The sequence below is a fragment of the Capricornis sumatraensis genome, chromosome 1, assembly GCF_032405125.1.
Source record: "Capricornis sumatraensis isolate serow.1 chromosome 1, serow.2, whole genome shotgun sequence".
Lineage (NCBI taxonomy): Eukaryota > Metazoa > Chordata > Mammalia > Artiodactyla > Bovidae > Capricornis > Capricornis sumatraensis.
In genome coordinates this window covers 125974888-126046976 of record NC_091069.1, presented here as the reverse complement: position 1 = coordinate 126046976, position 72089 = coordinate 125974888, and the positions used below count along the sequence as shown (strand labels likewise).

General features: G+C 43.1%; 1 protein-coding gene across 2 annotated transcripts; it reads left to right on the top strand.

Annotated features, from left to right (window-relative positions):
* The first annotated feature begins 26007 nt into the window (after positions 1–26007).
* Positions 26008–70876, top strand: CXADR (CXADR Ig-like cell adhesion molecule). 2 transcript variants are annotated; one of them, XM_068970338.1, is made up of 7 exons: positions 26008–26159; positions 50660–50826; positions 57998–58202; positions 67442–67597; positions 68504–68626; positions 69413–69551; positions 70612–70876. In XM_068970338.1, the coding sequence occupies exons 1-7, from the start codon at positions 26117–26119 to the stop codon at positions 70874–70876; spliced, it is 1098 nt and encodes a 365-aa protein (XP_068826439.1). In that variant the 5' UTR covers positions 26008–26116. The 2 variants fall into 2 exon arrangements, with proteins under 2 accessions (XP_068826439.1, XP_068826448.1); XM_068970347.1 differs by lacking the exon at positions 26008–26159 and adding an exon at positions 48621–48651.
* Positions 70877–72089: the final 1213 nt, after the last annotated feature.

Genomic DNA, 72089 nt, shown 5'->3' with positions numbered 1-72089 from the left:
TTTCAGATGGATTCAAGTAGAGTCCTCCCAAAGATCTAACAGGATACCTCTCCCTCTGAACTTATGAGTGCTAAAAACCACAAGCAGAAAGTGCCTACCTAAAATAAAGCCAAACTGAGAAAAAGCAGAGCCAAATGATATAGCTAAGTCAAGATGTGTTCATTTGAACCCCTGGATTCAGCCATGCCTGAATCAGGTAGGGGCTAGGGTGAGGCAAGTGAGGCATTCATCTCTGGAGCAAAAGTTGAAGAGGATGTGAATAAAACTTAGTAATCAAAAAACCAGAATTTTATGCAAATCAAAACTACAATAAGGTATCACCTCACACTGGTGAGAATGGTCCTCATCAAAAAAATCTACAAACAATAAATGCTGAAGAGGGTGTGGAGAAAAGGGAACCCTCTTATATTTTTAGTGGGAATGTTAATTGCTATAGCCACTACACGGAGGACAATACGGAGATTCCTTAAAATGCTAGGAAGAAAACTATCATATAACCCAGTAACCTGACTACTGGGAATATACCCTGAGAAAACCATAACTGAAAAAGACACATGTACCCCAGTGTTCACTGCAGCACTTCTCACAACAGCTAGGACATGAAAGCAACCTAGATGTCCATCGACAGATGAATGGATAAAGAAGCTGTTATACATATATACAATGGGATGGTACTCAACCATAAAGAGAAACACATTTGAGTCAGTTCGAAAATGAGGTGGATGAAACTAGAGCTTATTATACAGAGAGAAGTAAGTCAGAAATAGAAAAATAAATATTATATATTTATGCATACCTATGGAATCTAGAAAGATGATACTGACAAACACATTTGCAGGGCATCCGTGGAGATGCAGACATAGCGAAGAGACTTGTGGATACGGTAGGAGAAAGGAGAGGGTAGGACAAATGGAGAGAGTCGCAAGGAAACATATACATTACCACATGTAAAACAGACAGCCAGTGGGAATTTGCTGTATGACACAGGGTGCTCAAACCAGTGGTGGTCTGTGACAACCTAGAGGAGGGGGATGGGATGGGCGGTTGGGAGCAAGGTTCAAGAGTGAGGGGACACGTGTTTACCTATGGCTGATTCATGCTGATGCATAGCAAAACCAACACAATATTGTAGAGCAATTATCCTTCAATTAAAAATGAATGTTAAAAACCAGTATTTTAAATAATATTTTTAAGAATCAAAATTAATATAAAAAATTCCTGATGGAAAAGAATATTGACTTTTCAATAAAAACAGGATCCTACTCTCTTTTTACACCTACCGCACTTTCCTCCCTCTAATCTCAGATCTGAGACAACCTGCTTTAGTGAGCAGGTAAATTTTTAGAAGGTTTTTTTTTTTTTTTCACCCAAGTTAATTTTAGTTCCATCATGTCCAACTGGAACAGTCCTGTCTAAACAGCACTTCATGATGTCATGGCAAATATTGCATGATTTGATGCACGCATAGGGCTTAGCAAGTATTTGGTGCATATATATATGTGTGTTAGTCACTTGGTTGTGTCCGACTCTATGCAACCCCATGGACTCTAGCCATCCAGGCTTCTCTGTCCATGGGATTTTTCAGGCAAGAATACTGGAGTGGGTTGCCATTTCCTTCTCCAAGGGATCTTTCTGATCCAGAGATCAAACCCAGGTCTCTCGCATTGCAGGCAGATTCTTTACCATCTGAGCCACCAGGGAAGCTGTCAATATAGATGTCAGTTGTTTGGGCTGAAGTTATTCCCTGATGAGTCACCTCTTCTCCCCCACCATCCTGAAATACTCCAAACTCTACACAAACTTACTACATATATTTTCAAAATTGTAAAACCAGCCCTGTCTACATGGTATCTAAGGGACATTCCCAGGTTCTGTGAGCTGAATTCAACACCATGTGAGTTCCCAAGTCAGGCTGCCCATGAGCTGCTCCCAGCCAATGGCCCCATGTGGGAGGGAAATAAGGTAGGCTCCTTCCTCACCTGGTGACTTTCTCTTGAGGACTCCCCACTGGCTTGGCCAAAAGTGTTTGAACCCCACTGCAGTCCAAGACTCTTTCCACCCACCCTTCCTTCTGTTAGGTAGGTAGAATAGGGAAAAGGAATCCAAAATGGCGGTGGCTAAAAGACAAGGAAGGGAAAAGCCCGCAAAGATAGAACAAAAGAAGGTCCGAGGACCAGAGTGAGGACCTCAGGTAAAACAAACAACACTCCTGGCTGGCCCAGTTTACATAGGACAGGCCCAGGGAGAAACAAACATATAAATAGAGGAGCCAAAGCTAGCTCTCTCTTTCTCCTGCGTGCTGGGGGCGCTCTTCTCCTCGTGTCTTTGGATCCACGTGCCCTCACACCTCAAAGATGGATTTTCCTGCCATCTTCTAAATAAAATAGAGCTGTAACACTGAGCTGTAACACTGATTTGTCTAAGAGCTATAACACGGTCTATCCAAGACGTGAGAGCTGTCACACGCCCAGGGGTCTTTAATGTCCCTCACTCCAAATCTTTGTTGTGATGAGACAAAGAACCGAGGAACATACACTCGCGTGACACTTCCTTCCCTCTCTCCTTCACAGGAATCAGATCAGTGTAGTTATCTGAGGCCTCTCTCAGCTTCCTCTGTTCCATTTCTCTTCATTCTCCCTTACAGGTATTTTCTCCAAGAAATTCCATGTGCTTCTAACCCTGATTTGACACCTTATTCTTGAAGGACCTGAATTAACACAGGTCATAATCTGTCTTTTCATTCCTGGGTGCATATTTCTCCCTAAATGATTCAGGCCCACACACACATACACACTCAGAATCAAAGGCCAGGGAATTCCCTGGCAGTCCAGTGGTTAGGACTTGATGTTTTCACTGCTGAGGACACAGGTTCAGGGTTCAATCCCTGGTCAGGGAACTAAGATCATGTAAGCTGTGAAGTGTGGCCAAAACTAGAGGCCAAAACTCCTTGGCCATCAGGTCAGCCTTAGAGACTTGGAGGCGTTATATAGGGGAAATTGGGCTGTGGTTAAATCAGATTCTCAGGAACCATGAGTACAGAAGAATTATTAAGAAACTGAATCATGGGCAATTGTTCCTCCACCTCTGTCTTCTGCTTTTGGCCATAATTTATCTACTTAAATTAGTTAAGAAATAGGAATAGCCACAGAGTATTCTAGTTTAATTTTCTAAAACATCTATATTCGTGAAAGTGTTAGTCACTCAGTTGTGTCCAATTCTTTGTGACCCATGGACTGTAACCCACCAGGTTCCTCTGTCCATGGAATTCTCTGGGCAAGAATACTCAAGCGGGTTCCCATTCCTTTCTCCAGGGGATCTTTCTGACCCATGGATCAAACCCAGGTCTCCTGAATTGCAGGCAGATCCCTTCCCATTTGAGGCACCAGGGAAGCACTGCTTATATTCTTGGCAGCCCCAAACTGGAGCTTCTGACCCATAAACCAGAGTTCCCATTCCCCACCACCCATCTCCAGTTACTAAGGCACCGCATGGAAACCACAGGTCAGGGATCCCCAGTCTTGGGGATCTCATACCTGAAGATATAATGTGGAGCTGACACAATAATAATAGAAATAAAATACTCAATTAGTGTAATGTGTTTGAATCATCCCCAAACCATCACCCCTGCCACAGTCTATGGAAAAAATGTCTTCTGTGAAACCAATCTTGGTGCCAAAAAGGTTGGGACCACTGATGTAGGTCCAACATGTTTCCACCTTTTACTTTCCTCTGGATCCACAGATCCTCTTGGAAAACAAAGACACAGAATTCTTATACCTTCAAGAGTTGTTTTACGATGTCTACACTGACCAGCATCTGTTTAAGAGAAAGCCTGTGTCTCGGCAGTGAACCAGATTGCTGCTGGTCTAGTCCCACAGGATGTATCAGAACCACTGAACTGTGCGCTACTTCCTTACCAGGAGCTCACCACACATTCCTTAAGATGTAAGCCAGCAACAAGAGATATCCAGTGACCCCTGATCCACCACAGCGAGGGAAAGCATGCATACACGTGCCAGGTCTACGCTACGCCCTAACCCTCACCAGTAAACCCAGAAGCCTTCTTCTTAACCTACAGTGGGCAGAGAGGGCTATATTTACTGGTTTTGTGGTGTGGCCTTTGCTTCAAAGTCTCGATCACACCCTGGCAACTGTGTATCTTCTTTCAATGATGGTTCATTTTTCCTAGGTACTGAGAAACTACCAACACTATCACGCTTGAAACTGATAATGATTACTACTTCCGGAGAAATTAGAGATGATTAGCAGTCAGGGCATAAGTCACGATTTTTATTTCTGTAACCTCTTATAGTAGACTGAAGCGATTTAGTGTGCATGCATAGTTATTGATAATCCCTGTAGCTCAAACAGGAAAGAATCTGTCTGCAATGCAGGAGACCCGTGTTCAATCCCTGGGTCGGGAAGATTCTCTGGAGAAAGGAATGGCAACCCACTCCAGTATTCTTGCCTGGAGAATCGCATGTAGAGAGAAGCCTGGAAGGCTACGTGAGGTCGCAAAGAGCTGGACACGACTGAGTGACTAACACACACACACACTCACACACATACACATAGTTACTGAAGTTGGGGCTATATAGTTGCATTATCCACTCAACAAACCAACTGTAAAATAAGTGATTGTGCTTTTCCTATAGGAATTTCAGATGGTCTTACTAAAATCAAACCAAGACTCAAAATTCACCCGCTAGGGAAGAGACTCACCTTGGTCTGTTTGGTCTGCACTCACAGAAAAGGCTTAAACAACAAATATTTATGTCTTACAGCTCCGGAGGCTGGGAAGTCCAAGTTCAAGGTACCAGAAAATTCAGTGTCTGGAAAGGACCTTTTTCCTAGTTCAGTGATGCCTTCTAGCTGTGTCCTCACACAGTAGAAGGAGTAACGTAGAGCTCTGTGGTCTTTCATTACAAGGACTTTAATTCCATTCATGAGGGCTTAACCGCCATGGCCTAATCATCTCCCAAAGGCTGCACCTTCAGATACTATCATATTAGGGGTTGGGGTTTCAACAAGTGACTTTGCAGGCAACACAAACATTCGCTCTATAGCAACGTTACTCTTCAGTCACTAGGTATCTCTCTGGCACCACACTTTTACAGTGTCTTATTTGTGCCTCCTGCTACAAGAACACATGGGTCTTCCCACTCCACATCTCTGAAGCCCTCTAATAAAGGCCTCCATTCACCCATCTAGAACACGGAGTCTCAAGAAAACTATGCTTTCTCCCAGAAGACTTTCCAAGATAGATAGGTACCTGGCTGGCCCCAGTCACTCTGTACTCACCTTTCAGCAGACTGAGACAAGGTGAAATTTTTCTATAGATCAGCATAGATCCCCAAAGACAGAGCTTCTTTGGCACTTGAAGTGGAACTTTATAATCCCAATAAATTGAAAAATGCACTGATTACGTTTTTTCTAGTGCAAGGATCTATGACTTTGAATCAAATTCTCCAAGTGATTGACAATTGTCAAAAAATCTTAAGAGCCAGGTAACAGATACTGTAGGTGCCTGGTCTATATATATCCTACATTTACTGTCCCCATATTTCCTAGCTCAGTTGGTAAAGAATCCACCTGCAACGCAGGAGACCTCAGTTCGATTCCTGGGTCAGGAAGATCCTCTGGAGAACGGATAGGCTACCCACTCCAGTATTCTTGGGCTTCCCTTGTGGCTCAGCTGGTAAAGAATCCACCTGCAATGTGGGAGACCTGGGTTCGAACCCTGGGTTGTGAAGATCCCTGGAGAAGGGAAAGGCTATCCACTCCAGTATTCTGGCCTGGAGAATTCCATGGACTGCATAGTCCATGGGGGTTGCAAAGAGTCAGACATGACTGAGTGACTTTCACTTTCACTTTCTATTTCCTATAGGTAAGAACCAATGGCTGACTGACTGCCTAAGGGCTTCTCCAGGTATGGAGTGTGCTAGGCCCCGAAAGGGCAGACGGGGAGTGCTGGGGAGTTACTGTCTCCAGGAACAGCCTTGAGCCATTGACAGATAAGAACTTGTGAATAAGCACCCTGGCTCCTCACTCATCATATAGGACAACTCCAAGACCTACTTTCCGTATCTTCTAAGATCTTCCATTAAGACTGACTCATTATTCACAGAGCCAATCTTCTCATCAACATACCTTCTACTGGCTTTTTCCCATGGTTGTCTCACTTCTCCATTCCCCCTCTTGTGTGTCCTGTGACCTACTGGATAAAAACCTATACTCAAATCTGTACCTCAGGGTCAATCTAAGTCAAACCACTACCCTTTTGGTTCCCATATAGCTAATCCATGATGGCTGTCATTTGGGTCATCTATACTCCAGCCAATCAATCCTAAAATCAGAAGGCCTGTTAAGGGGCCCAGTCCTATATCCATCTTAGGAAGCCCTACCCGCGTCTCCCTCATCCTTCCTGAAGTGGTTACATTAGACCCTGCTTCCTATTCAACCTCACCACGTTCCACACCACACAAGGTAACTTATGGGAAAATACATTACTCTTCCTCTTATTTTAGGCTTCTGTGCATTGCATCACTACTTTAAAAAATCTCAGCAATCCTCTGGGGCCTGAGGATAAAAATGAAAGGAGTGTAAAGGGAGCTGACCTCGGGTATTAGGAGGCTAAGTGTTTATTCCCTCATTCCTTTGAAAATTACAGCCTACTTTGGTTTATTTGTTTCTTTGACTTGAGACTCCTCCTTCTTGCTGCTGTTACTCGGCTCTCACGCTTCCTAACAAATTAATAGGAGTCTTAGTAGCATTCTAAGAAGTTGGCCCCTGGAATCTGCAGGCGTGTCTTCTGGCAGATGGTTTTTTGCAGTTCTGCAGACCAAACCTAATTATCCTCTTTGAGTTGTCATCTGAGTTTCCATGTGAGTTGCCAATGTTTGTCCATTTGATTCTTCTCCTGTCCATTAAGCAATTTTAGTGCATGAGAGAGCATCTGCAGAAAAAAAAATGTCAGGAAACCAACAGCTATGTATTGAGAGCCACATGGGATACACTGAGACATTCACCAGAAATCCATTTATTTTCTTAATCAAGCAAGTAGGAAACACATAATAATGGAGTAAAGAACTCAACAAAGGTATTACCTAGCACACCTACAGTTCAGTTTGGGAAAATCCTATCATGTTAATGGGATCCAGTGTATGCGCCAAACACATTTCTGCTTGGTCAAGCAGAGTGTACATAATCTCTATCGAAAATAGCACTACATTATAAGCTATAAATTGGAGCTACCTAAATACTTTGAAATAAGTGCATATTAAATATCTTTAAATGTCCTTTTCTCAGTTTTATGTTTCAACACAGGGTCAACTCCCACCCCGCTCCCCACCCAGCATCTCTTGTTTGTCTGACTCACAACAAAAATTAATCTTCTTCCACTGATTCTCCCTATATTCCTTCCTTGCTTTAGCAACAGCAGCAGCAGGAAAATAGAAAACAAACAAGCAAAAAAAACTCCCTAAAATCAGCCAGTTTATTTTTATATACAATAAGGTTTCCCTGGCAGTACAGTGGATAAGAATCTGCCTGTCAACGGACACAGGTTTGATCCCTGGTGTGGGAAGATTCTGCACGCCTTGGAGCAACGGAGCCCATGTGCCACAACCTATGAGCCCACGTGCTGCAACTGCAGAAGCCCAAAGACCCTAGAGCCCACTTTTCACAACAGAAGAAGCCTCCACCATAAGAAGCCTGCACACCACCACCAGAGAAAGTGCATGTGCAGCAACGAAGACCCAGAGCAGCCAAAAGAGAAAAAAAGTGAATCACAATTGTCAGAGATGACAAGAATACTTTAAAAAAGTAAATGAAAGTATTAGTCACTTGGTAGTGTCCGAGTCTTTGCAACCCCATGGACTGTAGCCCACCAGGCTCCTCTATCCATCGAATTCTCCAGGCAAGAATACTGGAGTGGGTAGCCATTCCCTTCTCCAGGAGATCTTCCTGACCCAGGGATCAAACCTGGGTCTCCTGCATTATAGGCAGATTCTTTACCACCTGAGCCATTCGGGAAGCCCATGAAATAAATAGTAAGGACTTAAATCTTTCAAGTGCTTTTGAATCAAGGATGCCTAGCTTATTTTTAAGCTCATAAAAGTAGGGACAGGTGAGATCACCTTGACAGCAGGCTCATCTTCACAAGAGTAAAGTTCCTCCTAGGACACATTTCCTAGGTCTTCAGAGCTTGAGTTGTAAGTTGAGATAATTTGTTCTCAGTACTAGCAATCCCAAACTAGAAATATCCAATATACCTATGAATGGCTGTCCTAGATAGGGAGTTGCCTGGTTATTCAAAGAACAGGCTTTCCCTGCCCATCCCCACTGCCCCTGGGCCCTCTCCACATCACCTTTTCTCTCTTCTCCACTACTGATTAGCAGAACCGGTGGCTGATAAAGGTTCTGTTCCCCAACTCCAATGTGCTTGTGTGTGTGTGGATGCTCAGCCGCTCAGCCTTGTCCAACTGTTTGTAACCTCACGGACAGTACCCAGTTAGGCTCCTCTGTCCATGGGACTATCCAGGCAAGAATACTGGAGTGGGTGGTCATTTCCTTCTCCAGAGGATCTTCCTGACCCAGGGAGTGAACCCAAGTCTCTAGTGTCTCTGCTACCAGGCAATTCTCTGATACCATTTGGGTGTCCTACAATTCAACTCAATTCTGACACTGTTTACCTGGATAGTGTATCAGATTCCACAGGTTAAGAGCTCAGTCCATCAAGGAGTGCCCCTTCTTCCTCTAACACACACGCACACGTGCACATGCGCGCACACACACACACACACACACACACCCTTCAGAGGCTAGTTGAAAGCTCTTATCACCTGTGCGTCTTACTAACTGGCTATAACCACTTCCATGATGGGTTTAATTAATTTGCTGGAGTAGACTGCAGATGCCAGTCACAAACCCATGCTGTCACCTGTACTTCTGACCAACTGACTATAAAGCAGAGGTTCCCATACCACCCTCCTTAGGTTTGCTAGTGTGGCTCCTAACACTCAGGAAACCCACTAGATTATCAGTTTATTACTAAAGGATACAAGTCAACAGACAGATGAAGAGATACAGAGAGTGAAGTCCTAAACAAAGGAGCTTCTGTCCACAGAGTTTCGGGCCCGGCACAATGGCACAGGAAAGAGTTGTGTTTCACCAAGAATTCTTTTGGATTTTTATGGAGACTTTATCACATGAGCAATGATTACATCACTGGCCATTGGTGACTGATTCTACCTACAACTCCTCTCCTCACCCCAGAAATCAGGGGATGGGATTGAAAGTTCCAACCCTCTATTCATGGTTAGTTCACCTGGCAACCAGCCCTCATCTTTAGGGGATTTCCATAAGTCACCTCATTAACATAAACCCAAAGGCGGCACAAAGTTGCTTGCTATGAAAATCAAGACACTCATTCCACATTTATGCCTTTGAAGCATTGTCAGGAACTGAGAACAAGAAATCAAATTTTGTAACAAAAGATTCTCCCATTGCTCATATTGCTAAGGAAAATTCCAAGAGTGTTGGAAGCTGTTTAAGTCAGGTACTGTGGACAAAGAGCAAATCTATAGGAGTTATATATTCTGATCATCTGAATGATATATACTAAATTGATTCAGTCATGTTTGACTCTTTGCGACCCCATGGACTGTAGCCCTCCAGACTCCTCTGTCCATGGGATTCTCCAGGCAGGAATACCAGACTTGGTTTCCATGCCCTCCTCCAGGGGATCTTCCCTGACCCAGGGACTGAAACCCGGTCTCTTGTGTCTTCTGCATTGGCAGGCGGGCTCTTTACCACTAGCGCCACCTGGGAAACCCCATATACATGTAAATGCATATCACAATATTGCAACTGTTATTGTCTCAAACTCATCAACAAAGTCTCCAAAGCTGCCTGGGACCTGTGGTCCCGGGCTTTCTCTTTCTGCTGATTCACCACTCCTGCTAGACACTTAACTCTAACCAGGGTCCTTCTCTCCAACTTTCCACAGCATCCCCACGAGCATCTAGCCATGTTAGATCACTTATCCGCACCTGAATCATCTACCAATTCTCTCCCTCACATCTTTAAATGCAAATATAGTCCTCTCTCCCTAAAACTACAAGCAGTACTAGTCTACATCATAAAAATGTGACTTGCCCTTAAACACTGTATGCTCCATTATCCCTGGGAAAGAGAATAAGGTTTGGTATAGAAATCTTCTCTTCCCTGATGGCTCAGATGGTAAAGAATCCACCTGCAATGCAGGAGACCCAGGTTCAATCCATGGGTCAGGAAGATCCCCTGGAGAAGGAAACAGCCATCTACTCCAATATTCTTGCTTGAAGAATTCCATGGATAGAGGAGCCTGGTCAGCTATATTCCATTGGCTCACAAAGAGTTGGATACAGCTGAGCTACTAACAAACAGAATTCTCGCTCCCAATTCTATAATCTGAGCTAGAGATGTTGCTCTACAGGGGTCCTGTGTTGGCCTTGTAAATTCAAGTCCCCATAGAAGCATTCTGATGAATGACATTTCATCTGCTCTATCAGGAACACAATAGTCTAAATGGGTGTTTGTGGGCTTTCTGGGGAAATGAGCACGGCTGCTAGGGGATTTACAAAACACTATAAAAAAGAAACTAATTCCTCAAAAGAGTGTAATCTAGGTTCCAAAATCTGGATCTCCAGCCAGGTCGTCTCTCTTTCTGGCACTTCCATTTAGAAGTCCACGAGGTGCCAAAAAGCTAACATTTACACTGCACCGTACCTGCCTGCCCTCTATTCCCTGTTTAGTTAGTAGCACTTTATCCACTGATTGTCCAAACCTAGAAACCCGAGATGGCTGTCTGGTTTCCTGTTCCTCACAGGCTCACATCCTGCTAGGCCTTTCCCTGAAATGTGGCCCAAACCTCGCTCACCACCACAGCTTAAGTGCAGACTCCTGCAGCCTTTCTGTGACTATGACAATGATTTCAATGATTTCCTTCCTTTGTTTCTCCCTACTTTCTTCAGATCTACCCTTGGTACAGCCTCTTCCGAAAATACAGGATTATGACAAGCCTTGTTGAAAACAAAAGGCAATAGAAACACTACCACCACCACTACCATACACACACACACACACACACACACACACACCACCTGCTTTCAGAAGATTATTTTTTTTAAGGTATATGACAGTGAAAGTCATTCAATCGTGTCCAACTCTTTGCAACCCCAGAGACAATATGGTCCACGGAATTCTCCAGGCCAGAATACTGGAGTGGATAGCTGTTCCCTTCACCAGGGGATCTTCCCAACCCCGGGATCGAACCCAGGTCTCCCACATTGCAGGTGGATTCTTTACCAGCTGAGCCACAAGGGAAGCCCAAGAATATTAGAGAGGGTAGCCTATCCCTTCTCCAGCAGATCTTCCTGACCCAGGAATCGAACCGGGGTCTCCTGCAGGCAGATTCTTTACCAACTGAGCTATGAGGGAAGCCCCTTTTAGGTATATAATCAATTTCTTAAATTTATTTTTATTTTATTTTGGGGGCTCACTGGGTCTTCATTGCTGTGTATGTGATTTCTCTAGTTGTGGTGTGAGGGCTCCTCATTGCAGTGGCTTCTCTTGTAGAGCACAGGCTCTCAGATGTGAGAGCTCAGTAGTTACGGCATGTGGGCTTAGTTGCCCCATGGTGTATGGAATCTTCCCAGAACATAGGTGGAACCCATGTCCCCTGCAGTAGCACTTCACCACTGGACCACCAGGGAAGTCCTAAAATAATTCTTTTCACTGAAGTATAATTGACCTGTGGGCTTCCCAGGTGGTGCCGTGGCAGAGAATTTGCCTGCCAGTGCAGGAGATGCAAGAGATGTGGGTTCGATCCCTGGGTCAGGAAGATCCTATGGAGAAGGGCATGGCAGCACAGTCCAGTACATTGCCTGGAAAATTTCATGGATAGAGGAGCCTGGTGGGTTACAGTCCATGGGGTTGCAAAGAGTCAGACACAACTGAGCAACTGAGCACACACCTATAATTGACCTAAAATACTAAGTAAGTTTCAGGTGCACAGTGTAGTGATTCGCTATTTCCATATGTTACCAAATGGTCACCATGTAGAGAGATTACTGCCCACACTGTGTCACTCAGCTGGTTAGTACCTCTGCAGCTTTTGCTGGCAAAAAACCCCCAAGCTCTGATGTGAGTCCTACAATAAGGCCAGGGAACAGATGGCTTGAATGCTTCTAGTCTCTCAGTCTTGCTCTATAGTGAGCCCCTCTTGACAGATCAAATAAAAATGACAAGGTGACTGGAGGCCACAGAGACAAAAGGAAATACAGAGAAGAGACCAGTTCTTGGGTTCAAGTGGGGACTCCTGCTACAGAAACAATCTCCTGGCTTTTTCGTCTAATCTCAGATTTCCAAAGACCAGAGAGAAATGTTGTGTTGTTGTGATAGCTCCTCTTAATCAGTTTTTATGCATTCCCCCCTTTCACCACTTTCCTGATTTGTCTCTGGTCGTATTATTAGAATTTAAATGGCTTCAGTTTGAATTCAGTTATTAAAACAGTCTATATATTTTCCTATTCAGATAAATTTAGAATAATGACTTAGAATACCACCATTTTCTTTCTGCTCAAATTCTGAAAGAATTTTGTTCAAATTCCTGAAATTCAAATTAATTCAATAAACAAATATATGTTGAGCCCATATTTAGCAGCAAGCACTAAAACTGGTTCTACTGGGCTACAATAGTAAGGAAACTAGCCATGTTTCCTGCCCTCCTGGAGCCTACAGGAGGGAGAGTTGAATAGGCACTAACCAAACAATCACATAACACGTTCAAGCATAAAACTGCAAGAGCTCTGAAGGGGAGGTGTCTGGTATTTTGAAAAACTATAAAGCTGAAATTTGACTTAATCCACAGGTCTCCTAGGTAGGGACACCTGATCTGAAGCGGGAAGGATGACTAGGAGATATCTACTTGAGAAAGTCAAGTATTCCAGGCAGAGAGAACAGCTTCTGCAAAGTGGGAGCATGAGATGAGCTTGGAGAGGTAGGTAATAGCTAATCCCATTCATAGGTAAAATGTATCTATCATTATCATCAACACAATGGAAGCCCTTCAAGAGCTAACCTTACTGAGAGGGAATGTGTGCAACCATGTGTGATTATGGTCTAATCAAAGGGAGGGGAAAGTGCAAGTGTTAGTCACTCAGTTGCCTCAGACTCTTTGAGATCCCATGGACTGTAGCCTGCCAAACTCCTCTGTCCATGGAATTCTCCAGGCAAGAACACTGGAGGGTAGCGTACTGGAGTGGCCATTCCCTTCTCCAGGGGATCTTCCCAACCCCAGGGTTGAATCTGGGTCTCCTGAGTTGTAGGCAGATTCTGAGACACCAGGCAACAGAGGGGAACTTCTGAATTCTATCTCTGGGATGCCTTGTTTACCCTATAATGCCTCCATGACTCAAGTGTCTTTACCTATAACCAGCTTACGTCAAGGAGTGCAGTCTCAAGCGTTGTGAGAGATTTTTAAGAAACAATGAGTTATAATTACTGAGCTCTTTGAACTCCTTGGATGAAAGATGCCATACAGCCTATAAATGTAAAGCATTGTTATTACGTATCAGACAGAAAGCTGTCTCCAGTCAGAAAGAAACCAGCAAAACATAAAGTATTTGAGGCTTCAACTACTTCTATAACACACTCATAATCTGGGTATAAATTAAATGGGTTTAATGCTAGGTAAACTCAGCATCTTTGATCTAAAATGCCCAGAGCATTCTGCAAACATGAGGTCACCTCTTCTCAAAACACCAGCCACCATAATTCATTCCTCAGAGTTACGACCGAGTTCACAAAGTTTACGTTTCTTTTTAAAGGTCACCACCCAAGGCAGGTTAAAATCCCCAGAAGAGGATAGAACCTCCTGGTTTATTCTCCCAGTCCTGTTGTTTGTTTGTTTTTCACTCAAGCAAACAAAAATACCTCAAAACCAAAATATAAACTATAGAGCACGGAGATGGGGACTTCCCTGGTTGCCAACAGTTAAGACTTCACTTTCCAACACAGGGGGTGTGAGTTTTTGATCCCTGGTCGGGAAGCTAAGATCCCACATGCCTCATGGCCAAAAAAAATCAAATATTGTAACAACTTCAGTAAAGACTCCAAGAAAATAGTCCACATTTAAAAAACATTAAAAAAAAAAAGAAGAAGAACATGGAGATGAAGGAAGAGGTTTTTGTTTTTGTTTTTTTTACTTTTTTATTTTTATTTTTTTATTTTTTATTTATTTTTTTTGTAATAATTTTTTTTCCTTTATTTTAATTTACAATACTGTATTGGTTTTGCCATACATTGACATGAAGCAATAAACTTTCCCCCTAGGTAAATGTATTCTCTCAGTGGATTGCCATTTCCTTCTCCAGGGGATCTTCCTGACCCAGGGCTTGAACTCATGTATCCTATGTCTCTTGCATTGGCAGGCCGGTTCTTTACCACTAGTGCCTCCTGGTAAGCCCCTATCTCTTTCTTTAGTACAGGGAAAATGAATACCTTATGTATTGTTGCAGCATAAGAGAAAAAGTAGAGAAAAGGAACTGTGGATGAAAAAACGATGAGGATAGACTTTGGGCAAAAGAAGTAACATAAAGACAGAGATGAGAAGGAAGTCTGCAAGCTGACTCCTCTTCTTTCCTTTCAAAGAAAACCTTTAATATTATTGGTATCTTCGGAACAGCTTATCTTAGGGGTGAAGAAAGGGAGGGAGAGAGAACCAAGGCCCAAAGTAAACTTATCCCGAGCCTGTGAAAATCTTTTCAGTTCTTTTAAAATGATCTAGTCTGGATTAAATTTGTCTCTATATCAACACAGCCATAAAAGATAATGTAAAAAAAATTTTTTTATTGGTGGGAGGGGTTCATGGAGGCAAAAATACCCAGGGCCTGTGAAAGTTAGCACGAGGCCTTAGAAATGCATTAACTTAGATATTTTAAAGAAAAATTGCTGAGAAAATCATTGACAAGGATTTATTTATTCTACCCAGGCACTAGAAAATCTCACGAAAACAACTGAATATAATGTTTTTCAAGTGATTCAACAAACCGAAAGGAGCCAGCTAAATGAAAACATCTGGAGGGCAATCAACAAAGGAAGACATGGTTTGATTTCTCTATATAGCTAATCTAGAGAGCACAGGATTGTTATTTTATCTAAAAGGGCTATTGAAGCGATGCAAGTGATGAGTCTCATTGAGAATTTATAAGTTCAAGCTCTTCCTCATGCTGGTTTCTGACCCTAATTTACATTAACTGTGCTCTCTGATAAAATCTATTGCAAAAAATTATTTTAAAAATTTTCCTGGATTGGTAGTGCCCCTAAGATCCCAAAGAAGCTGATACAAATTCTCTCTCAAGGGAGGTATTTAAAAATCCCTCAGATGATTCACACAAAGTTCCACAAATAAGAAGCCAACGATAAGAAATAATCATAGAACATGAAAAAAGAAGTCTAAAATAATCAAGAACCTGTATAAAAAAAAACAAGGAAAAAGATGAGACACACAGACTTCAAATAAAGTAATTACTGTGCCTCTAATCTATATTCAATATACTTAGAGAAATATGAGGGGTATTTGGAAGTATGAGTAAGGAATAAGAAACCAAACAAATAGGAAAAAAGATTAAATGTCTATAAATGAAAAATGTAGTTGAAATTAAAATCCATTCGGAGAACTGAATAGAAGACTCAACACAATTGAAGAGCAAAGTTGTTAACTCAAAGACAAAATTGAAAAAATTACCTGAGATTTAGCTCAGAATACCAAATACTTGAAAAATAAAAGAGAGTGAGATATGAAAGTTCGAATGAGGAGGTGTAATATATATCTAACTGATATCTTAGAGGATGATAAAAGAATATGGGGAAAATAATACTCAACAAAATTTTGAATACTGAGATTTTTCCAGAATTGAAGGATGATAGTAATTCAGGTTCAGGAAATCCTTGGCTGGATAAATAAACAGAAACTTCGAACTCGACACATTGTAATGAAATTAACAAATTTAAGAGAAGATCTTAAAAACAGCCAGATTAACTACAAAGATCATTAGATTAACTTCATTCCAGCAGCAAAGGAAGATGGAATACAGTGGAATAGAATTTTGAAAGCACTGACAGAACAGACTGACAAGACCCAAACTCTATACCAAGCACTCTACTTTTTAAGAAGGAAGGCAAAATAAAGATGTACTTTTAGACAAACAGAAATCATTTCTCAGTAAACAAAGTTTCCTCAGTAAAGGAATTTGTAAAGGACATACTTCTGGAAGAAGGAAAAGAAGTGGTTTGACATACAGGAAAAAAATAAGGAAGAATGTGAGAATTATTGACTAAAGAAAAATGCAGAACCTGAAAGTTGTGAGTGAGGGTTTATCTGTGGACCATACTGAGGACTATAGCCTGGGGAGCAGTCTCTCAGATAGTTACAGGTATCGGTTCCGAGGAAGTAAAGGGAAAGCTAGGATATACAATATATATCAATTTTCTGTTGAAAAAAGAAAAAAAAATACATGTGGTCAAACATCAAAATATTACTACTAGTAACAAAAAAACCAGACATCTCAAGTTAGTAATTTTAGTGCTTTGCTATATGTGGGAGAAATATCATTAACCTCAGATATGCAGATGGCACCACCCTTATGGCAGAAAGCAAAGAACTAAAGAGCCTCTTAATGAAACTAAAAGAGGAGAGTGAAAAAGTTGGCTTAAAACTCAACATTCAGAAAACTAAGATCATGGCATCCAGTCCCATCACTTCATGTCAAATAGATGGGGAAACAGTGGAAACAGTGACAGACTTTATTTTGGGAGGCTCCAAAATCACTGCAGATAGTGATTGCAGACATGAAATTAAAAGATGCTTGCTCCTTGGAAGAAAAGTTATGACCAATCTAGACAGCATATTAAAAAGCAGAGACACTAGTTTGCCAACAAAGGTCCATCTAGTTAAAGCTATGGTTTTCCCAGTAGTCATGTATGGATGTGAGAGTTGGACCATAAAGAAAGCTGAGCACTGAAGAATTGAGGCTTTTGAACTGTGGTATTGGAGAAGACTCTTGAGAGTCCCTTGGACTGCAAGGAGATCCAACTAGTCTATCCTAAAGGAAATCAGTCCTGAATATTCATTGGAAGGACTGATGCTGAAGCTGAAACTCCAATACTTTGGCCACCTGATGTGAAGAACTGACTCATTGGAAAAGACCCTGATGTTGGCAAAGATTGAAGTCAGGAGGAGAAGGGGATGACAGAGGATGAGATGGTTGGATGGAATCACTGACTCAATGGACATGAGTTTGAGTAAACTCCAGGAGTTGGTGATGAACAGGGAGGCCTGGTGAACTGAAGTCCATGGGGTTGCAAAGAGTCAGGCACGACTGAGTGGCTGAACTGAACTGATACATGAGAAGATGCAAGAGTCTGGCCTCACTGAAATTATTAGTTAGATATGCTTCTTTACTATCCAGGGCCTATAGCCAAAGCACAGAATGCTTCCTGTTTTTCTCCATCCTGAACTACCCTCCAGGTGTACACTGGCGGGGGCGGGCTGGGGGGTAGGGGAGGAGGGTAGTTGCAGTTGTTGATGGCTTGATCCTTGTAGAACTGGAATGGCAGGCAAAATTCTTTGTTTACTGGAATGGCAGGCAACATTCCCTTTCCACAAGACAAATCTAATTAAACAGTGCTATGTAACAACAACAAAAAAAATGGCAATATATAATTATGAGGTAGACAGAACAAAAACAATGGATTACAATAAATTAGGAGAGGGATTTGGAAGGAGTTAAACCAGTCTAAGATCCTCATATTATTGGAGAAGAGTAGAGATGTCAATTCTCTTCAGGCCTTAAAATTTTCAATATGCATGGAGACATTTAGCCCCAACTGAGGGCAGAGTTTTGAATAAAGAAGGAGAATTAAACACATGCATTTGCCTCTAGTCCTCCCGAAAGAAAATCTCAATAAATTATAGTAAATGGAACTTTTAAAAAGGCCTCCAGGCATAGGGACAAAGGTAAAAGGACAGAAGTTAACAATACCAACATTTTAGAAACTCAAAGCAGATGATGAAAGTTTACAGACAATGCACTCAACTAAGCCAGCAGTGGTCCAAGTGCAGCTTCAAATAGTTTTGAAACCAAACAGAACCCTGTGGCGTCCTCCTGGGTACAAATACTTTTTGGTCCTCTTGGGTACAAATGTGTCCCCATTCCCTATTTGTTGGAAATAGGCATTATTCGCTTTCCTTGACCTTCCCTGAAGTCCAAAAGGCAGATTCAAACAGTTGCCAATTAGAAAAGTGAGGGAGGGACTTCCCTGGATAGTCCAGTGGCTAAGACTCCAAGCTCCTAACACAGGGGGCATGGGGTCTAATCCCTGGTCTGGGAATTTGAACCCACATGCCATAACCAAGGAGTCTGCATGCTACAGCAGTTTTCCTGTCGACACCAGAAGACCCTATGTGCTGCAACTGAGATCCAGCCAAATAAATAAATAATCTTTGAAAGAAAGAAAAGTGAGGGAATGCAGAGACAAAGGAGGACCAATCAAGAAACAATAGTGTAGGCCTTCCCTGGTGGCTTAGTGGTACAGAATCCGCCTGCTAATGCAGGAGACATGAGTTCAACCCCTGTCTGGGAAGATTCCACATGCCTCTAAGCAACCAAGCCCTCGAGACACAACTACTGAGCCTGCATGCCCTAGAGCCTGTGCTCGATGACTAGAGAAGCCACTGCAATGAGTAGCCCTCACACTGCAATGAGGACCCAGCCTGGCCAAATAAATAAATACATAAAATTATGTGTGTGTATATATATAAATATATATATATATATATCAGTTCAGTTCAGTCACTCAGTTGTGTCCGACTCTTTGGGATCCCATGGACTGCAGCACACCAGGCTTCCCTGTCCATCACCAACTCCCAGAGCTTACTCAAACTCATGTCCATTGAGTCAGTGATGCCATCCAACCATCTCATCCTCTGTTGTCCCTTCTCCTCCCACCTTCAATCTTCCCCAGCATCAGGGTCTTTTCCAATGAGTCAGTTCTTCACATCAGGTGGCCAAAGTATTGGAGCTTCAGCTTCAGCTTCAGCATCAGTCCTTCCAATGAATATTCAGGACTGATTTCCTTTAGGATAGACTAGTTGGATCTCCTTGCAGTCCAAGGGACTCTCAAGAGTCTTCTCCAACACCACAGATCAAAAGCAATTGATGCTTTGGAGCTCAGCTTTCTTCATGGTCCAACTCTCACATTCATACATGACAACTGGAAAAACCACAGCTTTGACTAGACAGACCTTTGTTGGCAAACTAGTGTCTCTGCTTTTTAATATGCTGTCTAGGTTGGTCATAGTATTTCTTCCAAGGAGAAAGCATCTTTTAATTTCATGTCTGCAGTCACTATCTGCAGTGATTTTGGAGCCTCCCCAAAATAAAGTCTGTCACTGTTTCTACTGTTTCATCATCTATTTGCCATGAAGTGATGGGACCAGATGCCATAATCTTAGTTTCTGAATGTTGAGTTTTAAGTCAACTTTTACACTCTCCTCTTTCAGTGTTATCAAGCGGTTCTTTAGTTCTTCTTTGCTTTCTGGCATAAGGGCAGAGATACCATAGGGGCAGAGATGCCAAGAGATACCTGGAGTAACAGGCAAATTTGGCCTTGGAGTACAAAATGAAGCAGGGCAAAGAGTTTTGCCAAGGGAATGCACTGGTCATAGCAAACACCCTCTTCCAACAACACACTAGAAGACTCTACACCTGGACATCACCAGATGGTCAATCTCGAAATCAGACTGACTATATTCTTTGCAGCCAAAAATGGAGAAGCTCTATATAGTCAGCAAAAAAAAAAAAGACCAGGACCTGACTGTGGCTCAGATCATGAACTCCTTATTGCCAAATTCAGACTTAAATTGAAGAAAGTAGGGAAAACCACTAGATCATTCAGGTATGACCTAAATCAAATCCTTTACAATTCTACAGTGGAAGTAACAGATTCAAGAGATTAGATCTGATAAAGAGACTGCCTGAAGAACTATAGATGGAGGTTTGTGACTTTGTACAAGAGACAGTGATCAAGACCATCCCCAAGACAAAGAAATGCAAAAAGGCAAAATGGTTGTCTGAGGAGGCCTTAGAAATAGCTGAGAAAAGATGAGAAGCTAAAGGCAAAGGAGAAAAGGAAAGACATTCCCATCTGAATGCAGAGTTCCAAAGAAAAGCAAGGACAGATAAGAAAGTCTTCCTCAGAGATCAATGCAAAGAAATACAGGAAAACAATAGAATGGGAAAGACTAGAGATCTCTTCAAGAAAATTAGAGATACCAAGGGAACTTTCCATGCAAAGATGGGCACAATAAAGGACAGAAATGGTATGGACCTAACAGAAGCCGAAGATATGACGAGTAGGTGGCAAGAATACACAGAAGAACTATACAAAAAAGATCTTCATAACAACCATGGTGTGATCACCTACCTAGAGCTAGACATCCTGGAATGTAAAGTCAAGTGGGCCTTAGAAAGCATCACTATGAACAAAGCTAGCGGAGGTGACAGAATTCCAGTTGAGCTATTTCAAATCCTAAAAGATGATGCTGTGAAAGTGCTGCACTCAATATGCCAGCAAATCTGGAAAAGTCAGCAGTGGCCAAAGGACTAGAAAAGGTCAGTGCCTTTCTCTGGCAATGCCAAAGAATGCTCAAACTACCACACACTTGCACTCATCTCACACTCTAGTAAAGTAATGCTCAAAATTCTCCAAGCCAGGCTTCAGCAATACATGAACCGTGAACTTCCAGATGTTCAAGCTGGTTTTAGAAAAGTCAGAGGAACCAGAGATCAAATTGCCAACATCCGCTGGATCATGGATAAAGCACAAGAGTTCTAGAAAAACATCTATTTCTGCTTTATTGACTATGCCAAAGCCTTTGACTGTGTGGATCACAACAAACTGTGAGAAATTCTTAAAGAGATGGGCATACCACACCACCTAACCTGCCTCCTGAGAAATCTATATGCAGGTCAAGAAGCAACAGTTAGAACTGATGAACAACAGACTGGTTTCAAATTGGGAAAGGAGTATGTCAAGGCTGTATATATTGTCACTCTGCTAATTTAACTTATATGCATCATCCAAAATGCCAGGCTGGATGAAGCGTATGCTGGAATCAAGATTGCCGGGAGAAATATACATATGAAACAATAGTGCAGCCACGGGGCAGGGTCCTGGGGCCTCCTCAAAGGATATATATAACAATATCTTTGAGTTCTTCTTCAGGATAAGGTGTCCATGCAGGTGGAGGATGGTAACAAGTCTGAGAACAAGATTTCTAGATTATCAACCTGTTACTGTTGTTAAGTCACTAAGTTGTGTCCGACTCTTTTCAACCCCAAGGACTGTAGTCCACCAGGCTCCGCTGTCCATGCAAGTCTCCAAGCGAGAATACTGCAGTGGGTTGCCATTTCCTTCTCCAGGGATCTTCCCGATCCAGGGATCGAATCTGGGTCTCCATCACTGCAGGCTGATTCTTTACTGTCTAAGCCACCAGGGAAGCCCAACAAAGACTCATCTCCTCCCCAAATGACTAACTACAGTTAGCTTCCTTTTTCTCCCTTTAAAAGTTTTCTTGGTTGAGCAGAATCTTGGGAGTTGGATACAAGTCTCCCTTCTCCCCAGGTTGCTGGTCTCCTGAATAAAGCAACCTTTCCTTTCCAGCCAACACTTGTCTGTGAGTGCTGGGTCCCTTACTAAGAAAGGGCAATTCATTTAACAGCTGTGAGTTATCTGTAAGCTTGGTTTGCAGATACCAAACAATCCATAATTTGCACATTCCAGAACTAATGAGATTATCTCACTGCCCATTCTAGGAACATAATTTCCAAGCAGACAGTAACAACAAAGGTTTTTAAGGTGTCAGATTATTTAATAAGTTTCAGATTATTGCATAATTTCAGCTACTGTTTATATGAAATAATGCACTAGTAAACCAAAGTCTAAAGAGGACTTCAAATAATTTTTTTTCCTTTTTCCCCAGTTTTAATGTAATTTCTAAAAGAAAAATACTTCACTAAATAGGATAAACGGCTCATTTTAAAGTTATTTAATTCTTAGATATACTCAAGTGTGTATGCTCAGTTGTGTCTGATTCTTTGTGGCCCCATGGACTATAGCTTGCCAGGCTCCTCTGTCCATGGAATTTTCCAGGCAAGAATACAGGAGTGGGAAGCCATTCCCCAATCCAGGGTATCTTCCTGACCCAGGGATCAAACCCTCATCTCTCTCTTACATCTCCTGCATTAGAAGGTGGGTTCTTCACCATGAATGCCACCTGGGAAGCCCTCTTTACCAGTGCTACCTGGTAAGCCCTTTAGAGAAGATTCATTTGGAAAAATCTATATTTAGTGAAATTTAGTGAAATTTACCTTTTAGAAGTACACTCTAAAAGCTATATTAAGACATAATGATTTGTGAGTTACTGTATGGATATTTACATACTCTATTAATATAGTCAATGTATTAATATATGAATCAATTCAACAAATCCTGGGCAACCTACTGTGGGCTATGCTCCCCAGAGTAAAAAAGATGAGTAATTTGGCCTTCTAGAAATATTCGAGAAAGAGAAGTGATTGATAGGAATGAAAATGCCTACCACAGAAGGAGGCAAAAAGCAAGAACTGTATGACAAAGTATCAGAATAAAAGAGATTAAGATAAAAATAATTTGGGGTAATTTCTAAAGATTTCCTTTAGTAAGTGACTGAGATGACCCCGGAGGGTGCATTTGATTTCTATGGAAGGAGACACTCAAGATATTAGCAGCAACTTTATAACAAATGTGTGCTGCTTGGAAGTGATTCACTAGAAGGGTCCTCATAAACAGTCTGAAACTTTAATACGTCCCTGGTGGCTCAAATGATAAAGAATCTGCCTGCAATGTAGGAGACCCAGCTTCCATCCCTGGGGCTGCCCAGTTGGCTTCCTCCATCCAGGTGGTGATAGTAGTAAAGAACCTGTCTGCCAATGCAGGAGACATAAGAGAGGTGAGTTCGAACCCTGGGTCAGGAAGATCCCCTGGGGGAGCGCATTGTAACCCACTACAGAATTCTTGCCTGGAGAATCCCATGGACAGAGGAGACTGACGGTCTATAGTCCATGGGGTTGCAAAGAGTCAGACATGAGGGATTAACAGGTCACAATTTTTTCTCATTTCATAAAGTATAATGCGAAGTGAAGTGCCAGTTGCTGGCGTGGGTTGCTGTTTCCTTCTCCAGCAGATCTAGCCATCCCAGGGATGGAACCGGGGCCTCCCATATTGCAGGCAGATTCTTTACCTTCTGTGCCACCAGGGTGCATGCTAAAGTATAATTTGGTGCATAAAAATTCAACTTCCAAACATTTTATACCGTACTTTCAACTATGGGCTTCCCTAGTGGGTCAGTGGTAAAGATTCCTGCGATGTAGGAGACAAGGGTTCAATCCCTAGGTCAGGACGATCCCCTGGAGAAGGAAACGGCAACCCACTCCAGTCTTTTTACCTGGGAAATGCCATGGACAGAGGGGCCTGGCAGGCTACAGTTCATGAGGTCGCAAGAGTGGGAAACGACTTAGAGACTAACCCATTACCATCACCTTCAGTTATACCCAGTAGAATTCTTGTTTCCTCAACTAACAGGAAGTCCTTAGCAGTTACTCTGAACTCTTCTTAAATCAGCCAAGATTCCACTGGAGACAAGTTAAGCCAGGATTGCCGGACTTGGTGTTCAGGTATTTGTATTTTATAAAAGTTCTCCAATAATTTTAATGTGCAGCCAGGGTTGCAAACCACCTACCTAAATTGCAGGGGGGCAAGCTTGGCCTTCCTGATAACTGTTTCACTTTCTTTGGTGGTTTGATAAATATCAAGACTTTCCCATCACTTCTTACTAGCTTCCACTTTGGCGAGCACTTACTATGTATCATGCAACATGCCAAGCATTCTTTCGTGAATTATCTCATTTAATTTTCATAGCTACCTGTGAAAGTGTTAGTCACTCTGTGGCGTCTGACTCTTTATGACCCCATGGACTGTAGCCCACCATGCTCCTCTGTCCATGGAATTCTCCAGGCAAGAACACTGGAGTGGGTTGCCATTCCCTTCTCCAGGGGAATCTTCCAGATCCAGGGATTGAACCTGGGTCTCCCAACTTGCAGGCAGATTCTTTACCAACCCAGCCACCAGGAAAGGCTCCATGAGGTAGGTGCTATTTCCAAGTTACTTGCCCAGTTATTGCCCCATTCTGGAGAACTCACCCAGTGCTTTTCTCCTCTAATTCATTCCTGATAAGGAACTCCTGGGAACACCAAAGTCTCTCAGTAGTTTACCGTCAGAGATAGTAAAACTCTGTCTGCAGTGCAGAAGCCTCAGGTTCGATCCCTGGGGTGGGAAGATCCCCTGGAGAAGAGAATGGCAATCCACTCCAATATACTTTCCTGGAGAATTCCCCGGACCGAGAAGCCATGGTGGCTACAGTCTATGGGATCACACAGTCAGACACGACTGAGTGACTAACATTTTCACTTTCAGTTATAAATAAACATTATCTGCAAAGACCAACCAAGGAGAAGTAGCAAAATGACAGAAGAACAAGTATGGCCAGCCCCTGGAGGCAGAAGCGACATCGCAGGGCTGACAGGGAGAGTCTGGAGATTCAAGATCTCATTCCCAGGTCTCCCGATCACCACCCTCTTCCCCACCCCCAAGCCTTTAGCTGTTCCTACTTATCCCCACTTTTCAAACTCATTGATCCTTGGCCAATCTCAGGGCTGGAATAACCTTCAAACACGAGGGAGGAAACCCAATCTGGGTATTTCCCAAATTAGCTCCATCATTATTGAAGACTCGGAAAAGCCTCTAGCCTTCTAGTACAACAGCCCAAAGGACCCTACCTTATGGGAGCAAATGCCCAGGGGCTGCCCAGTTGGCTTCCTCCTTCGAGGTGGTGCTAGTGGCAAAGCTTCCCTGGTGGCTCAGACTGTAAAGAGTCTGCCTGCGGTGCGGGAGACAGGGGTTCGATCCCTGTGTCGGGAAGATCCCCTGGAGAAGGAAATGGCAACTCAGTCCAGTATTCTCGCCTGGAAAATCCCATGGATGGAGGAGCCTGGTGGGCTACAGTCCACAGGGTCGCAAAGAGTTGGACACAACGGAGCGACTTCACTCCACTAGTGGTAAAGAACCCGCCTGCCAACGCAGGAAACGTAGGAGAGGCAGGTTCGACCCCTGGGTGGGGAAGATCCCCTGGGGGTGGGCATGGCGACCCACTCCAGAATTCTTGCCTGGAGAATCCCATGGACAGAGGAGCCTGGCGGGCTACAGTCCACAGGGTCGCAAAGAGTCGGACAGTTCAGTTCAGTTCAGTCGCTCAGTCGTGTCCGACTCTTTGCGACCCATGAACCTCAGGACGCTAAGCATACAAGCCCACTCCGGGATCCTTAGGTGGGAGAGCCCGCCCCAGCAGCAAATCTCCAGAGGTAGGAGGCGTGGCTGGAGGCTCCTACCCCTTCTCCTCCGAGGGTGGGGTAAGTGCAGGCTGGACCAACTGCTTTAGCAGCCCTTTTGCGTCGGGGGTCAGGTGGGCGAGGGTTGTCTCGTACCGTGCCTTTAAGCCAGGGTACGACAGCAGTTGAAATCGTCTGGGGAGAAGAATAGCTGGTTCGACCCACGTGCACCAACCCGATTTAACTGAAGGCATGGAGGCGTGGATCCAGGCTCCGGCTTGGGGCGAGTGGCTGCTGGAGCACCTCAACTCCCGAGCTCCCCGGGGCAAGAGTGCTTTCCCGGGAGGGTTCCCCGGGCTCCGCGTTGCCATAGCAACCCCACGCACCCGACGGGGATGGCGCGGGCCGCCTGGGCTTTGCTACTACCGGAAGTGACGTATTTCACCTGCCGAGCGAGGACGGGGTGGGACCAGGCTGCGAGGTGCGGCCGCCGCCAGCCGGTCGGGAGCGCGCGAGGAGACGGGAGGCTGAGACCCCTGGGTGAGAGCCGGCTACCTGCCGTCGTCTCCCACGGCCGGGCCGCCACCATGGCGCTTCTGCTGCGCTTCGTGCTCCTGTGCGGAGTGGCGGGTGAGTCGGGGGGGCGGTTCTGTCCCTCGGGTCCTCCTCGCCTGGCCAGCCCTCGGGCGCTCGCTGCCCGCGGCCACCCGGGAACAATGAGGCGTGGGGGAGGGGGCGATCTGGGGGCGCTGCGGCCGGCGGTGGCGGTGCGCGCCGAATTGCGCCGGGGTGGTTCTGCAGCACCCGACGCGCGAGCCGCGTAGGTGGGGTCGCTGGGAGGGGAGCCAGGCGGCGACGTGGGGTGCCTGGTGGCGGGGGACGGGCAGTGTAGTGGGGGGGGGTACCGAGCCCCGGGAAGAGGGGGCGGCGGCGGTGGAGGGGCGCCCCTGGCGCGAGCGGGTGGGCGCGGCGCGTACTGGGTGCGCCTGGCGCTTCTCCCGGACTATTCTTTGCTGCCGGTGCAGGCTTTGCTTTATTTGCTCTCGCCCTTTCCCTTGTTGGCTGCTGTGCCGTGTCCGTCCAGGGTTACCCGATTTCAAAAGCCTTGGGCATCAGCGGATTTTCAGGTGTCTAGCTGCCCAAGCCAGGAGACCGAATTACAAACGCCATGATTAAATGTTACACTGAGCTTCTCAGCGCCTCTGATCGTCCAGGCTACCTCCAGGAAAGAGGCGCAGAGCGATCTATAGGCTGAGCATTCTCGGTCTCTGGGAAAAGGCGAGCTCGAGCTGTACAACTAGACGGTAACTCGGAGAAGTAAACCGTGGAAAATCGAAAGTAGGTTCCAGAAAAAAAAAAAATGCAGTATTGATTTCGGCAGTCGCCGGGCCGAATGCAAAGGAGAAATTAGTAACCTTGAGTTTATAATGTTTTGATTCATGTTGATGATAAGATAGGATGACTTGTACGGGGTAATTCCGAAAGGATCCGCCAAGTACATGTTCCACTGAGCCTTTATCAAGGGAGGGGAAAAAGGCTTTTAAAATAGTGTGGACAAAAGACGTGCTCATTTGATAGTTTTAAAAAACGGGTTTGTTTCCATGTCCGGGCTTTAGCCTACTGATCTTGTTATGTCAAAGTAAGCATTTGTCGCATTGTTGAGCCAAAAGATTTCAGTAAACCACTCACAACAAAACATCCATCGGTGGGACCCTAGGACGCACACTTTGTGTAGCCCCGGAAGGATAATTTTAAGCATTCTGAAGCTGGATGGAGTGGCCCGTTGTGTTGGGATGGCTCTCTACTTCCTGTTGAAACGTTAATTCCATTGTTGGATGCCACAGCTGTGAGCATTACTCATGGGATCAACATTCTATTAACAAGTCTAATTTTCGATCTGAGTCTGTGTAGCATTACCTCCACCTTTTTAATGCTTGTCATTTCGACATGGCTGAAATATCCAAAGTAAAGCTTCCGGAAAAGATGAACGATCAGTAACCATTTTAGGCGATAGGTTTTCACCTTGTTTTGGTCTAGGACTAAACTGAAGAAGTTGAGAACATTGTGATCTCTGTGGAAAAAAAAGGAGAAAAATGTTTTAGGCTACATCTAAAGCAGAGAAGTGGAGGAATATAAACTTTATAGAGGATTCTCCCTCCCCTCTCCCCAACCATATCAGGATAATTTCATATTTTCTGGATGCCTCACCTTGGTAGGCACAATCTAAACCCAGGATATTTTGATAGGTATAGAGTCCTGCTGCTTGTAATCTACACACTATGGTACAGTGTACATCTCTTTAAAGGACTATTGTCTTCAACTAAACTAGTTTTACTTCAGTTTTCCTGCTTAAGCAGCAACTCAAAAACTGTAATTGATATATGGCTTTGAGTATTTCTTCAGATACTTCTTGACACTTGAGAACTTTACTGCCATGAACTCAGTTTGAGTGGTAACACATTTGGAATCTGTTTTACAGTTGGCAGCATAAGGTGGAGGCTGTCATTAAAAATGAGCCATTAGTAGATCGTCCTCTAGCGCTGTCTCTGTGTGGGTTGCAGAGTTTTTTGCTGTACTCTGGTTGCTGGTGGGACACTTTTCATTGCCTTCCGAGTAGCAAGCCGTGCCGCTAGTAGTTGCAGTAGTAATAGAGTAGTAGCAGTAATAGTAAAAGTAAGGCTTGATCTTGCAGTTATTAAATGCCAGGCACTGTTGTAAGGGCTTTACATACACTTATTTAATGTACCTTGCAGCCCTGGAGGATATGTATTGTAATGATCCCAGCTGCACAAATGGAGAAACTGAGGCACGACGTGGTTGTATAACTTTACTTGAAGCCAAGATCATAAATTTCCTCCTGAATCCCTGCTTTTATCACTGTGCTATCACTTTGCTTTTTGATTACCTCTGATCGTCACCCTAAATTAATGTCGCCGGTTATCTGTCATTTATTAAGAACTTGCTGTTGGTTTGACCACATGCCAGGTACTGAAGCCTTTTATTAGTAGCCTTTTATTAATAATTTTATAATCTTAGTCGAATATTTTCTGACACGAGGATCCAGGGCTTGGACTGGTGTTGCAAGCTTATATGGCGCATGACCCAGCAGCATTGTTGTCTCCTAGGGATGGCAGTGTTAAACATTTGAGGTGCTGCTGCTTTTCACAGTATCAGTCTGAGTGAGAATAAAGCACTGGCCAATGAGTCTGGTCTCCAGACTACTTGTTAGCCATTCAGTGACAACAGGACCCTGTTCTCTGTGAGCCTCAGTTGGTTTATGTGTCAAGAATACTTTTTGCTTTGCTTTACCAGGAGTATTTTCCTTTACTTAAAAAAAAAAAAAAAGATTATCAGATGTGAACTTTATCCCCTCTATATGCCTGTCTCTTAGGTACATCCCTGTATTTATACCACAAAAGTCCCCATTATACCTGGGCAACAGTTGCTTTTCCTCCAAGGCAGGCCACCCAGCATTGGCTCCTTACCGTATCTGTTGTGGGGTTTCCATAAAATTACCCAATATATCTCACTGCACTGGGTCTTGGGCCTTATCTGTGTTGCTGTTCACTGTTACAGTCCCAGTGTTAGCTTGTGGTGCCTAGCAGATAGCAAGCGTTCAGCAAATGTTGAACCACCAGACGTTTTCAGCCTCTTTGCCACTAGGCTTAAGGATATGATACAGCTGTCATCAGTTACATCTCTCATTCTCTCCTGGTTTCACCCCCCTACTTCAGTTGTCAAAGTTATCAATAACCGCATGCCAAATCCATCCATTTCTTTGGAGCTCCATGACACCTGTTTTGGCTCCTTCCTTCCCACTCTGTTCTCCTGCCCTTCTCTGCCTTCTTCACTGTGTCCCTTAAATGTCAGCTACCCCCATGACTTGACCCGTAGCCATCTTCTCAGTCTCCATCTGAAACCTGGATGACTTAATCTATCCATCACTGCATTCTCAAAATAGTCGCTAGGGACTTTAAAATGTTGCCGGCTCACCTCTCCTTTGATTTCTGGGCCACTGTTTCCAACTGCCTTCAACATTCAGCCTTCCACTTTGCATGCGCTTGAGTACCTGAGACTCTGCAGGTCCTCAGCTGAACTTAGCATTAGTTAGCTGATTGAATGGTCCAGTCATTCAAATATTTATGGCCTGCTGCATACTGTGGTTGTGCTGGATATCCCGACAATTGTACAGGATTTTGCAAGATGCGCAAGATTTGATGGCGTATTCCCAGCAGATAGAGATCTGGAAGGAAACTCAACTTGCCTTGGGAGCTGAGACATTCAGGGCATATAAGGTATCTAACTAGCCCTTCTTTTGATGTTCAGCTGAGTCAGAGGGACGTGTGGGGTGGAGCTTAAAGTTTTGCACACTAACAGGTTCCCCGTGATGTCATTGATGACTGCACTTTGGGCAAAGGCCTGGAGACTGTGTGGAGCGCTTAGGGGAGGATCGCTGTCTGTCAAGTAAAGTGTTGTCTTGCCCCCTGCTGCCCAGGGGTGGCACTAAGAAGCTCATGGAGGTGTTAAAGAAGAGAGCCTGTACACTGAGAGTGATTCTCTTGAAGAGTGTAGAGCTCCATGGTAGATCTGGAGGCAGGGAGAACCATAGCTCCAAGGCAGGAATCCATCTAGGATAACCTGGACATGTGCAGTCCCTGGAAATACAGCAGGAGTGATACTGGGCCCCCTCTTTCATCTGAAAAGTTGTTCTGAGGGCGGTGCAGTGGAGCCCAACCAGTATCTGGTTGAATGAGTGGGCAAGAAAAAGCTGGAGGGAAGGAGTAAGGCTTCTGGCTTGAGTGAGTGGTGATGTCACTAATCTACAGGGAATCAAGAAAAAAGAGGCAAATCTTAGATGACTGAGCTTTGGACCAGTCGTATTTGCGGTGGATGCCTGAGGGGAATGGAGGTGAAAGAAATCCAGTGGGAAGATTCCAACAAAGGACTGGATCTCAGGAGAGCAGCGGAGATGGGTGGTACAGAATTGAGAATCACTGCTGATAGTTTGGCATCTATGTCAGGTTAACCAGGAAAAGCAGGTAGGACTCGAAGAGAAGGTGAAACGAAAAGCTGTGGAACATCAGCGTCTTACTAGATGGCGGGAAGTGAGGAGCTGGGGACAGTAAGGAGTGATGGGAATGTCAGAGAACTAGAGGATGAGGGGGTCCCAGAAAGTGATGAAGACATGAGACCAGTGGGTCTTACTTTAGGAAATTGTTGAGAACATCTGGGAAGTTACTGATTCCAGAGAGAGGACAGTTCCTATACTGAGAATAAGGCTAGATTTTAGTGCATTGAGGAGTGGACATCAGGTAAGTAGAGAATGTACTTAGAGATGTACTCTTCACTTGCCATTGGTTTGATAGTATGTGTTGCTGGGACTTCGCTGGTGGTCCAGTGGTTAAGACTCCATGCTTCTATTGCCGAGTAGCAAGGGTTTGATCCCTGGTTGGGGAGCTAACATCCCGTATGCGTGTGTGCATGCTCAGTCATGTCCGACGCTTTGTGACCTCATGGACTGTAGCCCGCCAGGCTCCTCTGTCCATGGGCATTCTCCAGGCAAGAACACTGGAGTGGGTTGCCATTTCTTCCTTCAGGGGATCTTCCCAACCCAGGGATCAAACCAGCGTCTCCTGCATTGGCAGGCAGATTCTTTTACCACTGAACCACCTGGGAAGCCCTTTTAAGATCCCACATGCCCAAAAGACAAACACAAAAAAGTAAAAACAAACGAACAACAAAAAAAAAGTGCATGTTGCACATGTGCCCTTAATTTCAGGGGACAGTAGCAGACTCCATGGGAGAATGTAGAAACCCGAAGATAAGAGCTCTAACTTGTAAGTGTATGTTTAATAAAGTATGTGTTTATACACACACACATACACTTTCTCATGTTCTTTTCCATTCTAGGTTATTACAGGGTACTGAACATAGTTCCTTGTTCCATACAGTAGGTGTTCTTTGTTTATTTAGAACTCTCACTTCCAACCACCCCCACTTGGAATCTTGTTCACATGATTATTCTTCCTTGAAACAGTGTATTCCTCTTTACACTCACTTCAGGACTCTGAACCCTTTGGCTTCCCATCTCATTTGTCTCTTATGTAGGGATTCCCATCAACTTTAAGGAAGCTTGAATATCCTTCCTGACATGCCCTCAACCCTTATATCCGTTATATCCCTCCTTAAGCACTCCCCTGTCTCTCTTTTCTCCACCAGATCTCTTGAAGGAGTTTGCTGCTTTTGCTGACTCCAGTGACTTCCTTCAGGTTCATTCCCATAGAATCTCATTTTCAGCCCCCTCCTGTGAAGCTGCAGCGGCCGCCGTGGCTGCATCGCACAGTGGACATGTCGCACTGTCACCCTCTTAAAGCGAGAATGGCTCTGTTGACTAAGCTCTTTTCCCCTTGAGTCGTCCCTCGTCGTCCTTAGTGGATCCACTCTCCTCCCTCTGCCTAAATGTCCGTTTCTGGCTTCGGTGACCGTTTCTGTCCCTACAGCCTCCAGCTGGTCTCTGGTCTCACTCACCCGAAGCTTTGCCCATAATGTCAAACCACTCGCTCAACACCGCTGCTTACACTTTGCACGGGCACCACCAATCAGTCGAACCTGTCTCCACACCACTGTTCTCTCCCACATTAAATGGCATTTTCAGCCATCAGACTCCCCAGGCAGAAATCTAGGCACCTTACTTGACTTTTCCTATTCTCTCCTCAACTTACACCCATGTTTCTAGGTCACTTGTATCCTTCCAGCCACCACTCATAGTTCAAAGAGTACTGCCATCTCTTAAGATGGTTGAAATAGCTTTCTAAGTGGTTTCTCATTGAGTGAATAAATGGGGAAAGATGGACCAGGCAGGAATTTCTGCTTGTTGGCTTCAGAAGAGACCTGGAGCAGGGGCAAGAGCATTTGAAGATCAAGAATAGGTAGATCATTTGAAGAGGTGAGCAGGGCTGGGCCCAGTGTCCTGCACAGGCTTGCTTTGTGTGCCAGTTCTGCCACGTGTGCAGTGTTGGGGTGAATTTGTATTACTCCTCCAGTCTCATCATAATCCTCTGCTTGCAGCCTGTTCTCCTCCTCCCTTCAGTTCCTCCTTTCCTCTATCATACTCAAGTGTAAGTAATTAAGTAAAGGCAAGAATTGAGACTGGTAGCTTTTGTTTTTTTCAAACTTTTTATATTGTATTGGGGTGTAGTCAGTTAGCAACCTTGTGGTAGTTTCAGGTGAACAGCGAAGGGGCTCAGCCATACGTGTACATGTATCCATTCTCCCCCAAACCCCCTCCCATCCAGGCTGGCATGGAGCTTGGAGTAGAGTTCCATCTGCTGTACAGTGGGTCCTTATTGGCAATCCATTTTGAATATAGCAGTGTGGACAGACCTTCCTGAACTCCCTAAGTATTCCTTTACCCTGCTTCATTTGGTGGCCAGCAAGTGAAGGATGTGAACTTTAATTTGATAATTATTAAAGTAGTTAACAGGCTTCCCTGGTGGCTCAGACGGTAAAGAATCTGCCTGCAATGCCAGAGACCGAAATTCAGTCCCTGGGTTGGGAGGATTCCTCGGAGGAGGGCAGGGCAACCTACTCCAGTATTCTTGCCTGGAGAATCCCCATGGACAGAGGAGCCTGGCGGGCTAAAGTCCATGGGGTCACAAAGAGTCAGACACGACTGAGCGACTAAGCACACAGCACAAAGTAGTTAATTATTTTGGTAGCCTGAAAAATAATTAAAAGTCAACGAAAATGAGCTTATGGCTTTATCTTACTGTCTTTCATCCACCTTGCTTTTTAAATGATTTATTAAAATATTCATTTGTTGATTTATTTTGGCTTTGCCGGGTCTCATTTGTGTCTCCAGAGCTCTTCATTGTGGCATGCACACTGATCAAGTTCCCCAGCCAGGGATCAAACCCAGGCCCCCTGCATTGGGAGCACAGAGTCCTACCCACTGGACCACCACAGAAGTACCTTGCATTTCTAAAGAAAATAATGTTGTAGAATAATTGTTAGATTGATTTTGAAATTAGATTGTTAAGAGTGTGATGCTAAGTGGAAGTAAAGAGCAGTCACCTTCTCTAGCTCTGGCTCCTTTTTCTTCTACCTAATTTCTTCAGTGGGGCTGAAATTACAAATGGCAGAGAGTGAGAGGGTGGGGCACTCATCCTGGCACAGTGATCTGTGCAGGCAGGACACTGGTAGTTCCTGGTTTGGGGATCTCTTGGGAGCCTGTTATCAGTGTTCTTTGTAGTGTGTTCAGTATGTTGACTCCATTGCTGTCTCCACACGGAAGAACATGGGCAGGAAGTTGAACATGTTTCTGCATTGAGCGGCAAGATGGTGACTTAAAGGGACATTTTATCTCTTTAGTCCTTTTCCACTGGTTGTAGGCTTTCCTTCCCCTCATGGACTCACCCTTTCTGGTTTCTAATAATGAGTTAGCCAGTTGAAGTTTAAGCCTTAAAGGCCTTTGCTTGACTCAGCAGTATTTGCAGTTCATTTTAATTGGCAGGATTCCGGGAGAAGAAAAATGATTGCCTGCTCTGTTGAACAAGAGGAGGTAGGATAAGGGACAGTAACAGCCTATTTTTAGGGTGGGTGTGAGATCGGGGACATAGTTCAGTTTGTCCTGTGATAGTTGGTGAGAAAAAGGATTAATAGTCACATTAACCCGTGTTTACATACTGAGACAATGCACTTTTCTTTAGAGACTATTAAATCACTTCCATTCTTTCAAAGGTACTTTACAGATTCGAGTGGGAATAACTTTGTTTCATTTATTCCTAAAAAATATCAATAAAACTGTGTTTAGATTTCGGGAAGCAGCAACAGAGCTCATCACGGTTCCCTTTTCACTTCTCCACAGTATCACTGTATGTTCTATGTGAGTTTTATAGGTTTCTCCAAAGGAAGAAACACCGATAAAAATGCTCTCAAGGAATCTCAAGGAATATGCAGACGCAGTGAAATCAAATGTGCTGCACCACATCTTTGTTGAATTGTTAGAGTGACTCGAGTTGACCCTCCTCAGGCTCTCAGACTCCCCAGTGAAGAGTGCTTTGAACTCTTGAATACCAGGCGATTCCCAGGGGGGTTTTCTTTAATGAACCAGACAAAAACTTTCAAGTGTTTGTGCCCTGGATAGTTCTACAGTAAGAATTGAGAAGACTCTTTGACCTACTTGGTTGTACAACGTGAAATCTGAGACTTATAGAAGGAACTGGTGACTCGGGGCTAGAAGAGTATCTTACTGTGTTTTTAAAGACAATTTCACACGCATCTCATTTGAATCCAGTCTCCTGACAGCCTATGAGTAGAAGGGACACTGTTTTTTTGTTTTTTTTTTCCTAACAGGAATCAAGTCATAAAGCCAAGGCCTAAGTCCAATAAATTATGGCATTGGTCCAGACAGTGCCGTCCTAGTAGAAACGTAATGCAAGCCACATATGTCATTTAAAATGTTCTTGTAGTCACATTTAAAAGTGAAAAGGAAAAGGTTGAAATTAATTTAAATATAATTTTGTTTAACCCAGTATATATAAAATATTAATTCTATACGTGGTCAAACTGAACATCAATAACATTTTTTTTCATACTAAGTCTTCAAAATCTGGTCTGTATTTTTCCTGCAGCACATCTCAGTTTGCACTAGCCATATTTCATATGCTCAGTAGTCGGGTGTGGCTGTCACACTGGTTAGCACAGGTCTAGAACCTGGAGCTTTAATTCCAGTCACCTTCCACTATTATTTAGTTTCAGAACATGCTACTGATTAAAATAGCATGGGTGTGGTGTGCCATCAGAACAGCTTCCTCAGTGGGAAGTGCCTTTGGAATTGCTGTCATGAGATTTTATCTAAAATATTTGTGTCACATAATATTCCTGTTGGCAACAAATTAAATAAGTCTCACTTCATATTTAGTTTCTTCAAATCATTAGAGAATTATATAAACTGTCTTTATTTGATAGCTATATGCATTTGTATTTTAGATATAAGGCCAAAACCCAAATATAGGGGAAAAATAATATTTTTAGCTTGCCCATGAAGAAAATAAATGCATTTATGGAAATATCAAAAGTAAGGATAGAGTGGTCCCTGGTGATGGTTGCTAGGGAAATTTGAATTCATTTTGGGATATTAGAAAGGAAATCATGCCAAGATTAAGGCAGTCAAGTTAAATATACTTACAACAGGATTTTTTTTTTTTTGGTAACCTTTTCCTTACTAACTTCACGGTTTTTCATAAGATCAGTTTATTTTCTTGTTTTGCTATAGTCTCTTTGCTTTTTTATTTTCTGTGATCTCTCTAAGACACTTCACCGGAGTTTTTTGTTGTTGTTTTCGCCTTGTACTCACTTTTTCCTCTTTCATGTTAATTAAAGGAAGAAAAGAGAGCCTGAGGGTTTTTTGAGCAAGAAGGCAAAGGCAGATTTCTTAAAATGGAGCGATACATACTATTCTCTGAAGGTGATGAAAATATTCACCATGGCAACGGATCTGCTTAACCCATAATGCAAAATACCCAATTTGCATTTGTTTTGCCAGAGAATTCTGAAATTAGCATCTCTGTATTAAAGAACATGAGGAAAGTAGTATACTACATAGATTGAAAAAGGCTGACACTTAATTTTAATCAAGAAATGAAATTTGAGTTCTTTCCTTAGATGAGTCTGTGTGCCCTTGAGGAGAGGAGGAAGGAGTGGGTCGCAGTCCAGTTCCACAGATACAGTCTGTGTGCTCACATTCCTAACTCCCCCGTTTGGCTTTACATTGTAATTTGTGCTTTAACTGCTCCTGATTTATAAGTTACATATTCAGTTTCTCATACAGGACTGCAATCGCCATAGAAGAAGTTTGGGGGAATAAATAATATGTACATGTGGGTTAGGTATGGCAGTAGGTTCTTTTGGAGACAGGAGGAAGATGTCATTCCAATACTGTGGGCAAGCTTCAGTCTGGAGGAGGGTGACTGGCATTTAATCCTGAATAAAATAAATAAAACCATAAATGAGTAGATAAGTAAATGAATAAATAAAGAAAAACAGGTGCAGATTAGGGCAGATGTGCTGTGTGATGTAAAAACCATATGGTTTTCTGATTATTCTCTCAAGGATCCACTGGCTTCTCCAAACCATTTCCCCCTTCACCTTGTATGCCAGCCCTTCAGCCCACTGTTCTTACTGTCCACTTGGCTACAGTTTTTTTTTTTTAATGTACATTTTTATAAAGCATCAGAAATATAAAGGGTGGAGCCCACAGCGAGGCTTATTGGATCTTAGTTCCCTAACCAGGAGTGGCAGCAAGCTCGCCAAGTCCTAACCAGTAGACCACCAGGGAATTACCAGAACATCATGTTTTTTTAACAAAGACAAAATAAAGACAAGTTTTCTGCTTTAATTCCTTCACCTTTTAAAATTCATTTTTAAATAAACCTTTGATTTCCCTGCTGGCTCAGACAGTAAAGCATCTGCCTGCAATGTGGGAGACCCGGGTTCGATCCCTGGGTTGGGAAGATCCCCTGGAGAAGGGCAGTGGCAACCACTCCAGTATTCTTGCCTGGAAATTCCCATGGACAGAGAATCCTGGTAGGCTACAGTTCATGGGGTCGCAAAGAGTAGGATACGACTGAGCAACTTCACTTTCTCTCTTTTCTTTCGCTTGTAGAAAATCGTGCTGTGCAATGCTTAGTCACTCAGTCGTGTCCAACTCTTTGTGACCCCATGCACTATATAGCTCACCAGTCTCCTCTGTCCATGGGGCTTCTGCAGGCAAGCATATTGGAGTGGGTTGCCATGACCTTCTCCAGGGGATCTTCCCAACCCAAGGACTGAACTCAGGTCTCCCACATTGCTGGCGGATTCTTTACTGTCTGAGCCACCAGGGGGGAGCCGGAAAAGCATGCAGTTTAGAGCATTATTTACCAGTGAGAGAGCATAATCACAAAGCAGACACATCTATACAGTTATCATCCAGGTCAAGAGACAGAACAAAACCCACCATCAAAAGTCCCCTCATGTCCCCTGCAGTCATTTCCGCCCCTGTCTTCTGCTTTCTAACAGCATAGATTGGCGTTGACACTGTATACACAGAATTATACAGTGCATGCTTTTCTGCCTAAGCTTGGCTTCCTGTCACGTTGGTACAATTGCTTCTGTTGGATAGCTCTGGTTTATTCATTTGCTTTGCCATATGGCATTCTGTCATGTGACTACCACAGTTGATTTGCCCATTCTACTGTTGAAAGACATGTTTCTCCTCTGGTTTTCTGTTCTCATGAAAAATGTGGCTATGACGTTCCCAGCCACATGTTTTAGTGCACACGTTAACTATGAATGGCATTTCTGGGGTCTCGATTACACACCTGTTTAGCTTTAGGTGATGCTCCCAAACGTTTTCCAAAATTAATTGTATCAGTTGACACTCCCTTCTATAAAGATGAGACTTGCTCCAAACCATGGCCTTTCTTCATTTTGTTCTGCTGAGTGTACAGTGCCACATCGTTGTAGTTTTCTTTTTTTAATGCTTTTATTATGGCAAATTTCAAATATATATAAACTAGAAAAAAATGGTATGATGTTATGATATAAAATTAGAAAAAATATGATAAATGTTATTTATCATACCAAGAAATAGTGGGATAAATGTCTTTGCTCCTCTTCATCAGCCATCAGCTCGTCGCCGTTGGACTCATGGTACCATTCTTTAGTCTTTCCTCTCTTCTCCCATTCCTTTTCACATATTAAAGATTTGAACCAGTCTCCAAAAGCCTCTCTCAATTCAGCCACTCAGTTGTGTCTAGCTCTTTGGGACCCCGTGGACTGTAGCACACCAGGCCTCCCTGTCCATCCCCAGTTCCCAGATCTTGCTCAAACTCATGTCTGTCCGGTCAGTGATGGCATCCAACCAGCTCATCCTCCTCTCTTGTCCCCTTCTCCTCCTGCCTTCAATCTTTCCCAGCATCAGGATCTTTTCAAATGAGTCACTTCTTCCTATCAGGTGGCCAAAGTATTGGAGCTTCAGCATCAGTCCTTCCAATGAATATTCAGGACTGATTTCCTTTAGGATTGACTGGTTTGATCTCCTTGCAGTTCAGGGGACTCTCAAGCGTCTTCTCCAACACCACAGTTCAAAAGCATCAATTCTTTGGTGCTCAGCTTTCTTTATGGTCCAGTTCTCAAATCCATACATGACTACTGGAAAAACCATAGCCTTGACTATGGACCTTTATTGGCAAAGTAATGTCTCTGCTTTTTAATATGCTGTCTAGGTTTGTCATAGCTTTTCTTCCAAGGAGCAAGCATCTTTTAGTTTCATGGCTGCAGTCGCCACCTGCAGTGATTTTGGAGTCCAAGAAAATAGTCTGTAACTGTTTCCATTGTTTCCCCATCTATTTGCCATGAAGTGATGGGACTGGGTGCCATGATCTTCATTTTCTGAATGTTGAGCTTTAAGCCAACTTTTTGACTCTCCTCTTTCAGTTTCATCAAGATGCTCTTTAGTTCTTTTTCACTTTCTGCCAAAAGGGTCGTGTCATCTGCATTTCTGAGATGATTGATGTTTTTCCCAGCAATCTTGATTCCAGCTCGTGTTTCATCCAGCCCAGTGTTTCTCATAATGTACTCTGCATGTAAGTTAAATAATCAGAATGACAATATACAGCCTTGACGTACTCCTTTCCCAATTTGGAACCAGTCCGTTGTTCCATGTCTGGTTCTAACTGTTGCTTTTTGACCTACATACAGGTTTCTCAAGAGGCAGGTCAGGTGGTCTGGTATTGTCATCTCTTTAAGAATTTTCCACAGTTTGTTGTGATCCACACAGTCAAAGGCTTTAGCATAGTCAATGAAGCAGAAGTAGCTGTTTTTCTGGAATTCTCTATCCACATTTTTTTCTGCCTCTTATATTCTAGGTAAATACTCCATGTCTCTCCTTTGTTACAGTAGAAGAAATGTCCTTCCCTCAAATCTCATTTAAAATTGTCTTATCCCTTTTTTCTAGGTCTCATTGTTTCCTTCAGTCTCTGCGTGTTCCGTGTATTTAACCTCCCATTCCCCTTTCCTTCTGACTTTATAAACATGCTCTATATTTCTCACTTCAGAACCTTTCCTTGATGACATATCACAGTGCTATTTTTCTCCTACTCTTAAGAGCCACGTTCCTCAAAATAGCAGTCATTTCTGTCTCTGCTCACATACTCAACTTCTGTAGTTAGAAATATCCCTCCCCAACCTGAAGGCTTTAATTAAAAAAAAAAAAAATCAGATTTGGTCTAGGTTGCCAGTGAGGTTCTGATTGCCAGATCTAGTATATACAAGTCAGTGTCCTTTATTTACATAACAGATTCTGAGTTCTGTATCTAAGGTGCTGCTCAGTGTGAGGGATAAAAGATACTTTCCCAACACTACATGAGTTCATTTCCTAGTAGGAATGACGGGTTTTGGAAGACAACAGTAAGTTTTCATACTGGATACTGTTTATTGAAGGGATGATACCTAAGAGCTTTACATGCATTATTGTATTTAATCTCTATGTGGAAGTAAGCATTCTTACTGCTAATGCTCACTTTATAGTAGAAAACATCAGTACTTAAAAGACTAGAAACTTGCCCTGCCTAAGCATTTGGTAGGGCTTCCTAGATGGTGCAGTGCTGAAGAATCCGCCTGCCGACGCAGGAGACCTGGGTTTGATCCCTGGGTCAGGAAGATGTCCTGGAGTAGGAAATGGCAACCTGCTCTAGTATTCTTGCCTGGAACATCCCATGAACAGAGGAGTCTGGTGGGCTACAGTCCATGGAGTCACAAAGAGATGGACACAGCTGAGTGCAGTTTGAATTTTAGCACAGCTCGGACTCCAGAGCCCACGCTACTTGTAGGCAGAACTGCTTGCACAGTTTAGCCTGCTCATATTTCAGAAATGGCTGCACTTGCTGTGAGGTAAGCCCAGACAGCTGTCAATACTGGCATTAAGTTGTGCAGGGAGGGGAGGGGATGGGTGTTGGGGGAAGGCTTCTTGTTGGTTGGTTGCTTGATTGATGGTCTAAACTTCGGACATATTTAGATCTGAAAGAGATAATTCAGTTTAACACCCTTAAGTTATGTTTGAGCCCCAGAGAAACAACATGTCCAAAGTGATAGAGGTTTTTTGTGTGACAAACTTGACAACAGATCCTAGTCTGGTATATCTCTTGTTTTAAAAACGGGGCAGCCCATACGCCTGAACTTTGTGCTACCTAAAATGCTGTCTTGTTGGAAATTTAGTATAGGAGGGGAATAGCGAAAATTCCAAACCTTCTTCCACCACAGTGACTGGAAGGGGGTCTAATAATGCACTCACTGTTTTATTTTGTGGTGATTTTTTTTTAAAAAGGAAATCTCTTAATGTCCAGGGCTGTTGGCTCATGGACTTGTACTTGCAGGGTGAGTGTGGCTTGGGAGCCAGTCTGCCTCGATTTGTATCTTGCTCACTTAGTAGCTTAGGTACCTCTTACCGTCTCTGTTTCGTCACTGTAAAATTGAGATAATAGTAGTAACGCCCTCAGAGTTGTTATGAGACTTGAAGGAGTTAATGTGTATAAAATATTTTGAGAAGTGCCTGGCACATAATCTAACACCCATGGTGGCTCAGACAGTAAAGAATGTGCCAGCAGTGCAGGAGACCTGGGTTCAGTCCCTGGGTCAGGAAGGTCCCCTGGAGAGGGGAATGGCTACACACTCCAGTATTCTTGCCTGGAAAATTCCACAGACAAAGGAGTTTGGTGGGCTACAGTCCATGGGATTGCTAAGAGTGAGAAACGACTGAGCAACTCACCCTGGCACTTAATAGGTACTCAGTCACTGCTCATTACTATTTATGGTTAAGGTGATGATTTCCCTATTTCCATCTCAGTTTATTTTCTGGGCGCTTGCTTTTTGATTACTCGCTGGGGTTGGGGAGCTGAGAGTTGATTTTTAAAAAACAGCATAGGAAAGCAAATAAGTATACCTAATGTTGTTTCTCATTGTTATTAACTTATCTGACTCTGTTTTATTTTCTTAGCTCAATGGTACATATTAACACACTGTACTGAGTAACACATGGGAATTAACTATAATTCCAAGGACAGAGGAGCCTGGTGGACTAAAGTCCATGGGATCACAGAGAGTTGGACACGACTGAATGACTAACACTCACACACTAGGCAGCAAAGAGGGTGATTTCTACCTTCCAGTGTTTTTTTTTTTTTTTTTTCTCTTCCTGAACAATGTTTGTTTAAAGGCCTAGTTGGAGTAGTTAACTACCCTTAACATATAGTAAGTTTTTCTTTTTCTTTCCTAAAAACAAACGCTTAGTATTTAGGTGATTTTTAACATTGCTAATCCCAAAGCAGCTCCCTGGTGAGAAGGAAATTGGCAGATTAGATTTAGGGTCAAGGATAGGGTCTAAATAGCTTCGCAGTTGCATTTTTGCAATATTTAAGACAGGATTTAAAGCGTCCCAGTGAGTTGCTTGCTAACCCAGACATCTGATTTGTAGTATTTGTTAATCAGACATACACAACAAAATTATACTTGTCCCAATCAACTTCTTAAACATACCACTTCCTGATTTTCCCAGTTTATTTTTTAACATTGCCCTAATGAATCGTTTTTCAGTGTTTCTGTGTTTTTATATGTAAGGTTCCTGAACTCCATACTCTGAACTAAGCAATACAACTGAATGTGTTCTCTATTTAACATAGTAACCTTTATGACATTCTTTAATATTTCTCACAAAAGTCAATATCAAATAAATTCTTTATAAAAATTGACACTAAGATCATCATAACATATCCCTTTTCAAGCAACCAAAGAATTATGCCAGACCTTTGGAAAATGAAGTTAAATTACTCTTATTTTTATTCCTAGTTTCTCTTTTCTGTTAGTATCTTTGGAATGACTCCAGATATTTTGAGAAAACATACATAAGTATATAACATTTTTCTCATTTTTGCTTCATGTTGTTCTGGAGGGAGTTGCAAGATAGACAAGCAACTTTTTCTTCATCCTTAGTTGTGATTTTAGTGAAGTGAAAGTCACTCAGTCGTGTCTGACTCTTTGTGACCCCGTGGACTATACAGTCCATGAAATTCTCTAAGCCAGAATACTGGAGTGGGTAGCCTTTCCCTTCTCTAGGGGATCTTCCCAACCCAATGATGGAACCCAGATCTCCCACATTGCAGGTGGACTCTTTACTGGCTGAGCCACAAGGGTTGTGATTTTAGAATATTCACAAACTAAAGTTTTAATGTCATACTTCTTTCATGTTAACATAAATTTGCAGGCTTCCCAAGTGGCGTGAGTGGTAAAGAACCCACCTGTCAATGCGGGAGATGCAAGAGATCCCTGGATGGGGGCGATCCCCTGCAGGAGAACATGGCAGCCCACGCCAGTATTCTTAGCTGGAGAATACTGTGGACAGAGGAGCCTGGCAGGCTACAGTCCGTGGGGTCGCAGAGTCAGACACGACTGAAGTGACTTACACGCAACATAACTATACAGTTGAATCCATATTAATTTCTTATCGCATCTGCTAGTATTTCTTGTGATGTGAATATTAAAACAATAGGCATCGGTCTTTGCTCCTGTTAGCATACAGCCAGGCTTGCTCAGCTCCCTCTGAGCTCCATGCATCCCCAGTGGCTTCGCTCTTCCTTTCCTCTGCTAGATACACAGTCTGCCTGTGGCCCTCCTTCCCAGGACTTTCCCACAAGGTATCATGATCTTTTCTCTCATCAGCATTCCTCTTGCAAACAGCTCCTTCACCTTCACTCTGCCGGGAGCTCCTGCTCTGCGCTTAAACTAAGCAGTTTCTTCTGAGGCAGGTCCAGGGTGTGTCGAATAAGGCTTGGAACATGCCCTCCAGAGATGAAACCCTGGGACCCTGTTAAGCAACTAAAAGTGTGTGCTTAAAGGGTGTGCGTGCGTGCTCAGTCATGTCCGAGCCTGCCAGGCCCCTCTGTCTGTGGGATTTCCCAGGCAAGAATACTGAAATGGGGAGTCACTTCCTCCTCCAAGCGATCTTCCCGACCCAGGGGTGGAATCTGTGCCTCGCAAGTCTCCTGGATTGGCAGATGGATTCTTTATACCCCTGAGGCTTCGAAGAAGCCCTCCGTTAACTGTGGGAACTTGGTTTGTACCTGCAGTAGAGAAGCAGGTTGTGTAATTGCGAGCAGGAAGCAATTAGCACTGCCTGTGGGGATGGGGGGGGGGGCGGGGGGAGGAGGCCACAGGTGAGAGGCGTGGAATGGCTGCCAGGTGCTTCCAGTGGGAGAAAGTGGGCCTTGCAGACAAGGGGAATGTGTGCAAACACAGATGCTCCACAGAGTGTATGCACTTAATTCTGTCTTCCCCCTTCCGTGCTTCCTCCGGTGTCTTTGATTTCCTTTGATGATTGGCCCTTGACCAGAATGCCTTCACTGTTGTGATTCCATCTTTGATAGAAAAAGACCTTAACTTATTTTCACCGACTTTTAGCTGCACCTTGTTAATTTTTCTTCACTACTTTGAAATGGAATGTCTTTCATTCGGGTAGATTCTGTTTCCTTCCCCTTACACAAAGGAGCTACATACTTGTGTCGTAGCTTTTCTTTTCCTTATTTTTAACCCAAGCACTAGAAATTTTGCTCCGCTAAAGGATATCAGTGATAATCAAGAAGCTTTGGCTTCTAAGTCAAATGTGAACTATTCACCTAGGGTGTAGGGTAGGAAGTTACCAAGTCCAAGTTTGCTCTGCTCACCGCATAACAGGCCAATGAATCCAAGACAGGAGGAGTTGAGGCAAAGAAGAGACTTCATTCAGGGAGCTGGCTGACAGAGGATGGCAGGCTAGCTCCTCAAAATATCCATTTTATCAGGGTGTGGATACCAGGTTCTTTTATAGATCAGAGATGGGGAGAGGTGAGGAAGCAAAGTAAAAATGCCATTAATCTTGGAAACACCTCCTAGAATAGTAAGCCTCAGGCAGGGCATGTGTTAATTTCTTCCTTCCTGCCATGCGCAGGTGGACAAGGTTCTGAACAAAGGCTCTCTAGTTTAACAGGCAGTTAGAGGGGCGGGAGTCTTAGGGGCCGGCCCTTCTGTATGATTAATAACAAAAGCAAGTAAAGAAACAGTTCCAACATGGAGTCAGAATTGGCTTCTTCTCTGCAAAAGAGCACTTCCTGAGTGTCACTAGTGGAAAAGAACCCACTTCCAGTGCAGGAGTCATAAGAGACTCGGGTTTGATCCCTGGGTCTGGAAGATCCCCTGGAGGAGGGCATGGCAACCCACTGTAGTATTCTTGCCTGGACAGAAGAGCCCGGGAGGCTATGGTCCTTCTGGTCGCACAGGGTCGGACACAACTGACTGAAGCGCCTTAGCATGCAGGCACTGCAGCAGAAGGACGCACAGTAAAGAAGCTGCTGCTGCTGCCAAGTCGCTTCAGCTGTGTCCGACTCTGTGCAACCCCTTAGACCGCAGCCCACTAGGCCCTGCCATCCCTGGGATTCTCCAGGCAAGAACACCAGAGTGGGGACAGTAAAGAAGCAGCCTCAGTAAAACAGGGTACGTGCTCGTGATGGAGGCCTTATCCAGTCAGTCAGTCAGTCAACCGATAAGCCCTCCACCACGAGCACGTACCCTGTTTTACTGAGGGTGCTGCTTTACTGTGTGTCTTCTGAGGCAGTGCGTGCATGCCAAGGAGCTTTGGCCATGTATGACTCTACATTGGGTTGTCAGTTGCTGGACTGCTGTTTTTGGATTCAGTCTCTTGTTGTTTAGTTGCTCAGTCATGTTTGACTTTGGGATCACCAGGATCACAAGGTCCTTCTCTGTCCCTGGAATTCTCCAGGCAAGAAGACTGTAGGTTGCCATCCCCTTTTCCAGGGAATCTTCCCAACCCAGGGGTCGAACCCGTGTCACCTGCATCGCAGGCAGATTCTTTATCACTGAGTCACCAGGGAACCCCTTAATGGGGCACAAAGAATGCTTTCTGGGGAAGGGTCTGGCCTGAGACCAGACTAACATGATTGCCCTAAAAGGTGGGCTTGAGCAGGGAAGGCAGTGTTGTAAAGTGTGTGGGTGCTCAGAGTGGGGGTACTAAGCAGCTAAAGGTGGGGAGGTGCCTGGTCATAAAGGGTGCTGAGGAGAATAAAGGCATCTGAGCTAGCGTGGACCCACCAGAGGTTTTCAGACCAGGCAGTGATTCAGTTTAAAAAGCAATGTGTAGTGAACACTCGGGGTGAAGCATGGAGATGGTTAGAATGAAGTAAAGTGGGTGCAGGGAAGACCTCAGGCTTAGCCTATGGGAGAGATAATAGAGGCCTGAACGTGTTACGAAATCCGAGCTCAGCCTGCTCACTGCACGGCAGGAATTCGGAATTTGGAGATTAGAAAAAGCAAGCAGAAAACCGGGAGATGTTATTTCAGTCACTGCCAAAAAGGGACATGACTCAGCCAGTTTATTTACGTAATCTAGTACTGAGCTCTTACTAACAAGACTCTGCAAACACTTAGGGTTGATCATGTGCTATGTATTTCATCACATTCTGAATACAAGGTTGAGTAAAATTGTTAAGAAGGTTTGTTACATGATTTAGTTTAGAGATCATGTTTGAACTTGAAAGTAGTTTACGAGTTAAACTATCCCTCATGTGCTGCATAAATAGAATTGGGCAGTATTAAGAATATCCAGAGACGCAACATGAGACCAAGTGTCTGCCTTTGTCTTCTACGGTTTTTGACTGATGCATGCATCAATATTAGAAAACTATGCCTCCATGCCGAGAGGCCCCTACAGAGTTGCTAGGAAACCCAATAACTGTTTTGTACCATCCTGAGATTTTAATTCCTTTCTAGTGCAACACAATGAAGAGTAGTTGAATGTTTTAAACATTTTTGGAAAACAAAGTACTGCAAGTCTTTAAAAGTCTGTTTAAAATTTCTTATAGCAGTATACATATTAAGGAAATCTCATTATAAAATTCACCTTTCTTAAAATCTCTGTTGTGAAAAATAACTGCTAACAATTTGTCTATCCAGATCACTTTTATACACATGTAACTGTTTTCTAAGATACTCTTTGAAAGAGAAGTAATTTTATGTATCAAACAGGAAAGAATGGATGATACTATCATGAAAACAAAGTTACATTTCATTCTAACGATGGTAGTGTCAGTGCTGAAAACATGAATTAGGAGAATTGGAACTTTTACTCAGTTTAGATGTCTCAGTGATGCCTCTTGACTTTTCAATTTGATTTTTATAAAATAAAAACTTGAAGCACAGAGTAACTAGGAGATTTTAAGTATTTTTTCTATAGCAAATTTCATTCTTGCCTCCATATTTTTGAGCTGTCTTGATTCATTTGAAATGGAATTCTCTATCTTAGATCATTTGTATAATATTCATTTTCAGACCAATTAGATGCAGGCAACAGTTATAGTAGCTGTAGATAGGAGATCTTAAAATAGCAGGACCTTCTGACAAATTAATGCTCTTTTTCAACATTCCTAAAATTGATCAAACTTGCAATCCAGTCACCAGTTATTTTCTGGTGTGCAAGGAACCCAGCAAGAGATAAAAGCCACAATTTCCACAAACCCTGATGGAGCTAATGAATCAGGGTATACATTTTAAAAATTTTCTTAAAAATGCAAGGTGATATGGGAAGATAAGTTCACTGATGTCTGGAAGATGAGGCAAAAACCATGGAGCCTGAGTCAATTTCACAGTAAAATTTATAAAAGGGAAAATAAAAAAATAGTATACATTGAGTGCTGAACGAGTGATAATACAGATAGCAGAAAGTAAAGTACTGTGAGCATTCCAGGAAGACAGAAAGAAAAATCACTGTAGTCTGAAAAGATAGCAGAATGCCTTAAGTGAATGAAGCAGGACTGGAACTGAGTTATTAGAAGTGATAGAAAGTATTCATTCAGAGAATTGAATATTAATCAGGAGAATTAGTTGTAATTATAAGTATCAAATCATACCATCTAAACTAGAAATATGTACATGAAATGGAGATTGGGGTAGTATGGACTTTGGGGGATGGTAAGTAGTTCATTTGGGCTGAATCAGAGATTTTGGCGGAGAAGGCAATGGCAACCCATTCCAGTCCGTGCCTGGCAAATCCCATGGACAGAGGAGCCTGGTAGGCTACAGTCCATGGGGTCACTAAGAGTCGGACACAACTGAGCGATGTCACTTTCACTTTTCACTTTCACGCTTTGGAGAAGGAAATGGCAACCCACTCCAGTGTTCTTGCCTGGAGAATCCCAGAGACGGGGGAGCCTGATGGGCTGCCGTCTATGGGGTCGTACAGAGTCGGACACGACTGAAGCGACTTAGCAGCAGTAGCAGCAGCAGCAGCAGCAGCAGCAGAGATTTTGGATGGCGTATCATTAATATTTGCTGTTTAACAAACCAACCCAAACTTGAGATGCTGTAAAACAAAAATCGTGTGTTAGTTCACGGTCCTGTCCGGGCTCAGTCCTGGGGCTGCAGGTGGCAGGTGTGGGGCTGGGCCTATGTTCCAGGATGGCCGTGTGTTGGGCACTGGTAGTTGTTGTGCTCACATCTCAGCCCTCTCTTATGTCATGCACATGGTGACGGGTGGCAGGGGTCCTAGTGGGCCAGAGTGGGAGCAGCAACACCTCCCGAAGCCTGGCTGCGGGAGGCCCAGCAGGACTCAGGCCACAGGCTGTTGGCCAGAAGCAAGGCCAGCCTCTCGTTTAGGAGAAGTTGTGCAGAGAGTCTGTGTCCAGTTTTTTTTGTTGTTTTTTTAAAATTATTTTTGGATGTGCTGGATCTCTGTTGCTTCCTGGTGTTTTTCTAGTTGCAGCAAGCAGGGGGCGCTCCTCTCTAGTTGCAGTACGCTGGCCTCTCGCGGTGGTTTCTCCTGTTGCCGAGCACAGGTTCTAGGGCACATGAGCTCAGCAGTTGCGGCTCCAGGGCTCCAGAGCGCAGGCTCAGTAGTTGTGGCACACGGGCTTAGCTGCCCTGCAGCATGCGGGATCTTCCCAGACCAAGGATCAAGCACGTGTCTCCTGCACTGGCAGGCAGATTCTTTACCCCTGAGCCACCAGCGAAACCATGTGTCCAGTTTTAATTTGCTGTTTGATGAGTGCACTTAAATGTGATTAAAGCTTAGGATGCTGCATGAACATAAATGGTCTTGAATGTAACTTGACTTTTTTCTTTCATTCTCAAATCTATTGGCTTCAGCCTTACTAACATTTTATTACAGCTGATAATCCATGTGTATTAAGCCTCTTGTAAGGGCTAATAGGAAGGATCATATAATGGCTGATAATACAATTCTTCATTTTGGTTTGTTCTGTTGGAATGTCTCATTGGAAAACCAGCAATGAAATCATCATTATGGAGAATTTGGACTGGATTTACTTTTAATTTTGCTCTGTGCTTATTTTTACAGTGTGAACAGGGAGAGGGGGGTAAAGGGGAGAGAGGCAAGCCTCATGTATCATCATCTTAGCACTTGGGGCCCCTTCCAGGTCATCTTTCAGCCCTGAAAGTCAGGGTCGGATGATGCAGAGGTCGAAGTAATAGAGCTGCTTAACAGAAACCAGTGTGTGCATTTGAAACTTCAGATCTGCATTCATTACACATTTGACTTTACACATAACAAAATGTTGGGTTATCACAAAGAAAACATACAGTGACAGACTGGTGCTGTGCAAACTTTTATAGTATAAATAGTAAGAAAAAAATTTAAGTTTTGTGTAATAGTTCATTTACAGACTGAATTTACATTTTATGTTTAATTGTTGGCTGTTCAAACTGCAGTCTTACTATAAGGCATAAGTAGTGAACAGACCTATTTTTATGTGTGTAATTAAACTGGATTTTTTTTTCCCTTATAGGTAAGAAAGAGCATCATTATATTCATAGTTTGTTCTATCTTTTATGCATGTAATGGATACTAGTTTTGTTACAGTAAGTTGTTAACCACAAGAAGGAGACTTTTTTTCAATTCTTATGGGATTGTACTGAATTTGAAGTGAAGTGAAGTGAAGTCGCTCAGTCGTGTCCGACTCTTTGCGACCCCATGGACTGTAGCCTATCAGGCTCCTCCGTCCATGGAATTTTCCAGGCAAGAGTGCTGGAGTGGATTGCCATTTCCTTCTCCAGGGGACTTTCCCAACCCAGGAATTGAACCCGGGTCTCCCGCATTGCGGGCAGATGCTTTATCCTGGGAGCCATCAGGGAAGCCCAGTACTGAGTTTAAACCATCTCAAAAAATCAGTCAGCAGAAACTGTGTTGGAATTTTTGTTTGGAGCTCTGGATATCTATTTTTGCTTTTAGAGAGTTTTTGAATATTGCTATTCAGCATTAATTCTCTTAGTAATCTAAGTGGAAGTTTCATAGGCTACAAATTTGAAGATAAGTTATAGAATTTTAAGGTGTCTTCTTAAAATTATGTAATAACTTTGACTTTTTCAGAAGGGAAATAAGCAGAGATAAAGTAAGAAATGTCTTAAAGATAATATTGAGGTCAACATTTTGGTATGTTTAAAACTATATAAATTGACAGTATTTCTTCTCCTTTTGAATTGTCATCAAAATTTATTGCTTAGAAATATTTTTAAGATTTCAGTAAAAGTCACAAAATCAAATTTAATAAAAATTTGGAATTATAGAAGCCTGGACACAAAATGTGTCAGAATTCATCAGCATGTGCCCAGTGATAGGAATTCCAAGTGTGCTTCTGACACCATGGCAAGCATGAATTAATGTGGCCTTGAATTAGACTGATGTAACTGACCTTTCAGAGGCTCTAGCCAGGTTCAGTTTTAAACATCTGCCTGGATAATAAAAATCCTGTTAGGTTCTTCCAACTCATGTGAGAATGCTGTTATTCCAAATAATATTGGGAGGCTTCCAGTACTCTGAAACGAAATTATATTGAATAGGATGTGTATTAGTACTTCTATCTCTACAGAGGCACACACGCACAAACTGGGACCACTGAGTTGGAGTTTCATTACTCTGGTCCCCAGTGAAGTCCTGTTTCCCCCACACCCTGTGGTCCCTCTGAACAGTCGAGGTGTCCTGAGGGTGCTGCCAGCCTGGGAGCAGATGCTCAGTCCATTTGTGTTTCATTTTCTAGATTTCACCAGAGGTTTGAGTATCACTACTCCTGAACAGATGATTGAAAAGGCCAAAGGGGAAACTGCTTATTTGCCATGCAAATTTACCCTCAGTCCGGAAGACCAGGGCCCGCTGGACATCGAGTGGCTGCTGTCACCAGCCGATAATCAGAAGGTGGATCAAGTGGTAAGTGCTGCTCACTCGGCAGATGTCGGGGGAACCTGTGTTTGGTGTCTGTCACTGTGTTGATACTATAGGTGGTGGGACATGGGGAGCTGTGAAGGAAGCCTGAGACTTCCTTGGCTTGCAGTGTAGGGGAGAAAGGCAGATGCTTGGAAAGTAAGCACCCTGATGTAATGGAGTGAAATGGATAAGTGACCTCAGATTTCAGAGGAAGGAGAGGACTAGACTTCTTACAGAGGACTGCAAGGAAGAAGGGGAGCTTGAGCATGTTCTGAAAATCTGGCCTTGGAAATATGTGTGGCCCAGGGGCATGGGAGGTGTGTACAGAGCAGGCTTGTTAGTCTGCAGGGAAGTGTGTGACATGTCAGGGGCACCGGGGTAAACTGGATGTTGTGAAAGGTTAGATAGAATTGAATTTCCAAGTTTCACACAAGGATTCCATCACCAGTATAAGGGTCAAATCTAACAGAGTTGTGAAGGTACATATTATTACAGTCTATTTCCCATATTTTTGCAAGTTAAATATCCTGTATGTTGAATACCTTAAAAAACAAAATAGCAGTTGGCCCTCCAGATCTGTGAGTTCTGCGTTGGTGGATTAAACCAATCATGGATTGAAAACATTCAGGAAAAAAAAAATTCCAGAATGTTCCAAACAGCAAAGCTTGAACTTCCCACATGCCAGCAGTAATTTACATAGCACTTACACTGTATTAAGTATTCTAGATAAAGGTAATCTGGATAAAGTATATGGGATAATGGATAAGTGACCTCAGATTTCAGAGGAAGGAGAAGGTCACCAGACTTCTTACAGAGGGCTACAAGGAAGAAGGGGAGCTTGAGAATGTTCTGAAAATCTGGCCTTGGAAGTGTGTGTGGCCCGGGGCCGTGGGAAGCGTGTAAGGAGCAGGCATAATATTCCGCAGGGATATGCGTGACATGTTGGGGATGCCATCTTAGGCCATCTAGATAAAGATACGGGAGGATGCATATGCTTTACCATCTTATAAGTACGTCAGACTTCCCTGGTGGCTCAGTGGTAAAGAATCCACTTGCTAATAATGCAGGAGACACAGGTTCAATTCCTGGTTCAGGAAGATCCCCTGGAGAAATGGCAACACCTGCTCCAGTATTCTTGCCTGGGAAATCCCATGGACAGAGGAGCCTGGTGGGCGACAGTCCTTGGGGTCGCAGAAGGGTTGAATATGATACTTTAGCGACTAAACAGCAACATATGTATGCCATCTTATTTGAGGGAGCTGAGTATCTGTGGATTTTGGCATCTGAGGAAGGGAAGGGGAAAAGGAAGGAGGTCCTAGAACTCCCTCCAACCCCATGGTTACTGAGGGATGACTGTATTGTTACAGAATTTTTTCTAGTTACACTTTAACAGGGACCTAATGTAGAAAACCCCGTTGTTCTGTGACCCATAATCAGAGGCATTTTTATAAAGGTGATAAGGAGTTAAAAAAATAATTAAGGCACGCTTGGCCAGTGAAGGCAGGATACAAGTGGAGGGGTTTATCAGCTGTTCTCTTCTATGCTACTCTGTAAGACAAGCTCACGACTTCCTGGTAGTCACCAGTTTCCATTAACCCTGTGGGGCTCGATTTCAGCCCCATCTGCAAATACATGTATCACACTTTGCCTTTTAATGGTAACATAATATTTCACTTCATTTTGAATGCTTCATATTAGCTTTGTCTGACATACTTAAATGTCAACGTTAACAAATACTATTAAACCAGGAAGAGAAAAAGAAGTTCAGCTGTTTGGAGTAATGTACCAAATTCAGACTCAAATTGAAGAAAGTTACGGAAAACCACTAGACCATTCAGGTATGACCTAAATCAAATCCCTTATGATTATACAGTGGAAGTGAGAAATAGATTTAAGGGCCTAGATCTGATAGATAGAGTGCCTGATGAACTGTGGAATGAGGTTCGTGACATTGTACAGGAGACAGGGATCAAGACCATCCCCATGGAAAAGAAAAGCAAAATGGCTGTCTGGGGAGGTCTTACAAATAGCTGTGAAAAGAAGAGAGGCGAAAAGCAGAGGAGAAAAGATATAAGCATCTGAATGCAAAGTTCCAAAGAATAGCAAGAAGAGATAAGAAAGCCTTTTCAGTGATCAGTGCAAAGAAATAGATGAAAAGAACAGAATGGGAAAGACTAGAGATCTCTTCAAGAAAATTAGAGATACCAAGGGAACACTTCATGCAAAGATGGGCTCAATAAAGGACAGGAATGGTCTGGACCTAACAGAAGCAGAAGATATTAAGAAGAGGTGGCAAGAATACACAGAAAAACTGTACAAAAAAGATCTTCACAACCCAGATAATCATGATGATGTGAGCACTAATCTAGAGGCAGACATCTTGGAATGTGAAGTCAAGTGGACCTTAGAAAGCATCACTACGAACAAAGCTAGTGGAGGTGATGGAATTCCAGTTGAGCTGTTTCAAATCCTGAAAGATAATGCTGTGAAAGTGCTACACTCAATATCCCAGCAAATTTGGAAAACTCAGCAGTGGCCACAGAACTGGAAAAGGTCAGTTTTCATTCTAATTCCAAAGAAAGGCAATGCTAAAGAATGTTCAAACTACCACACAATTGCACTCATCTCACATGCTAGTAAAGTAATGCTCAAAATTCTCCAAGGCAGGCTTCAGCAATACGTGAACTGTGAACTCCCTGATGTTCAAGCTGGTTTTAGAAAAGGCAGAGGAACCAGAGATCAAATTGCCCACATCTGCTGGATCATGGAAAAATCAAGAGAGTTCCAGAAAAACATCTATTTCTGCTTTATTGACTATGCCAAAGCCTTTGACTTTGTGGATCACAATAAACTGGAAAATTCTGAAAGAGATAGGAATACCAGACCACTTGACCTGCCTCTTGAGAAATCTGTATGCAGGTCAGGAAGCAACAGTTAGAACTGGACATGGAACAACAGACTGGTTCCAAATAGGAAAAGGAGTACGTCAAGGCTGTATATTGTCACCCTGCTTATTTAACTTCTATGCAAAGTACATCATGAGAAACACTGGACTGGAAGAAACACAAGCTGGAATCAAGATTGCCGGGAGAAATATCAATAACTTCAGATATGCAGATGAAACCATCCTTATGGCAGAAAGTGAAGAGGAGCTAAAAAGCCTCTTGATGAAAGTGAAAAAGGAAAGCGAAAAAGTTGGCTTAAAGCTCAACATTCAGAAAATGAAGATCATGGCATCCGGTCACATCACTTCATGGGAAATAGATGGGGAAACAGTAGAAACAGTGTCAGACTTTATTTTTAGGGGCTCCAAAATCACTGCAGATGGTGACTGCAGCCATGAAATTAAAAGACACTTACTCCTTGGAAGAAAAGTTATGACCAACCTAGATAGTATATTCAAAAGCAGAGACATTACTTTGCCAACAAATGTCTGTCTAGTCAAGGCTCTGTTTTTTCCTGTGGTCACGTATGGATGTGAGAGTTGGACTGTGAAGAAGGCTGAGTGCCAAAGAATTGATGGTTTTGAACTGTGGTGTTGGAGAAGACTCTTGAGAGTCCCTTGGACTGCAAGGAGATCAAACCAGTCCATTCTGAAGGAGTTCAGCCCTAGGATTTCTTTGGAAGGACTGATGCTGAAGCTGAAGCTCCAGTACTTTGGCCACCTGATGCGAAGAGTTGACTCATTGGAAAAGACTTTGATGCTGGGAGGGATTGGGGGCAGGAGGAGAAGGGGACGACCGAGGATGAGATGGCTGGATGGCATCACGGACTCGATGGATGTGAGTCTGAGTGAACTCCGGGAGATGGTGATGGACAGGGAGGCCTGGCGTGCTGTGATTCATGGCGTCGCAAAGAGTCAGACACGACTGAGCGACTGAACTGAACTGTACTATATACATATTTGGAAGGGAAATTTTTACTTGTGGTTCATCTTAAAGAAAGGGATTATCCAGACAGCAGTTAGTGGCTGAATCAGTGCAGTTAGGTAATTAACTGTTTTTGGCAAATACAAGTAGTGTGCCCATGTTGTTTTTGTGAAGGAAAAAATTAAGGTGCTTTCCTGAGTTGTAAATGGCTGGGGCCACTCCCTCCAAGGATATATCTCTACCCTGATTCTGATATGAGAACTTCCTTCTCTCCCTGAAGGAAAAGAAATTGAGCCCAACTCCTCCTGTCTACTCAGCCCAGATACCCTGTCCCCGTCCCATCTTGCTCTTTATCCCTCCCCTCTTCCCATGACAGTGCCAACACCCTGAACTCAGGCTTCTGCCTGAGCCCCTGCACACCCCTCATTCCTTTGCCAGTGAAGTGCCCACCTCCTTTAGAATCCACGACTCTGGTTCCATGGTTGAGATGCGAGAATGGAGAGCACAGATCCTGGCTTAAGGCTCAGGGGTGAACCCCTGTGACAAGGTGCCTCTTGAGATCAAAAAGGCCAGTGTGTCCTGGAGCCTTGTGTTTCCATTCAGGGAAGGAGAATCCAAGGACTTCTGTGCTAAGTGGGAGGCCCAAGCCTCACAGTCCACAGGACCTGAGAGACAGATGTGATAGTGGGTGCTGGGCTGAAGTGTCCATTTCTGGGTTAAGACACCTAGCCTCTAACCTAAAGCACAGTAAATAAGGCCAAAAGAAAGAAGAGTTAGGGAGAGATTGATGCATAGGAGGATGTGTGCATAGAATTACAACTGCATTATAATGCTTGCCAAATCCTTCTTGTAATATTTTTAAGCTAGCAGGCAGTGTGATGGGGGCCTGAGCTGGAGAAATTTCCCTCCTCATTCCCTGCGTGATCTCTTTAATCAGCAGTTATGATATACTCATTCCCTTACCGTGTGCTGGGCTTTATATGCTTTATAAACCCTGGACAGGATTTTATATACTTTAATTATATATACTTACTTAAGTTTTAAAACAACACCCCAGAATGAAGATCATTATACATTCGAGGAGGAGGAAAAGGAGGCCCAGGAATTTGAAGGAACATGCCCAGGGTCACGTAGCTGGCAACAGACACAGCAGGGGTTTTGAGCCCAGATCTTTCCTGACTACTCCTCCCACCCCCCGTGGGAGGTGTTGACCCGTCTGGATTATCTTATGCAGTATCATGTGCTGCCTCCCATGTTTCATAAGCCTCTGTTTCCTCATATGTCAACTAAGAACAGGTACACTTGCTTCTCAGGGTTGTGATAAGAATTTTCTGAAAATACTGTATGGTTTAGTGTTTTCTGAGTCTACAAGTCATACAAATATGTTCATGTAGGCAGCCTGCAATGCCAGACCGGATGGATGTGGTTTCCATCGCAGCTGTATTGAGAGAGTTGGTCTGTGACAGCCACTGCCTTCCGCACGGTTAAAACGTTAAATGTGGATCGTGCCTCCATCCCCATTGGGCTGTAAAGAGGAGTCAAAATTGCCTGGTACATGTTACTACTGTTTGTAAAATTGTTTTCATGAGAACATGACCACGTTAGTTTACAAAATTACTGACCGTGAAGACACATTTGTCAGGCCCTCCTTGAAAGGCTGGGCTTCCACGTGGCTCAGTGGTAAAGACTCCGCCTGCCAATGCAGGAGACTCCAGTCCGATCCCTGGATCAGGAAGATCCCCTGGAGAAGGAAATGGCAATCCGCTCCAATATTCTTGACTGAGAAATCCCACGGACAGAGGATGCTGGCAGGCTGTGGTTCATGGGTTCACAAAGAGTCAGACACGACTTAGGGACTGACAACTAGGGCCTCCTAGAAAGGCGTGTGTGTATGTGTAAAAATGAGGGGTTCAAAGTATCATGAGTTGAACTTCCTGGCTTTTCACAACAAGAGAGTCTGTGGGTTAATGCAGAGGAAGATACATTTAAGGAGTTCTCAGTACTGCTGTTGACAGGTGGATGTGGGCGGAGATGGAGCAAATAAAGTGATGGCTTGTGTTTACAGAGCAAGTCAGCTGTGGACCCTTCAACTGCTTTTATTTACTTAGCAAGCTGATATTGAGTGCTTCCTCAGTGCTGACTCTTAATATGTAAGCAAAAGATCTTTAGTGAATTAGGAGTGGGGGCAACATGGTAGAGGAGGTGATGAAAGAAAACCCAAGTCTGTGCTCTGGAGAAATTCCTACACGTAGTGCCGATTCCGATCTTACCAGATGAATGGTCTGCAGGATGTATGCTGTAGTTTTCTGGTTATTGTTTAAGTTTGGTACTATTGCTCTTTGGCCCTTGGGTCTCAGATGGCCAGAATGAAGGACTTCAGGAGTGAATACAATGTATGAAGTATTTAAATTAATTTTCAGTTCAGTTCAGTCGCTCAGTTGTGAAGGGTCTTTGCTTTTAGTCTCTGAAAATTAATTGGAAGGTCCTGTTAACCAGGCTGGGCAGACACATCTTAACAGGTTTATGATTTTATCTGTTGTAGCCTGGAACCTTCAAGTGCCCCTAGCTTAGTATACTGTTAAGATAAAAAAAAAATGTCTTTGTTGTTGTTACTGTTCTTAAGTTCCACAGGTAAACTATCATAAGCCCTCTTTGGGGAGCAGTGGTCGTGGTTGATAACCTGATTGTATACAGTTGATTGGCATACTTCCTTCTCTGAGGCAGCTGAAAAACAGAGTGCATAAGAATTCACAAATCCACGCTCTTGTGGGTCTCACCGAGTGGCTCGCGTAGAGGACTGTATTACTTAATCACGTCGGGTCTTGGTTTCCCCATCTGTAATGACCGCGTGTTACCATACTTAAGGATCATATTGGCCTCTTTCTGTTTTCTTGAGAGCTCGTTTGGAGATTCTAGTAGGAGAGCACAGCTACTCGTTAAACCCTTGACTGAAGACCGACCCTCCTCTATCGGGGATGGTCTTCATCTCCCACCGTGTGTGCAGCTTCGGGAGGGGCGCTCCTGGAGGGGTGAGGGAGGGAGGGGCTAATCTAGCCAGCCAGATCAGCCGAATCAGCCCCGGTGATCAGTGGGCTGACAGATGTTGCAAACAGATCGCCCTCACATCCTCCTTCTGTTTTCTTAACCTGTGGTTTGAATAGTTGTAGATTCCTCAGAATATTGTGTTCTTTTTTTGTTTTTTTTGGATCCTTACAGTACTGTGGTGTATCTAGAACTCCTTTAACAAGACAGGGAGTTCACTTGGTTGCTTGTTTTCTCACTGTCTTATTTTGGCTTTCTATCAGATTATTTTATATTCCGGAGACAAAATTTATGATGACTACTATCAAGATCTGAAAGGACGAGTACATTTTACAAGTAATGATCTCAAATCTGGTGACGCTTCAATAAATGTGACAAATTTACAGTTGTCCGATATTGGCACATATCAGTGCAAAGTGAAAAAAGCTCCTGGTGTTGGAAATAAGAAGATTCAGCTGACAGTTCTTGGTAAGTTACTTATTAACAGGGTAAGGGATGACAGTACTGTAGTAGCAGCATTTACGTGAGACAAAACTTAGAATTCTAGAGTAGTAAGCTTAAATATTTGACATACTGTCCTCAAATAGCCTAAAACATAAAGCTGGCAGTTTTTTTTAAAATAGAAAACATAAGTGAACAGCTTCTTCGTGAAGTTCATGAAAGCATTTGATAGTAAATGAAGGAGGTCTGTGATATGGGAGATGAACCATAAGGCAGGGGTAGGGGATCCAGACTTTGCCTTGTCCTCAGGTTTGCCCTGGGAATTAAATAGAACATTTCCTGGGCCTCAGCCTACATTTTTGAAACATAAAAATAATAATCATTAAATCTCTATGCAGTCTCATTCAGCTCAAAATTGTGACGTGTGCTTTAAGCTTTATCAAACCGCATGTCCCAAGGAATAAATGAGATTTCTATGACGACTAATTGGAGTATTTAGAGTAGAGCAGATGGAATATGGTAGCTGGAATATTGAATTGGGGTAAGGCTATTAGACCTCGGACAGTCCTTTAACTTCTCTGAGCATCATGATCTTTTCATCCTTAAAAGTAAGGAGGCTAGACAGATGGCCGCTAGGATGTAGCTCTCCAGGACAGTTAAGAAGGAGAATAAGTATAAACTGCTTTGTGAACATCATAGACTGAAAAGTTTATTATCCTTCTGTAGATTCTGTGGTCATGCACAAGCACCCTTAAGCCCTGCAAACTGAGAAACTCTGAAAGGTATTGCTCAGAAATATATTTCTAAAATCTTGCTGTGGTAGCTTTGCCCAAAAGTACAATGAGCTGCCATGTATAAAATCTCAATAGTCTGGCACTATTATATGACAGAAAATTCTCGTGTGACCTAAGGTGTCAGGTTTGGGGGATACTTGGGGACCCACTTTACAAAGGAAATGCTGACTGCTGAAATTGCCTTCCATATCCCTGGAAATAACTCATCTGCACAAGTCTCCCTCACATCAACTTCTACCTTTTGTTCCTTTTAATTTAGAGAACTGAGCAGGGGTTAAGTGTCAGATTCCAGACTTATTTAGAGCAGGTCAGTTCAGTTCAGTCCAGTCGCTCAGTCATGGCCAACTCTGCGACACCATGAACCACAGCACGCCAGGCCTCCCTGTCCATCACCAACTCCTGGAGTCCACCCAAACTCATGTCCATTGAGTCGGTGATGCCATCCAACCATCTTATCCTCTGTCATCTCCTTCTCCTCCTGCCCTCAGTCTTTCCCAGCATCAGGGTCTTTTCAGATGAGTCAGCTCTTCACATCAGGTGGCCAAAGTATTTGAGTTTCAGCTTCAACATCAGTCCTTCCAATGAATATTCAGGACTGATTTCCTTTAGGATGGACTGGCTTGATCTCCTTGCTGTCCAAGGGACTCTCAAGGCTCTTCTCCAACACCACAGTTCAAAAGCATCAGTTCTTCAGCGCTCAGCTTTCTTTATAGTCCAGCTCTCACATCCATACATGACTACTAGAAAAACCATAGCCTTGACTAGACGGACCTTTGTTGGCAAAGTAATGTCCTGCTTTTGAATATGCTATCTAGGTTGGTCATAACTTTCCTTCCAAGGAGTAAGCGTCTTTTAATTTCATGGCTGCAATCACCATCTGCAGTGATTTTGGAGCCCAGAAAAATAGCCGGTAGAGACTAATTTTTGTGCATCCCAGCAACAACTCCCAGGGTTGTTGTGGTTGATAAGCCAGTCTTCTGGCAACATCATCGAGGGCGTCCTGGTAAGAGGCACTCTATGCTGAGTGGAACTCATTCAGGATATGTCTGTGGTATGAAAGCAAGTGAACCTAAAGAGGAACAGGGAAAGGCAATATGGTAACATTGGAAATTCTAGGCTTTTGTGTCTACATTCAGCAAACGTGGAGTTGCCTTTCTTTTTTATAAATGTGGAAGCTGGTAAAAGTTTAATAACTTGTCTGAACTCTTATCCCAGACTGTGGCATACCTGAAATTATAACCCTGAGTGTATCTTCTTTCTGGCTTCCCTGGTTATTTCAGACAGTAAAGAATCTGCCTGCAGTGCAGGAGACATGGGTTGGATCCCTGGGTTGAGAATATCCTCTGGAGGAGGGAATGGCAACCCACTCCAGTATTCTTGCCTGGAGAGTTCCATGGACAGAGGAGCCTGGTGGGCTACAGTCACTGCTTTCCAGGAAGTGTTGAGTTAGGATATACATGGAATTTTAACTGGTTCCTGATATACCAAGCAGATTATACATGTTTGTCAGAATTATTTACTGTGGAGTCCCTCTTTGATGGGGGCAGGTACACTGGGAGGGATGTGATTGGCACATGTTCCCAAAAGAGATGTGGACAGATACTCTGTGTATCTCTGTGTGTGTGTGTGTGTATGTGTGTGAGAGAGAAAGATCTCATAGGGGCTGTCATAGACTCTGGCCAGGCACACCTGAGGCAGCAGCCATGACTGTCGGGCAGGAGGGATGGCCTTTTACTTTAAACCTCACACCTCTGACATCTTCTTCCTCAGCCTGGATGGGTGGGAAGTGCTGACACTGTAACTCCTTTTGTTAGCTCTATCTGGGATCACCATGGCAAGCAAGCTCTGGTGTCAAACCAAGGGGGGAGGGAGAGACTGAATGGGGGGTGAGGGGAGAGGGGACAGTGATGGCTGAAGGGGGAAGCGGGAATGACCTCTGACCGTGAGGATGACCTCTGACCTGGTGAGACTGCCTCAGAGCCAGAGGAGAATTTCTTCATCTCTCCTCCATGTTTTCAGATGAGTCAGGACCACTGTGGTAGAAAACACTAGAAGTTTCTCTTGAAAGTGAGAGCTGATAGAAACTTAATTTGTTTGCTTTTTTCCTGAAAATACTGCTTAGGCAGTCTTGAGGAAAGATTAAACAGGATGCCTTATAGAGACCGGACTGTCCAGTGGAGCTTTTGATTGCTTCACTCTCAGAGGCTCAGCCTGATACTTCACTTTGATTTGCTTGTCTGAAATCTGTAGATGCCACCATGGTGTCCCCATAGTAATGAAAGCTTGTTCAGGGACTTCCCTGGTGGTCTAGTGATTAGGACGCTGAGCTCCCAATGCAAGGGTCACAGCTTCCATCTCTGGTTGGGGAACTAAGAGCCACGTGGCACAGCCAAAAAGCAATTAAGAAAAAAAGAAAGGTTGTTCAGAGCCCTGGTTGCTGTATAGACATAAACGAGGATGACTGTTAGCTGCCTGGGTGTGAGGGGTGGCGTGTTGCTATCCCATGCTCTGTTGCTGGGGCCGCCCTGCTCTTTCAGATGCGCCAACTGTACATGTGGATGCAACTCAATAAAGAAGCTGGACATGGGTGATGGTGACAAGGGTTAGAATGGTGGCTGCTCACTGCCAGCACCTTCCCTGGGGACTCCAGAAAAACCTGTTACTGGGCCCTTTTGGTGTAAATAAGCTTGGCTATTTTGGTGTATATAGTGTACTCAGACTGCACCCGCACCACAAGAAGGACATGTGCAGGGATTCAGTCAACACTGGGATTTATTTGTTTTTTTTTCAGTTTTTATTCTGAAATAATTTTAGTTTTACAGACAAGTTGCAAAACTAGCAGAAAGTTCATGAGAATGTACCCGTTACCTAATTTTTCCTAAGGATAACATTTTTCAAAATCATAATACAACTACTAAAACTAAGAAATTAGTATTGAAGCTATACTATTAACTATGGGCCTAATTTGAACTTTACAGCTTCCCATTAATGCCCTTTTGTTCCCGGGTCAAGTTGAAGGTCCATGCTGAATTGATGTCCCCTCTAGTCTCCTCAAGTTAATGTCAAGGGGCAGTGTTGTTCTGTCTTATTGTTAACCATGATCACTTGGTCTAAATTTTATCTGATAGATTTCTCCATTATAAAATTACTAATTTTCCCTCTGGGATTGAAAAATACCTCCCCCCACCAAATCCCCAATACCAGCTCTTTGTATATAAAATAAAAGTTAGAAAACTTCAAAAAAAAAAAAAAAACTAGCCCTTTTCATATATAAAAGTTTGAAAACTTCAACAATAATAACAAAAATAGTAGCTCTTTGTATATAAAATAAAAGTTTGAAAACTTAAAAAAAAATCCCAGTGGGGGAGCCACTTTGAGACTTTGCAAATATCCTTTCTCCTCAAACTTTTTGCCTATTGATTTTTACCATCTATGCATGGATTTCACCAGAAGTCAAGGTATTTTGAACCAAGGAAAAATACTATTCCTGGGTGGATGACATGGTGATAAAAGTATATTCTGTCCCAAATAGAGATTTAGAGTATTTTCTGTAGTCTGAGGTAGTGGCCCCTAGCTTGGAGGGATGATGATATAACACACAGATGGAACACAGCATTACTAAATTGGTGGGATGCCAACCAAGTGCAAGTTGAAAGTCATAGATCTTCAGCTGAGAAGGATTATTTATTGGTTTTGTCACTGAACATGGTGACGAATGTTCTGAGGACAATGGCTGGGTATCCTGGAGCCCCAGACCAAAGAAATATTAGATGATAAAAAACTTGATCTTTGTTCCCTTTCTGGTTTTATCTTTCAGTCCAGCAAGGTGTCATAGATTAAGAGTTAGTCTTCCCTATATTAGGATGGGTAAAATTATTATGGTTAGTCGTTGGGATTGCCATGTAAAAGATTTGCACTTTCTCCTCCCTTTGGAAAGCAGGTAGCCACCTCTAGGCAGGGTTTCCCAGGTGTCACTAGTGGTAGAAAGCCCGCCTGCCAACACAGGAGACATCAGAGGCTCGAGTTCAGTCCTTGGGTTGGGAAGATCCCCTGGAGAGGATATGGCAACTCATTCCAGTATTCCTGCCTGGAGAATCCCATGGACAGAGGAGCCTGGTGGACTACAGTCCATGGGGTTGCACAGAGTTGGACATGACTGAAGCAACTTAGCACACCTGCACTCCTAAGCAACACTCAGAACTTGCGTTGGTAAAATCTTGTTCTGTTGTGGATGGAGTGTCTTGAAATCTCAAACTCAGTGGAACCCTGACTTCCTGAGCAGCCACTGTAAATAACTGCCCTTTATTGTATATATTTGGGAGGGGGACATTTTCAGTAGAAAAAAAGTTTAGGGTTAGAATGCTATATTACCAATAGATGCTTGATGTCCAAAGCATTGCTTCAGTATCTCACTTACTGCTCATCTGTGTAATAAAGTATTTATTGGTAGTTTGAAAAAACGGAGAACAAGACTCATTTTGTTGAAGACTGAGGATGAAATCGGAGAAGGCAATGGCACCCCACTCCAGCACTCTTGCCTGGCAAATTGCATGGATGGAGGAGCCTGGTAGGCTGCAGTCCATGGGGTTGCTAAGAGTCGGATACGACTGAGCAACTTCACTTTCACTTTTCACTTTCATGCATTGGAGAAGGAAATGGCAACCCACTCCAGTGTTCTTGCCTGGAGAATCCCAGGGACGGGGGAGCCTGGTGGACGGCCATCTGTGGGGTCTCACAGAGTCGGACACGACTGAAGCGACTTAGCAGCAGCAGCAGCAGGATGAAATAATTGTGCAAAGCTGATTCAAAAGTCCAAATGATGTAGTGTCCAGGGTGACTGATAGATGTGAAAAAGAAACAGACTTGCTTAGGAAAATCAACAACACAGTTAAATGCATCTGTTGATTCTTATTTAAAAAGTGTACATTGCAACAGAATAACAGACAAAGGGGAGAAATCCAGTTAAATTTTAGAGTTATCAAGACATGTGTGAAGTGAGACCATGATCAACACCCTTAGTTAAAGAAGCCCCACTGGGTATGACAGACCCTGTCAGCCAGATTTGGAAAAACAGTTTGACATTTTCTTATAGAGTTAAACATTCACTAACCTGATTTGAAAAAGGAAAACATATACCAGCACTTACAAGCAGCGTTGTTGTTTATAACGGTGCAAAACTGTAAAACCCATTCACATTTATTTTTAGTAGTGAAAAAATAAAAGCCCAACCGGAACTTGAAAGACTCAACAAAGAAAAAGCAGTCCTGCTATCTATCAGACTGGGAGGATGGCTGCAGACAGTCAGGTCGAGGGTCTATGGGAAGGTTGCTCTCCCAAGGGTGTGGAGCGTTGGTAAACTCTGGCCTACGGCTGTCTCCTCACTGTTGCCCCCAGAGACACCTGCACTACTCCTCCTGTCCTGGGGGGCTCAGGTTGCTGGACTGTGCTCGTCTCCAGTTTAATCCCTGCTTCTCCTAATCCTGCTGCAGAAATGGCATCAGATTCAGAACTGGTCTCTGCTCTTGCAGACTCTTGCCTGAACCTTCAGACTCTCTCGCTGCCTTGTCCAGTGGCATGCCACCGCTTCTCACAGTGCCTGCTCACCAGTCCATCTGGTTCCCGTTGACTTCATCCCTGCTCCTGGTCTAACTGGACTTTGGTAGTAACCCCTAGACAAAACCAGTGTTCATCAATATCTGAATGAAAAAGCAAATTTATGTTACAGTCAATGGGATCCAACTCAACAATAAGAAAGAACAGATAACTGATAGGTATACAACGACATGGATCAATTGGATCAATCTCAAAATGAAGAGGAATTAAAGAGCCTCTTGAGGATGAAAGGAGAATGAAAAAGCTAGTTTAAAACTCAACATGCCAAAAAATAAAAAATAAAAAAAGTAAATAAAACTCAACATGCCAAAAAACTAAGGTCATGGCATCCATTCCCATCCCTTCATTTCAAATAGAAAGGGCAAATGGAAGCAGTGGCAGATTTTATTTTCGTGGGCTCCAGAATCACTGGAGACAGTGACTGCAGCCAGGAAATTAAGATACTTGCTCCCTGGAAGGAAAGTTATGACAAACCTAGACAGCATATTCAAAAGTAGAGACATTATTTTGCCAACAAAGGTCCATCTGGTCAAAGCTATAGTTTTTCCAGTAGTCATGTATGGATGTGAGAGTTGGACCATAAAGAAGCCTGAGCACCAAAGAATTGATGCTTTCGAATTGTGGTGCTGGAGAAGACTCTTTGAGAGTCCCTTGGACTGCAAGGGGATCAAACCGGTCAATCCTAAAAGAAGTCAACCCTGACTCCATTGGAAGGACTGATGCTGAAGCTGAAGCTCTTATACTTTGGCCACTGATGGAAAGAGCTGACTCAATGGACAAGACTGATGCTAAGAAAGATTGAGGGCAGGAGGAAAAGGGGGCGACATAGTCTAAGATGGTTAGATAGCATCACCAACTCAATGGACATGAAATTGAGCAAACTCCAGAGATAGTGAACAACAGAGGAACCTGGCGTGCTGCAGTCCATGGGCTCACAAAGATTTGGACATGACTAAGCAACTGAGAAGCAACAACAGAAGCCTTATGACAAATAAAAGAAGCAAAAGTACATACTGCGTATTCCATTTATGTGACTCACAGAGAAGCAGAACCAGCGTATAGCGATTATGCAGTTGAGCAAGAGGGTATGACCTGCCAAGGTGTTAACTAGTACTGAGGTGGCTTCCATGTAATGGAACTGTTAGCAGCCGCTTTAAACAGTACCCCAGAGAGACCTGGAGTATAACCTCAGAACTGCCTTTTTATAACACTGCTCTCTGAGGGGCTCGGATTGCTTTAACCATGGAATGTCATTGGCCTTTGCTGCTCTTATGTGAGTTTCCCTTTTATCAGCTTACCTTATCATAAACCCCCTGATTGTGGGCTAACAGAAGATTTAACAGTGCACACACACTCCAAGGGGACTACATACTCCCGGAAAACTATGCTACATGTCAAGCTCCAAGTGGAATAGGTTTAGGACTGGAGGGGAAGCGTCCTTGGGTCTGAAGCAGCCCAGCCCGCATCATTCTTGCTTCTTTCGGATGTGCCCCAGGGAGGGGCACAGACCCGCATCTGAGCTGCTGCCTGGCCTCTTACGCAATGGCTCCTTGCCTGAGCTCATTCTCGCCTGTTCTAAGCTGGACGCAGCTAAGGAAACTGGCATTGGCAACCCGTTTTAGTCTTTCAGTCTTGTCTATTCCGAACCCAGGACCGCTGCTCTTGATATAGCGGTTTGCAACATGCTGTATTTGTTTAAGTCAACGTTAGAAGACAGCCTTCTGAATGGGAGAAAATAATAGCAAATGAAGCAACTGACAAACAACTAATCTCAAAAATATACAAGCAACTTATGCAGCTCAAGTCCAGAAAAATAAACGACCCAATCAAAAAATGGGCCAAAGAACTAAATAGACATTTCTCCAAAGACATACAGATGGCTAACAAACACATGAAAAGATGCTCAGCATCACTCATTATCAGAGAAATGCAAATCAAAACCACAATGAGGTACCACTTCACACCAGTCAGAATGACAGCAATCCAAAAGTCTACAAGCAATAAATGCTGGAGAGGGTGTAGAGAAAAGGGAACCCTCTTACACTGTTGGTGGGAATGCAAACTAGTACAGCCACTATGGAGAACAATGTGGAGATTCCTTAAAAAATTGCAAATAGAACTGCCTTATGACCCAGCAATCCCACTGCTGGGCATACACACCGAGGAAACCAGAATTGAAAGAGACACATGTACCCCAAGGTTCATCGCAGCACTGTTTATCATAGCCAGGACATGGAAACAACCTAGATGTCCATCAGCAGATGAATGGATAAGAAAGCAGTGGTACATATACACAATGGAGTATTACTCAGCCATTAAAAAGAATACATTTGAATCAGTTCTAACGAGGTGGATGAAACTGGAGCCGATTATACAGAGTGAAGTAAGCCAGAAAGAAAAACACCAATACAGTATACTAACACATATATATGGAATTTAGAAAGATGGTAATGATAACCGTGTATGCAAGACAGCAAAAGAGACACAGATGTTTAGAACGGACTTTTGGACTCTGTGGGAGAGGGAGAGGGTGGGATGATTTGGGAGAATGGCATTGAAACATGTATACCATCATGTAAGAAACAAATCTCCAGTCTGTGTTTGATACAGGATACAGGATGCTTGGGGCTGGTGCATGGGGATGATCCAGAGAGATGATATGGGGTGGGAGGTGGGAGGGGTGTTCAGGATTGGGAACTCATGTACACCCATGGCTGATTCATGTCAATGTATGGCGAAACCAATACAGTATTGTAAAGCAAAATAAAGTAAAAATAAAAATTTAAAAAAATAAATCAACATGAGAAACATACATTCCATTTTCCTGTATGAACTTTAATACTTAATGTCTTTTCTTAGTTAAGCCTTCAGGTACAAGGTGTTACATTGATGGATCAGAAGAAATTGGAAATGACTTTAAACTCAAATGTGAACCAAAAGAAGGTTCACTCCCACTACGATATGAATGGCAGAAGTTGTCCGACTCACAGAAACTGCCCACCTCGTGGTTACCAGGTACTGCTGATTATACACCTTGATTCTGTGCCATCGATTTGAACTTAAGCCTGGTAGGATTTGTACATGTATGTATAGATGTTTTAATCCCCAAAGCCTTCACTTTCCTACACAGAGCAATCAGGATTCTAAGGGAATTAGTGTTTTATAATGACAACTTAGTGTCATGTATAAATGAAGAGACATTTTATAACTGTTTAGGGTATTATAATTGATTTCTTTGGTGTGTATTTTTAATTACCGGTAATATTGATGGAAACTTCATTATCATAAATTAGTGGCTAAGCTACAAGGAGAGATGGGTCTTGAGTGTTTTGGCTCGATTCAGGTTGAAGATATGGTTATTTACACATGGCATGTCTATAAAAACAAACAAAAACAATAGCTGTGTGACTCTAACCACAGTGATTTGAATTGTTTAAATCTGATCGCTCATCTGTGTGTTATAATTAATCTATTCAAACTGATTAACCCCCTCCACGCCCTATCCTCTCTCCACCTCTGTCTTTTTCAGACTAAGAGGCTGAACAGTGGGACCCGTTTACTTTTCTGTTTCTTCTGTCTGGGGGGATGAGATAACATTTTGCAGATCTTGCTGCTGCACCTAAGAGCTTTCATGCCACGGAGTATTCTTTTATAATCAGTGTGGCTCTGTTTCAACAGAGACTCTGTGCCTGGCCGAAGCGTTCATGATTACTTTGGCTCTGACATGAATGAACCAGAGGCGCGATGGTTTGCATTCGGGAGACATGCACGTGTCTTGCTGCGTTTGTTCTGCGTCTCGCTTCATTTTGTCTCACTTTTACCTGGATTGTCAACCAAGTAGGGTTTGCCTTTACTAGAAACTCAGCAGTCTGTTATTATACGAATGGGTTTTGCTCCCTCACCCCCTCTTTCTTCCCACAGAAATGACGTCACCTGTTATATCTGTAAAAAATGCCAGTGCCGCATACTCCGGGACATACAGCTGTACGGTCAGAAACAGAGTGGGCTCTGATCAGTGCCTGCTGCGCCTGGATGTGGTTCCTCGTAAGTATCTTCCCTGTGCTCTGATAAGGTGGTTTCATGATGTTTATGCAGTCGCCTTTGGTTCCATCAGCAAGTGTGTGTGATGAGCAGTGCGATGCTGCCTTTGATCACAGCACTCTGGCTTGGTTACTCGCTTTTTTAAGACATGGAAGGGAAAGAAGTACTACATTTTATTAATAAAACCTTCGTTATTGTAGCACCATCATGGAGGCAAGAGCTGTCAAGTTAATTCTTGTACCATATTTAGCCAATGTAAGTAAGGCTTCCCTGGTGGCTCTAGTGGTAAAAAAAATCCGCCTGCCAGTGCAGCAGATGTAAGAGATGCAGGTTTGATCCCTGGGTTGGGAAGATCCCCTGGGGGAGGGCATGGCAACCCGCTCCAGTATTCTTGCCTGGAGAATCCCATGGACAGAGGAGCCTGGCGGTCCATAGTCTGTGGGGTCGCAAAGAGGTGGACCCGACTGAAGTGATTTAGCATGTGCGTGACTAAGGACAAATTATTTAGAACATTCTTATGCCAACCTAGATAGCTGTGAATAGTAAAATCTTTCAGAGTGATTTTATTGTTTTTATCCTTGAAATAGCTTATACAGTTCAGAAGAAAGTTCGTTTAGTAGATTTTCCCTTGACCAGAAAAAGCTAGCTAATTTGTCTCTTAAAGTTAATATATGCAATGAAATCAATCTGTTATTGTGTATCATTGCCTTCAATATGACTAGGTAAAAAGTATTTTTGTTTTGTGTTGTTTTTACTAGTATTTATTTTCTTGTTAACATTTTATTCTAGCTTCAAACAGAGCTGGGACAATTGCAGGAGCTGTTATAGGAACTTTGCTTGCGCTCGTGCTCATTGCTGTTATTGTCTTTTGCTGTCATAAAAAGCGCAGAGAAGAAAAATATGAAAAGGAAGTTCACCATGATATCAGGTAATTAAGCACACAGGAGTTGACTGATACACTGAATTTATTACATCCTTAAAGCATTAGTTCTCTTAACCATCTGAAGCATTTGGCCGCATGAGAACTGGATGAAAGCTGTAGCTTTTCCCCTTAACACATTTGAAAGCATTTTAATACTTATTTCAAGTGTGTGGAGCCAACTAACCTCTCCCCTACTTGGGGCCCTACTTTAAGAACCACTGCCAAATGGTTATCTCAAGGCTGTTTGCCTTCTCCCAATAAAGTACAGGCATGAAGTTTTCAAGAAATAAAGATGTTAAGGTTGGTTAGTTTGTTTTTTAAAGGTCTGATTGTATCTAGTAGCTAGTTAATAGATCTATTGGTAATGTGATTTAATTTCTTAAAAATATTCTAAACCAGTAGATCTTAACTAGAAGTGAATTATAACATTGAATTATAGAACTTGTAAAAATAACAACATATGACCAAAGTAACACCCAGAAAATTGACATTTGCTGAGTCTGGGGTGGGGTCTGGCACTTTTCTTTTTGAAGTGTACCAGAAGTGACTCGAATATACATTCTATGTCAGTGCTTATTATGAAAATTCTTATGCCTGCTTCTCAGTTTTTCCAAACTTAAATCTACTAAGTTTTCAGCTAAAGTCTTAGATGAGTAGCTTTCATAATAAAAAGGATATTTTATCTTGTTCTTTTTTTTTCGTTGAAATATCTGTCGGTTTATTGACTATGAAGTATTACATGACTATAACCAGATTATCTAGATCAGTGATACTAGAATATGGAAATATTTGAAGTTTGTTCTTTGTTAGACAACGTTATAGAGTCATGCATTTTTGAAAAACCCACATTTCATTGTGTGTGAAGGTGGAAACTCTGTACTGATGAACTTGGGCCAAACACACAGTTGATGACACTGTGCCTTCCTGTGCTTGTTCTCTGTGTGTCACTTGCACTTTTACACACTTGATGCTTAAATAGCGGCTCTTCCCTCATCCCTACCCATGATTCACAGCTCGCATAGTCTAAGATTTTTTAGAAACGTTCTTTGGGATCTTCGCTTTCTAGAGAAGACGTGCCTCCTCCCAAGAGCCGTACGTCCACTGCCAGAAGCTACATCGGCAGCAATCACTCATCCCTGGGATCCATGTCCCCGTCCAACATGGAAGGATATTCCAAGACTCAGTACAACCAAGTGCCAAGCGAAGACTTGGAACGCGCTGCTCAGAGTCCGACACTCCCACCCGCTAAGGTAGCTGCCCCTAATCTCAGTAGGATGGGGGCGGTGCCTGTGATGATCCCAGCGCAGAGCAAGGACGGGTCCATAGTGTAGAGCCTCTGTGCCCGTCACGCATGCTCTCCTCTGGAAATATGAACACCTGTACATTTTGCTACCAGCCTCAAAATACATGAGGAAAAAAAAGCTAACCAAAAACTGTAAGAATAATACATCAAAAAGTTTTGTTTGGATATATTGAAATAGTAAAGGCATTGAAGTTCTGAGGATAGATTCATTATCTAAATAATATTTCCTTTAAGAGCTTGACTTTATAGGTTTCTGAATATCAATACTTAAGTCAGATGTGGCACTTTGAGTATGAAATCAGAGGTGAAGAAGGAAATTGGTGAACTTTTGTGCACACCAAGTTGATACTTGAATCATCTGAAATTCCTGCCATTGTCTTTAGATTGCTTTTTTCCCACTTAATTTATGTGACCCAATAGTGTTCCCCTAACCCCCTCAAAATTGGTAAAGAACGATTCATGGCAAAAATACTTACATGCATTTATGTTTGTTCTTGTTTTCACTTCTTTGAAAGCTTTGTGTTTGAAATATCTCTAATAACTAGAAAACACTACAGTGTTCCAGAAATCACCTAGTTCCGTGTAATTCATAAGCCTTGGTTATGAAATGATTTCTCAAGTATTTAATGGATAGATTGTTGTAGGTGGCAGGGACATAGGCTCTTTGGTATGCTAAATTAAAGGAGCATTTATCTGATTCGTTTAAAAAATTTGCTGTTACCTGTGTACGGTGTGACACTAGTGGTGCAATAGTGAGGATGGATTTTGCTGATTAATGTTCCAGTGGCCCGAGGTTTGCAGAACAGTGGCCTGCTGTCAAAGATGTAGAGTATTTTGCAGTTCCCAAGTAAATGCTGGCCCTGCGCTTTAGGTGATATTTTCCTAATAAGAAAAAAAAATTATAACTCATTTATTGTTTGGCAGTTACAGATTGTCATTCTCTAAACTATTGGTTCTAAATTGAAGAATTTTTTGTTTTCCTGGTTCGGTTTTTTTGTGTTTGTGATGGTGTTGCGTAGTATATGTTCTAGAAAGGTAGTCTGAAATTTACCCTCTTGAATGCAGTTCCTGGAGGATATTTTCTTCATAGACTTAGAATGATGAACTACATTTTAAACTAGTAAGTGTCCTCTGTCAATTCTGTATTTCAGATTTGGGAGGATGTACAGTTGCTATTGTATGGCCAACATGTCTTGTGTAGTTTCAGAAAATCAAGTTGAGCTTGGAAAAGTTTGTCTTAC

Coding starts and splice junctions, on each gene's coding strand:
- CXADR (XM_068970338.1), top strand. CDS start 26,117: ATGGCGCTTCTGCTGCGCTTCGTGCTCCTGTGCGGAGTGGCGG. Junction 67,598..68,503: donor GCCCACCTCGTGGTTACCAG/GTACTGCTGATT, acceptor TTCTTCCCACAG/AAATGACGTCACCTGTTATA. Junction 68,627..69,412: donor GCGCCTGGATGTGGTTCCTC/GTAAGTATCTTC, acceptor ATTTTATTCTAG/CTTCAAACAGAGCTGGGACA.